This window comes from Conger conger, chromosome 13, assembly GCF_963514075.1.
Source record: "Conger conger chromosome 13, fConCon1.1, whole genome shotgun sequence".
Classification (NCBI taxonomy): Eukaryota; Metazoa; Chordata; class Actinopteri; order Anguilliformes; family Congridae; genus Conger; species Conger conger.
In genome coordinates this window covers 35,579,830-35,640,777 of record NC_083772.1, presented here as the reverse complement: position 1 = coordinate 35,640,777, position 60,948 = coordinate 35,579,830, and the positions used below count along the sequence as shown (strand labels likewise).

The window sequence follows — 60,948 nt, the reverse complement described above, 5'->3', positions numbered from 1 at the left end:
ATAGATATCCAGGAACAGTGTTGGTTACCACTGGTCTAAATGATCTACCAAAATGAATTATCAATCTGTGCTGTTTTACATTGTTTCTTACTGTTTCTGTACTGTTTGTAGTGTCATTTTGTCCCAGACTGCTATGAGTCTTTCTGTTGTGTTTGGCTGCAGAAGCATCTGCAGTTAATTCGTTTGCAGACTGTCTTTAGTATATGCTCAGTGAGCACTTTTTTAGGCAGACCTGTACACCAGCTTATTAGCGCAAATATTAAATGTGTCAGGTTTGTGGGACAGAGGAACCAAGCACAGACTTGGGGGTAACAAGAAAACGGCAGATTTATTCAAGCAGGCGGACAAAGGAGCAGACAGAGAGTACATTTACATTTACATTTTAGTCATTTGGCAGACGCTTTTAATCCAAAGCGATTTACAAGTGCATAGGTTCTTCCACAAGTCAAAGCATCACATCCATAACTAGGAAAATACACATGAAATGCTGTTCTAAACATAGTCATCATGAGTGCAAATATATATATATTTTTTGGGGGGTTAGACAAGAGGGATAGGGATATCAGAAAGGGGGGCGGGGGAAATCAGGAGAGAGGACTAACGCAGAGTTTGAAAAGGTAATCCAAGAGTAATCCAAAGAACAGGCAAAGTAAAAAAACCGGGTGAACAGGAAAATGAAAACCCTTACACAAGGGAAAAAGAACTGGCTAAATTAGCCAATCATGTGACAGCAACTAAATTCATAAACGCATGCAGACATGGTCAAGAGGTTCAGCTGACCAACTGTCAGAATGGGGAAGAAATGCAACACTCTCTAGAGCTTGCAGAAACACCTTGTTAATGAGAGGTCAGAGGAGAAGGGCTAAGACTGGTCAAAGCTGACAGGAAGTTGACAGTAGTGCAAATAACCACACATTGCAACAGTGGTATGCAGAGGAGCATCTGTGAACACATTACGCGTAAAACCTCTAAGTGGATAGGCTACAGCAGCAGAAGACCGATAAGTCCAATAGATACCTAATAAAGTGCTCATTGAGTGCATATTTAATTAATGTAAGACAATTCTCCAGCTGCAGGGAGAGTGAGAAGAACAGGATCTAGGCTCTCATGGCATAGATCTCTGGTGGCCTTTATTGTAGACCGTGCAGGAGGAATAATTATAGAGTGATTTAATAATGATACAGTCTCATTCAGCACTGTACTGGACACCAGGTTTTCCCTTGCCTGTACAGCAGATTGTTGTATGGCACCTTTGGGTGTGTTGTCTCCCTGGCCCTTACTGGAGATGCAATATTCATGAGAGGAAATGATTTTTTCAGAGCTGGAATGTGCTGAAGGCAGTGCTGAACAGCTTAGTCTTTACCCTGCGGGGACCTGTGTGTGTGTGTGTGTGTATGTGACTGTGTCTGTATGCGCCTGTGTGCTTCAGACCTGGGTTAAATGTGTAAATGTCAAATAATTGTCTGTGTTTGATTGATCTTGCCTTTGATCCACCATTTACATAACCACTCATCTTTGGCCTAGACAACAACACACACACAGACACACACACACATGCAAACGCATGCACACACATATGCATCCATACACACGTGCACACACACACACACACACAACCTGATTTATTGGGTGATATTTTTGGTAGCTTTGTTTTACTCAGCTTTATTATGATCTGGTTCTTTTGTTGTTTTTGTGGTCACAATGGGCATAATTACTATGCCCTCAAAGTGCGGACCTTCAGCTTTAATTTGAGGGTAAGTCCTGTGAATGGTGCAGGAATTACTTTTTATACATAGTCCCCCCCTGTTTTAGGAGCTGAAAAATATTTGGACAAATTTACTTAATCATAGATTAAATTGCTATTTTTTTATACTTGCATATCCTTTGCATGCCATGACTTACTGATGTCCGTGACCTACCTACATCATCAGAGTCTGGATATCTTATTTTCAGGTTGACCTACAAGCGATACTAAAACTCTTTGCATTTGAATGGATCTCTATGGGAATTGGTGGTTGGGACTAGATTCAGTTGTATATTATGCTGATACAGTATAGAACACATTCTTGGCTAAAAGGTTTTAAGTTGTGAAGGGTCCAAGGTATCAAATGAGCATCCATCATGCTGTTGTCAGATAGGCAGCAGATATGGATGGATCACCTGAATAATTTTTCCATTGGGTTCAGTAGGAAACTTTTTTCAGAATTTTTGTCCATAAGCAACATAAAATAATCGAACACATTCACGGATTTTTGTAAATATAATTATTATTTTATTAACCGTTAGGAATCAATATATCCTTTCCAAGTACAGTTTTCACATTCTGCTCTTGATGTCCTACCAAGAGAGAGTAGCCAGGTATAAGGCCCGCAAGAATCTTGACCTATTAGCAATGGGGGAAGTGCATTTTCATTTCAAAGAAAATCTGAGCTTTGATAACATTCTTTTCTCGTATTGAAAATCATTCTATAGTGGTTTATTTTGCCAGACTAATCAGTAAGCCGTTATTTACAATGACATTGTTCTATTAGTTATCCAATGGATCAGCAAAGTAACAAGTGCAGTTGTAGAGAAGCCCTTTTTAATGGTATATGGTTGGCATTTATATAGCACCTTTATCCAAAGCGCAGTACAATTGATGCTTCTCATTCACCCAATCATACACCAATTGACTGCCATGCAAGGCACCTACCAGCTTGTCTGGTGCATTTGGGGGTCAGGTGTCTTGCACAGGGACTGGCAGGATTGAACTGGCAACCCTCCGACTGCCAGAGAACAGCTCTTACCACCTGGGCCAATGTCGCCCCCACACTGTAGTTATGTTATCATACTTTAGAGGTCTATTATTGTGAGACTAATCATTGTTTATAAAAACTGTCCTGCAGGGGAACAATTACAGTCAGGGTGGATGACACAGATTTTTGCAGTCAAAATGCATAATTGAAATTGATCAAGTTGAGAACACTAACAGTGCAGTGTTATGTACAAGAAAGCATTTTCAGACATTCCAGAGTGGGTCACTTCTCAGTAAAAGTTTTGTGTAAGATTTGACATACTTGTTGAGCTCTCACTGGATTTTTACTGGGTGTTCATATGAATTAGGTGGTAATAAAAGCAAAAAAAGAAATATTGTTATCCGGTATGACATTTGTGACTGATCTCATCATACGATTGATTGAAATATGTGGGTGATTATTTTTTAACTGTTGCAAACAAGTTGAGAATGTTTTCTTTTTAGATTTATCTTTAATTTCCCAACATCTTACCACTATTCTTCCCCAAATTTGAGAGCTTAATGATAAAAAAATTTTTTTAAGTCTTTTAAAAGACTGTGGTGTTAAAAAGAATGAATGTCTGTGGTGTTACCTTCACTTATGATTCTATGGTACAATATCATGTGATATGATCATTTTGTTCCCTGAAGTGCAATTTATACCAGTATGCTTATAATCTCTATTGTGAAGTGGTGTGAAAAATAACACCAGTCAGTTCGGTGGTATTACCGTGAAGGGTGATATTTGCATTTTTAAGCTATTTTATTTTATTTTTCTAAAGTGGAAGCCCTCATTTTTCACTTGACTCATTTTTCAGTTCTGTACAAAATGTACAGAACTGAACCAAACTGTGAAACCAGAAAGTGAGCAGTACCGAACAGTGAGTTTTGTGAGCCGTTGCTCCCCTGGTTTGGATAATGCGGGAACTGAAGGTGAAGAGTCATAACCCCTGAGAGAGCGAGCCTGTCGTTTCAGGGGTCATGGTGAGTGGGGTCATGTGGGGGGTCTGCAGGCAGGGTTCAGTATCTTCTGGCCTATCTGCTGTGATGACGGGTTGCACGAGGTCAAACATGCTAATGTCCACTGTGTTGATGAAGCAAACACTTCACAATCAGCTCATTTAAATGCATTGTACAGAAAGTGGGCTCCATTTACATTCCGTTACTACAGTTTACTTTTGCAGGTCAGATAAATAACGGTCGCTCATTTTCAGTCCTACAGTTTCCTCCTTCTATCCCAACATTCGGTTCCTAGCTTCCTTGGGTTCTGTGGCTCAAGCAGTCGGTTTTATGGGTGGCACTGTACGTGGGTTCCATTGGATAGCTGGCTCCATAGGATCAATTCAAACAAGGGACGTAGGTCTACTATGGAACGCTCTCGGCACTCAATTGGGTAGAAGCACCGTTTTAGTTGATTTTGGCAAAACAAAGCAAAATGGTTGACTTCTCATTAACTTTCTCTTATACACTGGGTTATACACTGAACCAAAGGCAGAGTGCTGTGAGGAGGGATGGCTCACAGAAACAGAGGTTTCCTGTTGGTGTTCGCATCTCACTCGTGGGGTTTCACTGTTACTGTTAGTAAACAGCCATTATATACATTGCTACTGCAGTGAAGTGGATTATTTTTGTACTTGTTTTATGTGAGGAAATACAATTGTAGCAAGTTAAGTCAACTGCAAATTTTAATTAAAACTGGTGATTGTGGGGAATTCCTGTTCCCTTGCTCAGTGGGCCAGGTGGAAGTGGGGAATGAGCACATGTTAACAGAAAAAGACATTGTCACATTTATGCGACCCCCCCCACCCTCTGCCCCAACACTGTTTGAGTGCATACTGCACCACATGGGTGTGTGTGTGTGTGTGTGTGTGTGTGTCTTTCCACAGATTTTATGGAAGATGAATTCCGCCTGGTATGTTTAATGGCCTTTTAATCCTGCCGTTTTCTGCCTCCATCAATACATATTCATTTAGCCCCCTCCTCCTCAGAATTGATGGCTCTCTGTGCCCCTTCAGTCCTGCTGCATAATTTTCCCATTCCCGCTGATGACTGCGGCCTCTTCCTCATCGCCGCCTGACTGATTAGGGATTAAGATGTTTACGGAGGGAAATGTGAGCGGGCAGGGGGGTGTGGGGGTCGGCGGGGGGGGGGTGAGGCTTGAGGTGTAACGGTGTGGGGGGGGGAGTAAAAAAATGAACAACAATGCCTTTCATTCGGCTCTGCCACAAGCAGAAGAATCACTCCATGGCTGATGGCTTTTTAACAACATACTTCATTTTCAAGACGAGAGAGAGGGAGGGAGGGAGGGAAGGAGGGAGGAGAGGGAATGAGATGGGGGGAGCCTCGGGGAGAGGGCGAGAGGTAATGGACTAAATCACACGCTAACGAGTCGGCAGTTTAAGTTTAATTTTGCCGCACGCCAGTGCGTTTACAGTCCTACGGTGAGGTTAAAATGTAATTCCGCGGGCATTACAGCGGGCTGTTAGCCGATGACTGATCTGTGGGTCGGGGAGAGGAGACAAGCTGCTTGAAGGCCGGCACTCAGGTTTGTGGACAGGGATGGTGACATCGCAGAACCATAAACTTGCACTCTGAATCATCCAGGCCTAGTTTACCTCTGCTGAAGGCACGCTGTCTGCTAACTGGTCTACTCTGTCCTGTGATTAGCTTGCAGCCCGAGTGGTTAAGGTACATGACTGGGACGTGGAAGGTTGGTGGTTCAAGCCCAGGTGTAGTCACAATAAGATCTGCACAGCTGCTGGACCTTGAGCAAGGCCCTTAACCACACATTGCTCCAGGGGGGATTGGTCCCTGCTTAGTCTAATCAACTGTAAGTCACTTTGGATAAAAGCATCAACATTTCATCATCATCATCATCATCATCATCATCATTATTATTATTATTATTATTGTTATTATGGTGGTTTTCAGGATCCAGTGCCCTATTTCCGATACGTCGCTTGAACAATCTAGGCTAATTTGATGTGTCTTGTGTGAAATTATCTGATTAATTAAATTCGGCCTTACTCCATTTCATAAAAGTGAACTACGATTTGATTAGTGAATCTAGCATTGAATCATCGTGGATAACTGCCAAAAACAAGATCATAATCCTTATATCGGCAAAAGGAGATGGGGCTCCCACATCAGAATTGATGAAGGTAGGCAGGGTAAGTTGACTGAGCATGCATGCTCTTTTGCAGCAACACCCTGTTAATGCCCCCCAAAGTAGCCTAACAGTACTATCCACTATGCCACCGTGCTGTTTTTTTTGTTTTTTTTAAAATACAAAGCAATGTATTTCAAACTTTCATAATGTAATCTATGTTGTCTTTTACTCGCAAATCAAACATAGCCTGAGCGGTGAAAAAGGGAGAGAAATTGGCAGTCATATGCAGATAAAATACATTTATAATAATACTGGGGAGATGATTCAACATGTCAGTGCAGTATGAATACATCTTAAATGTGTAACCAATTACACTAATTGACAAGTAGTTAACAGGACAGCACAGGACATTTGGGAATGCTACGGAAACTTTCAGGATCCATGCCTGTATTTTTCTGGATCTGTGGGCTGTGGTTTTCAGGATCCAGGGCTGTGGGTTTCAGGATCCAGGGCTGTGGTTTTCAGGATCCAGGGCTGTGGTTTCTCAGATTCTCTGCCCTACAGAGCAGCTTTTGAGTGGGACGGGAAACGCTGGATTTTGAAGGGTGAAAGGTCATAGGAGGGCATCCTACCCAGGGCAAGCTCACACAGCACCTTCCCCACCACTGGCCCAAACTTGAACCCGTGCCCTGGAGGGTGGACGGAGAGAGAGAGGCACATAAACCCACACCATGGCAGAATTTAAACTTTTCATTAACCTACATTATTTAGAGACAGTACTTCCTTTAAAAAAAATCATTTAAAAGCCCCAGTCTTCATATTGATTGCCTGAGTAAGACAGGTTTACTATCCCAAAAGCTTTAAATGAGACAGACGCTAAACAGCGTGACTGTGCACTTCGTTATTCTAAAGCAGTGGTCCTGGGCGGCCTGTAGCGTAGTGGTTAAGGGAAATGACTGGGACACCCAAGGTTGGTGGTTCTAATCCCGGTGTAGCCACAATAAGATCTGCACAGTCGTTGGGCCCTTGAGCAAGGCCCTTAACCCTGCATTGCTCCAGGGGAGGATTGTCTCCTGCTTAGTCTAATCAACTGTACGTCGCTCTGGATAAGAGCGTCTGCCAAATGCCAATAATGTAATGTAATGTAATGGTCCTCACTCCTGGTCCTCCAGTGAAAATAGTTTTTATTAACAATTTCTTTTACAATAATAATTTGCAAGAAAGTCGTTCCTGGCTGCTCACACATAGTGTAGATATAAGAGAGAGTTTCGAACACTTGTTCTAAACTCTCTCTTCTATCTACAAGCTAGCATTAGTAAGCTATCAAGAGTTTTTGCCTTGTTGATATTTATTTGTATATTCCCATTGTGTAACCACTGAAAAACTGCCCGACATCTGTGAGATTACGTTGTGTTGGTCTACTCATTTTGTTTGGTGGAGAAATCTAGTCCTTATGGTCGCTTATAGCTCTGGAGAGAGCACTTGCACTTGTACTAATAAGTAGACACTTCCACCTACTCCTTTTCAAACATAGTGTTTTTTTCTTTCTTTTGGTTTGTGTTTTGTAACTAGTTCGAAATGAAGTTTTTCCAATTCAATTCAACCATTGAGTCTCTCCACTGGCACTCCAACAGACACACATGGGTTCCACAAAAGACAAGGGCCCTATAGTTACTGGTCAGCCCAACAGCCACTCGGAAACTATGGCAACAGCAGGAACTTGTTTTCTAGTGCTTCTGCTGGGATTACATGACGACAGCGTAATGGAAAACAATTAGTGCATGAGAAATCGGAAATTGGAATCTGGACCGGGGTTGGCGGGGGCATAGATGTGTTATTTATTTTTCCTGTTGTGCTTTTCTGCCAGTGTGATTTGCTCCTCTGGCAGTGCACAGGCCAGGACTGTGGCACCCAGTGTGGTGTGACGTCGTCTAATATTATGAAGAAAAGATTGGGACGGACAAATTTAAAAAGGTGCTGATAGGTGCATACTTCAGTCCATAATCTCTGTGTTGTAGTTATGGTCAGAGATGGACCATGATGTCTGTGTTGTAGTTATGGTCAGAGATGGACCATGATGTCTGTGTTGTAGTTATGGTCAGAGATGGACCATGATCTCTGTGTTGTAGTTATGGTCAGAGATGGACCATGATCTCTGTGTTGTAGTTATGATCAGAGATGGACCATAATCTCTGTGTTGTAGTTATGATCAGAGATGGACCATGATGTCTGTGTTGTAGTTATGGTCAGAGATGGACCATGATCTCTGTGTTGTAGCTATGGTCAAAGATGGACCATGATCTCTGTGTTGTAGCTATGGTCAGAGATGGACCATGATCTCTGTGTTGTAGCTTTGGTCAGAGATGGACCATGATCTCTGTGTTGTAACTATGGTCAGAGATGGAGAGTGATCTCTGTGTTGTAGCTATGGTCAGAGATGGAGTTGGGGAGTTTAAGATGGGGATTGTGATTGCGGCTTTGATTATAGTACCATAATCAAATGGTAGGGACAGAGATTGCTGCGTTGCAGTTGCAGGTGAATATGGACTTTGATTGCTACGTTTATTGTTGGAGTCAAATATAAACATAGCAGTAAAGTCAGTGATTAGTGTACTGGAGTTAAAGCAGGCGAATGGAAAACTAATTCATCATGACTGTAATGAAGGATTCACATACTGTTAAAATGATTTTCTCACTCCCCTCATCCTGCTCTCAGTGTCTCTGTCTCTCTGTCGGTACAGATCTACTGAAAGTTAACATTTCTGTGGTTGTGTCAAATCGACTGAAGGTTGATTGTTCTGTGACTGTGCGCTATAAAAGGCTGATTGTTTCTTCTCAGAATTCAGACTGAACCCGATGATTTGCCTGAGACTGACACTGACCTGAGAACCCAGCACCAATGACGATGTTCCTGTGGGAGGGGTGGCAATCCAGCACAAAATGATGATCTGGAGTCACCTGTGTGTGAGAGAGAGAGAGAGAGAGAGAGAGAGGGGTTACGTGTGTGTGTGTGTGTGTGTGTGTGTGTGTGTGAGAGAGAAAGAGAGGTTACCTGTGTGTGTGTGTGTGTGTGTGAGAGAGAGAGGGAGGGGTTACCTGTGTGTATGTGTGTGTGTGAGAGAGAGAGAGAGAGAGAGAGAGAGGGGTTACCTGTGTGTGTGTGTGTGTGTGTGTGTGTGTGAGAGAGGGAGGGGTTACCTGTGTGTGTGTGTGTGTGTGTGTGTGTGAGAGAGGGAGGGGTTACCTGTGTGTGTGTGTGTGAGAGAGAGAGAAAGAGGGAGGGGTTACCTGTGTGTGTGTGTGTGTGTGTGTGTGTGTGAGAGGGAGGGGTTACCTGTGTGTGTGTGTGTGTGTGTGTGTGTGTGTGAGAGGGAGGGGTTACCTGTGTGTGTGTGTGTGTGTGTGTGTGAGAGAGATAGAGGGAGGGGTTACCTGTGTGTGTGTGTGTGAGAGAGAGGGGTGTCATCTATGTGTATAAGATAGATGTGAAATTTGTATGCGTGTACCTTTACTTTTCTTTGTGTCTGTATTTGTGTGTGAGTGCATGAGTTTCTGTGGGTCTGTGTCTTGAGTCCGTGTGTGTGTGTGTGTGTGTGTGTGTGTGTGAGTGATTGTACATGTGAGTGCTTGTGTGTACTCTGTGGCTGGAGGCATGGTTACACAGTGGACTGCAGATATGTTCTTTTCTGAGGGACTGTCACGTCCGTGCCCTTTGCCTGTTCTTTTTTCCCCTTTTGTCTGTGTGTCTGTGCATTTTTTGTCTCTTGTTGTTTTCTGTAGTTCTTTTAGTCTGTTCTGCCTTTCATTCCTTTCACCTGTTCTCTATTTAGTGTGTCCGCCTCCCACTCCTTATATGCATTTCCATCCTGTCATTCTGCACCCCGCATCTTGACGGGGACTTGCACTCAGTTACTGGAACTAATGACCAAATTCACAGAGGCTTCAAAATGTCAGGCGCCATTTTCTGCACGCTTTGCTGACTCTTAATTTAGCCCTCTGATGATGGAACGTGGCATTTAAAGCTTCAGTGAGATTTTTAATTTCTTTAAAAATAATAAAATAATTTCATAAAAACTGTTTGAAGGTGGCCTCATAAACATACAACCTCCTACGTGTTTCCAACATCCTGATTCTTCAGACAAGATTATAAAAACTGTTTTTGCATTAATAGACAGATAGACTTGGCTGTTGAAATAGGGAGAATGTGTGTTTTGGAATAAATAAGATTGAACTGAATTATTTCTATAGAGAAATGTCCAGCTCTCCTCTTGCTCTCCTGTGACTTGCTTGTTGGACTTTCGTGTCCCTTTTTGTTGAGCAGACAACATAACAAACTCGCCAAAGTCAACCAGCCATTAGTGTCTCTCAGTCAACCAACCATTTGTGTCTCTCACAGTCAACCCGCCATTAGTGTCTCTCACAGTCAACCAGCCATTAGTGTCTCTCACAGTCAACCTGCCATTAGTGTCTCTCACAGTCAACCTGCCATTAGTGTCTCTCACAGTCAACCTGCCATTAGTGTCTCTCACAGTCAACCTGCCATTAGTGTCTCTCACAGTCAACCAGCCATTAGTGTCTCTCACAGTCAACCAGCCATTAGTGTCTCTCACAGTCAACCTGCCATTAGTGTCTCTCACAGTCAACCTGCCATTAGTGTCTCTCACAGTCAACCTGCCATTAGTGTCTCTCACAGTCAACCTGCCATTAGTCTCTCACAGTCAACCTGCCATTAGTGTCTCTCACAGTCAACCTGCCATTAGTCTCTCACAGTCTTATTGCAGTTAAAGAGCAAGGACCCTTTCATTGCTATGCAACAGAGTGAGAAGAGCAGGAGAAAGAGCTCCTGATGGCACGTTCCTTTCTGGGATGTCACTGGTCTACAGAAGGAGGCAAACCCAAGCACACTTACCCTGCTTCAAAGTGTCCTTTTTCTGATCTCACACGCTCTCCAAAATCCCTCTCTAAGCTCTCCCCCTGAGTAGCCCTTTCTCACATCAAACAGCATACAACACACCCTCTGGCTACTCTTTGCACCAGAGACATACACATACTGGGGGTGCTTGGTGGTATCTTTCTCCAGGTACAGATAACACAACCATTAACCCAGATGCAAGTCCATATAAGTGTATTAAAGCGCTCGGCCTTTTACTGGCAAACCTTTTGTTCGTTTCAGTGTACTATGTTTGTCTCCCTCTCTCTGTCCCTCTCTCCCTCTCTCTTTCTCTAGCTCTCCCTCTCTTTCAAGCAGGATGTGACCATGCTGCTAATGGCTGTGCTGTCATAAGTGGGAGTGATGTGGCTTTGGGAGGGAGAGAGAGGTGGAAACAGAGATGCACTTTCTCCTAAATTGTAAAAAATATATTCAGACATTTGGGTACATTCAACACATTTTCACATTGGCCACCATGAGCATACTGTATATATCTATTTATTTGACATAGCCAGCTGGTCACGTCAGTCAACGAACTGCCATTGTTAGCCAGGCAAATTGTGACCCTTTTGGCGTTCCATGCACAATGACCATAGAAGAACAGCAACTTTGTGGTAGCTGGCTTACTTGCTTTCGGGGACACAGAAAAAGTAGCTTGCCATATTTGTGGATCAGTAGCTATTTGTTTGTGGATTGCGCATGAACTCTAGAAGCAAAATCTCAAAATCAAATAAATTAAAACAGAAACTCACGTCAATGAATGCATGTTACTTGATCCACAAATAGTTCTACACTTCACAAACCAATTTTACATTTGAGACTTGGTGTGAATTCATTTAAATGGTAATTTAGAAGACAGGAGTTGAGAGATATTGCTTTGTGGATAATAAAACACATTTGTGATGCGTCTCTTATTTGTGGATCATGCTAGATGCATTTGTTAATAATATTGATACTAATCTCTCCATACTCAAGCAACCAGTAACTTGAGTCTTGACAATATGTGGTTTATATAATTGGCTGTGGCTACTCCCAAGCAGCACTATGGCAGCAAAACCCTTTTTTTTAACGTCCTAATGTCTTTATTTATCTGTCACAAAACTTCACTAAGCATGCACATTTCAGAATTCTCATATTACAACTAATTATTTTACCAATAATAATATTAACCTTCAATAAATATTCACAAATATTCAATATGCTCTGCCCTTTATTAAAATCTGATAATGTGCACTTTATCCACACTTTATTTATTACAAATCTCAAATTGGGGAGTAGAGGCAAATAAATGATGGGTTCTTGTCCCAAACATTATGGAGGGCACTGTGCATTATTTTTTCATTTTTCTTTACTGCATTGTTGCCATTTCCACAATATTGTTTATATTCAAGGTCGTATTAATATACCACTGTTCCTGTTTCTGTGTGTACGCTGTGGCAATATTTACAGTACCAATGTATTTCATGCCAATGAAGCATTTTGAATTTGAATTAAAAGAGAGAGGGATGGAGAAAGAGAGAGGGATGGAGAGAGAGGGATGGAGAAAGAGAGGGATGGAGGGAGAGAGGGATGGAAAAAGAGAGAGAAAAAGAGAGAGATGGTTAGCACTGACCGTGTACATGCAGCTCTCCACCACTGCTGGGACAGGCACCAGGCCGGGGAATTGGCGGGAGATGTACCGGGACAGGATGGCGATGTCCCCCCTGTCCGTCTGTCTGTCCCGCTCGTCCGGATCCGTCTCACTGCCCACATGGTAGCAGATCTGCGGACAGCAGAGCTGCAGTTAGCTCGCCCCTCTGAGGCTACGCTAGCAGCTCATACACCACGTGGTAGCAGACCTGCGGACAGCAGGGCTGCAGTTAGCTCGCCCCTCTGAGGCTACGCTAGCAGCTCATACACCATGTGAGGCAGAGCTGGGGGTGGCCACTGCTCACGTGGTGAACAGACAGAAAACCTCAAAAGAAGGGTTGGCTTAAAGCCTTTTATTTGTCAAAATAAAGGTATTTCCACAAATTTAATAAACCAAAACAAGGCTAAAACTGGCAACCCAAAACAAAGACAAACTTAAAAAAAATACTTGCTCAAACTCAACTCATGCAGCAATGCCTACAATCCCAATTCTTCCCTCACAGAGCTCTTTCATTGCCCAGTAATGAGGCAATGGGCCACAGCTACAGTGATTACCATTAATCACAGCTCTGGCAGTACCTGTCTGTAGGGCTGGTACTGCCACCTGGTGGACAGCACCTGAATATTCCCATCCTGGCACCACAGCCATTAAAGAGCTGAAGCCATTGCACACCATTCCCTGGAGACACGCCAACTGCAGCTGACAAAATGGAGGTTTGTTCCACACCCTTGTGCTGCCACCGCAACTGCTGCTATTTTCTGACTTTCCGAAAGATCTCAAACTGCGGAGTGAAGTGACGCATGGCCACACAGTTCTGTTAGCCTTTAGCTTGTGTCTCCCGGGTGTAAAATCCAGCTATGACCAGCTTGGAATTACCAGCTATCAGCTGTTTCAAAATATAGCTTGAGCTGGTCAAACCATGCTGAGAATGGAGCTGGTCTACCTGATCAATCAGGGACCGGCTGTTTCAAAAACCTAGCTTGGGCTGTTTTTTTTCAGCAGGACTACTGTAATTTCCTGATTGAATTATTGCTAATATTTAGCGGCTAATGTTAAGGATTCTACGTGCCACATAGGTGTAACTAACTATATTAATATTAAGACATTTTGTTTAGCCAATTTTGTCTGGATTTCAGACCAAGCTCTGGTCTAAATATCATAGCTAGCCTTGATTAACTCCATTCAGGTAGAAATAGGGAGCTGTAGGGCCTTGGTCTTCCTCTGTATTGTACAGAAGAGAGAGAGTGAGAGAGAGATGTAGGCCCTGGGTCTTACTCAATATTACAGGAGACAGAGAGGTGCAACAGGCAGAAGGCAGAAATTCCCAGCAGAGTAAACAAAATCCCAGTGAACCTGGGGACGAAAGATCGTTGAGCAGATGTTCAGCTCAGTGTAGAATAGCGGGATCAGTGGTTAAAGGTGTTTGGTATTCAGCACGGGGCAGTGTAAGGGGCCCCGAGGGTGGGGTGGGGGGGGCTTCCTCCTTAGCATGCGTGCCGTGTACCCCCTGTCTGAACAGCACTGTTGGGTCACCACTGCTCCAGTGCCAGAAACACACCTACACACATTATCCCCGGCCCAAAAAAACAAACAGCCAGGCCGTCCCGGGGTGCGGGGTGCGTGGTGTGGGGTGTGGGGGGAGGAGTGCGGAGGGGGGGAGCAGTTCCCTGATGCAGTAAAGCCTCAACAGCTCCTTGAGTGTGGCAGCTGTGGGTCATTGGCAAAAAATTATGGATGTGTTGGACATAAATGAGGATGTGTTACAGGACGTTTGACTGCATCTCCGATTAGTGAACGGAAATAAATGGCTTCATCTATCATCTGTTCAGCAGAAGGGATGGTTTATTTGACATTAATATGGACATTTTAAGTCAGCTTAATGCATTGCAGTGTTTTTTAAATATCTGGGGAATCATTGTTCATGTTTTCTTTACGTCTGTATACGATAAAAAAAAATAAAAAAAACCCACTGATTAATTCAAAGGTAGCCATTTTAACACTAATTCTGTTGCAGTGGGTGACTGGTGAGGACCCAAAAGCCAGACACAGACCACAGTTATGTTGACGAGGGTGTGAGGAATGTGGTGGGAACTGTGGGGCAAATGAAATCAGTGCTAATGGATAAATGAGGTGATGACAAAGCAGGTGAAACTGATCAGGAAGTGAGAGGCGGGGCTGATGAGGCGAGTGGAGTGACTACGTGAAGGTGGAAAACCAGGAACCAACATGGAACACGAACTGCACCCAACCTGAAACATGAAAGTAAAATAAATACAAATGTGAATATGAAATAGAGTACGCTACAGGGGGAACTGGAGAAACACATAGACAAAAGGACAGGGATCCAGGACCCAGCAGGCATAACAAATTTCACCCAAGTATTTGTTCTTTGTAGGGGTGAGCTGCGTTCGCTTCATACAAAATAAGTCTAATAAATACTTAATAAAGTGCTCACTGAGTGTGTGTGCTTGTGTGGATGGGCGTGTCACAGACCTTCATCAGTCCCGGATACTCATTGGCTGGGAGGCCGTAGATGTGGTGCTCCTCTGAGCCCATCTGCAGGAAGCAGGGGAAGCGCTTCCCCACGCTGTACATGCCCGGGGTCCTCTCCCTCCAGTAACACACGTTTATCTTCAGCACCTGAGAGAGGGAGGGAGGGAGGGAGAGAGAGATGGAGTGGGAGGAGAGAGGGAGGGAGGGAGGGAGGGAATGTGGTACTGCACTGTGCCTGCAGTGGGAGGTGGAGGTTGGTGTGTGTGTGTGTGTGTGTGTGTACCTGTATTGGGAGGTGGAGGTTGGTGTGTGTGTGTGTGTGTGTGTGTGTGTACCTGTATTGGGAGGTGGAGGTTGGTGTGTGTGTGTGTGTGTGTGTGTGTGTGTGTACCTGCAGTGGGAGGTGGAGGTTGGTGTGTGACAGCAGTATGTTAGCCCAGGGCCCGGCTGTGATCACCAGACTTTTAGCCCTGTATATTCTGGACGCTGTTGTCACGGTGACTGGGGTGCCAGGCTTGATGTCAATCACTTTCTCTCCATCCCTGATGACTCCGCCCAGTCTCCGAAAGACTTCCTGCCAGAGAAAGAAAAGGGGGGAGTGGAGAGGGATGTGGCGGTTTGTGCTCTGCGTACAACTTGTTCACAAGATCACACAGCAGTTAAGTTAGCAGTTAAACCCTTACATTATTGTTGTATTATATACAGTCTGTATAGTGAGCACCATAATTCATTGGACAGTGACACATGTTTTGTTATTTTGGTTCTGTACTCTAGTACTTTGAGTTTGAAAGGATGCAATGACATTGAAGTGCAGACTGTCAGCTTTAATTGAGGATGTTTTCATCCATATTGGATGAATCATTTACAAATGACAGCACCTTTTGTACATGATCCCCCCATTTTAAGGTACTTCAAGTACAGTCCCCTCCAAAGTATTGGAACAGCAAGGCCAATTCTTTTGTTTTTGCTTTTACTTTATTACACTTTGCATGTTCTCCCCGTGTCTGCGTGGGTTTCCTCCGGGTACTCCGGTTTCCTCCCACAGTCCAAAGACATGCACGTTAGGCTGATTGGAGAGTCTAAATTGCCCGTAGGTGTGAGTGTGTGAGTGTGTGGTGTGTGTGCCCTGAGATAGACTGGCGACCTGTCCAGGGTGTATTCCTGCCTTTCGCCCAATGTATGCTGGGATAGGCTCCAGCCCCCCGCGACCCTGATCAGGATAAGCGGGTTCAGATAATGGATGGATGGATGGATGGATGGATACCAAAGGTGCTTTGTTCTATGTAGTTTAACAAATCTAGGTGTAAATACTTGGAAATAAAGGTTGAAATTCTTGTCTCGTGTTCATCTTTTTATCTCAACCCCAAATGTATTCAGTGTATTTTGCAAAAACAAAAGTCTTGCTGTTCCAATACTTTTGGAGGGGACTGTATCTGATCTATTCATTTGTGAATGCAGTTAATTTGTTAAATGAATGCCAAAGAGAGTTGTTTTGTTGATGTCTAATCTTGAGTCTTGACTTTGCAGTTGCCTTTGGAGATTGTTGTTGGGTGTGACAACATGACGAAGACTCAGAAATTAAAATCAATCAATCAAAACATTGCAGAAAACCTGGACATGCCCAAGTCAATAGTTTAGTTCTTTATTAACAAGAAAAAACTACTGGTTAACTCAATTATGTTAGAAGACTTGGTAGACCGAGGAAGACCACTGTAGTGGATGACCGGAGAATACTCTCTGTGGTGAAGAACCCCTTCCTGATAATGGACCAACAGATCAAGAACACTGCTGGATGCAGGTTTAGATGTGTCAAAGTCTACCATACATGGAAGACTACACCACAGGACTACAGAGGGTAGATTACAAGATGCAAACCACTGATAAGCCTGAAGAACAGAAAGGCGAGATTACAGTTTGCTAAAAAGCACCTAAAAGAGCCCCAAGAGTTCTGGAACAAAGCCTTGTGGACAGACAAAGATTAATATGTACCAGAATGATGGAAAGAGGAAAGTGTGGAGTGAAGGAAATGCCCATGATGTAAAGGACCCCTCCTCTTCCCTGAAACATGGTGGAGGGGGTGTTAGGGCTTGGGCCTGTATGGCTGCATAAGTAGAAGTCGATCAATTAATTCTGAAGTCTACAGAAATATTTATCTGCTCACTGGACTTACTGGACAGCACTCCATCATGCAACAAGTCAATGACCCTAAAGGAACAAGGAACTGCAACAAAAGGCTTTTTGATGGCCAAAAAGTGGAAAATCCTTGACTGGCCAGATCAATCACCAGACCTGAAGGAACCCAGTGTCTGGTGATGTCTATGCATCACAGACTTCAAGCAGTCATTTCATGCAAAGGATATGCGACCAAATATGAAAAATGATTACTTTATTTCACATTGTTAAACTGGCCAATATTTTTTGATGCCTGAAAATGGGGGGACTATATACAAAAGGTTCTATAATTTCGGAACGGTTCATCCGATATGGATGAAAATACCCTCAAATTAAAGCTGACAGTCTGCACCTCAAAACGCATTGTCGCCTTTCAAACTGAAAGTGCTAGAGTAACAAAAGTAACAAAAAGTGGTGCACACTGTATATATAAGTCATGCAGGTGGAGAAAACCTGGTCCGGTGCCACTGTGTGTATGATTTACAGGTTTCTCAAGGTCACAAACACATAGCCCTGTTCCCTCATGTGAACCCATCCTCCTGAGGATTAAAGTTTAACCAGGGGGCCTAATGATGGGGCCTTGGATTCGCCAGGGGCTGATTGATATGCTGCCAGGAGAGCCTCAGGAGGGCAGCGTATCCGAGATGGTGGAACCACCATGTCTGACACCAGTAATGACACCAAACTCAAAGATCACACGCTTGCCCATTCTAATGTTTGGTCGAACAACAATTTCTGCATGCTTTATACTTTATTAGGCACTTTATTAGGAACATTTTAATTTTATTACACATACTTATTCATGCGATTATGTAATCAGCCAATTGTGTGGCAGCAGTGCAGTGCACAATCATGTAGATACGGGTCAGAGCAGACAGGGTGGTTTGCGCGTCTGAGAAACTGCTGAAACTGTCATTTATCCCATCTCACCCCCCTCCCAGGCCTTTCTAGCCACCTCTGTCTCGTGTGCTCATGTGTGGGGTGTATGTGAGTGTGTGTGTGTGTGTGTGTGTGTGTGTGTGTCAGCGCGTGAGTGTGTGGGTGTGTGTGTGCATATATAACAGTTTACATGTGTTCCACTTCATTTAACTATCAAACATGAAATATCATCATATGATAATCCTGTTTGATGTACTATGTATGTTTTATGTATTGTTTATATGACACAAATTTCAGTAATGGGCTCAAGACGATTCCTTGGGAACGTGGAATAAAATGTAAATATTCTCTGCACATTCTCCTGTGGGATGAAATGGGGGATGAAATCAGCTTAACTTACAGGTATACCGACAAGTCAACTACAAGAACATAAACTCTGTTAATTTGAGGGGCGGTTGTACGATAACGTCATGACTCTCCCGACCATAACAAGAACACCTCCGGCGCAGACTAGTAGCAGCGATTGACATCTGAAGTGACAGTTAGCTAGCGAACATATGTTGGGATATTTCTATTGTGCTATGGTTGTAAATTCCAGTTGTGATCAATAATGAATATGACATCCTGACATACAGTCCTGTAGGGCGGCATAGCTCAGGCAGTAAGAGCAGTCGTCTGGCACTCGGAGGGTTGCCGGTTCGATTCCCAGCAGCCCTCCCTGGGTGTGTTGAAGTGTCCCTGAGCAAGACACCTAACCCTCAAATGCTCCTGACGAGCTGTTGGTCGGTCCCTTGCATGGCAGCCAATCACCGTTGGTGTGTGAGTGCGTGTTGATTGAGAAGCATCAATTGTACAGCGCTATGTAAATGCCTACCGTTTAGGAACAGTGGAAAAGCAATATTCTGATTTCCCAGGTCCGATTGGAGGCCATTCCGTGACTGTAACGGTTTGTTTTTTGCCCCCAACCGCTGCAGGAACAGGAAGTGACCTCACCTGCGCGGTCCGGAGGGCGCGGTCGGCGTACAGCACCCCCGCAGTGGTGTCCACGATGGCGGCGTGTCCCGGGCAGCGGTTGACGTGGGGGATGTACGCGCTGAATTCGGCCGGATCCAGGGTGACGGTGGGAATGCCGTTCCTCTCCATGGTGTTCTTATAGAGCAGGAACTCCTCCCCCATCTCCGGCCCCATCAGCAGCATGCCTGTCCGTCTGGGGGATGACATCAGCTTAACTTACAGGTATACCGACAAGTCAACTACAAGAACATAAACTCTGTTAATTTGAGGGGCGGTTGTACGATAACGTCATGACTCTCCTGACCATAACAAGAACACCTCCGGCGCAGACTAGTAGCAGCGATTGACATCTGAAGTGACAGTTAGCTAGCTATGTTATAGCAAAAATATGGATTTGTTATACAAATTTGTGGCGAACATATGTTGGGATATTTCTATTTATACATACTCTGCAGTATGTTTATGAAGGTTAAGATGAGAGGAAGCATGATATTGATGGCTAATGGTAGGTGAACGTTATTGATTTATGCTTGATTTATGCACTAGTCCACGTATTCAGTGTCAGATATGGTTGGAGTATCACGCATGTCCTCCAAAATGTGTACGGCGTGCCCTCCTATCACGCCGTTATTCAGAATCAGCCCAGAGTCTATGCCAGCTCCCATGATGCATTGGGTTCCGTGGAGAGCACTCGCCAATCCATCAGAGAGCTCCCCCCCTCCTCCCTGGCCTCAGAGGTGCATGCTGGGAGCAGACTGATGTAGAGGTGGGGTCACAGAACCCCTCCAAGCAGACCAGCAGGATTTTGGTTTATGATTCCTCTTGAAGTCCAAAGCTCAGGGACGGTGCAGGAGAGGGGGGGGGGGCATTGCATTTCTCTGAGATTTATGAAGTCTCCCGTCTTTCACAGGAGGTAGGGGGGAGATTTAAGGGGGAAAGAACGGGCTGGCATACATCACATATGCCTCAGGCTGAGAGAGAGAGCCTCCATGACACTGCAATAACTGCCAAGCACACGGATTCTACAAGGCAAGTCACAATATCAATTTGGACATTTCTACCTGACACGCAGAAGCCTCACTTAACAGCATGTGGTGTGACGCACTCTCTAAAATGCTGTGACACTTTACGCAATTTATGCAAAATGAAATATTTCTTAAATTACTACTGAACTGTTTCTAATACACTGAACAATGACCTACTGTATAATGGTAAATGCATGACTTGAGGTCCGATTTCAAATTCTGAAGCGATTTATGGGAAGCTTAAATTACCGGCCAAAATTTCTCAATTTCAGCGAGTGTCGCCCGGTGACACTTACTCAGAATCCCTGAATGAGATGAGAAGGGAGGGGGTGGTGGAATGCGTTTGGCAATGAGCTCTTCCATCACACGTTTGACACACTAAATGCATCGGGTCTAGAAGAAGCACTGGGAATGTGCCGCCAGGATGAATTGGAACGGAACAACATGAATGCGTTGTGATACATATTAGTGTTTAGTATGATGCATGATATGGTTGGATCATTGCACTGAAGTGTAATTATTTTGAGAAACAATCTACGCAGGGTATGCAGAAGAAAAGGGTTGTTGCAAAGGCCTGATTTTAGCAATGTTTTCCAGTCCATTCTAGTTTTCACCCTTAGTGGCTGTATCTGGGTTCTTACTCAGTGTTATCATAGGAGCAGTAGTAGCAGAAGGCATTGTCATCACTTTATCTTAGACGCCTCTCTCTCTTGTTAAATCATGATTTTATGCATATGAGTGTGCTGGCTGTGCCTTCACATATACTATACACATACTGCAGAGAGCAACTTGAATCAAACCCACTACATGTGTGAGAAAGTGCTCTTTTGTGCAAAAAGATTTACCACATTTTTTACTGATTAGTATAGGGCTCTCAAGATTTACAGACAGAACAGCATACCTGTACAGCTAGATTTGGGGAGGGTGGATACGCGGACAGGTATATTTTGGAGGGGCACACACAGGTAGATTATGGAGAGGTACACACAGGTAGATTGGGAGGGGTACACACACAGGTAGATTATGGAGAGGTACACACAGGTAGATTTGGGAGGGGTACACCCACAGGTAGATTATGGAGAGGTACACACAGGTAGATTTGGGAGGGGGTACACACACAGGTAGATTATGGAGAGGTACACACAGGTAGATTTGGGAGGGGTACACACACAGGTAGATTATGGAGAGGTACACACAGGTAGATTTTGGAGGGGTACACACACAGGTAGATTATGGAGAGGTACACACAGGTAGATTTGGGAGGGGTACACACACAGGTAGATTATGGAGAGGTACACACAGGTAGATTTGGGAGGGGTACACACACAGGTAGATCAGGTTATTTGGGGTGGGCGCAGTTAGGTATAGGATCAGCTCACCTGTACAGCTGGACTCCAGCCTCTTTCTCCAGCTGAGACCAGAGCTGGTAGCTCTCCTCCATCATGTGTGTGTAGAAGTCCTGGTCGTACGCCTTCCGGATGATCCGCGTCTGACCGTGAGAGCTCCCCCGCGAGTGAGGCAGGACAAACTGGGGAGAACGCAACCACGGTCAAACCACAACCACGGTCAAACCACAACCACGGTCAAACCACAGCCACGGTCAAACCACAACCATGGTCAAACCACAACCACGGTCAAACCACAACCACGGTCAAACCACAACGGTTTTCAAACCACAACTGTGTTCAAACCACAGCCGTGTACAAACCACAACCAGAGTTAAACCACAACGGTCTTCAAACCACAACTGTGTTCAAACCACAACTACAATCAGAATACAACTACAGGACACAGCTACAGGTGCTTCCCTGACCCCAACTTCCTCCATGTCCTGGTCCAGTCATCATGTTCCTGGACTTCCTGGCTCTGCCTTCTCCGCACTGCCTTCTCCGCACTGCTTTGGTTGCTTTGACCCCTGCCTGGACTTCACTATGATTCTGCCGACCTGTATTGCTCTGAGTGCTGGATATAGTGTACTCTGATTAAAGCCTATTATTTAACAACAACTTGGTGTGTGCGTATGGTCCCGATCGGTTCCCTAAAGTATTGGAACAAGTCCTTTATTTTTGCTATACACTGAAGACAATTGAGGTCAAAATATCCTGTCAAAAATGAGATGAGAGATCTGAATTTCACTTTGTATTTCCTGGTATTTTTAATCTAGATTTGTTAAACAACTTAGAACATTGGAACTTTTGTATCAGATCACCCAATTTGTAGGTGAGCAAAAGTATTGGAACATGTGACACGTTTTTCTTGTTGCCCAGATGTGTCGTGATAGATTGATTGGTTAAATAGTAACTAGTTCTGAATGTCTACTCTTGGTTTTTGCCTTGGGTTTTGCCTGTGAAGACTGCATTGCATTTGTGTTAGAATAACAGCCAGAGAGCTGTTTTTGGGTGAAAAACAAGCCATTTAGAAGCTTACAAAAGAGGGGAAATCCATTGCCCAAGCATTGAGAATAGCTTGAACAACAATTTGGCATGTCTTGAAAAAAAACAAAAAAACACTAGCATACTGAGCAACAGACATTGAACAGGTCGACCAAGGAAAACAACAGCAGTTCATGACAGAAACACGGTGAAGAAAAACTCCAAAACGTTTATGCTTGTCACGTCATGTTTCATGTTTAGTTATTGTCTTAGTTACCTTATTGTCATGTCACGTATTATGTTAGTCTAGTCTCGCCATGATTTTATGTTTATTTCTTGTTATGTTTCATTTTCATGTCATGTTACGTTTCATGTTTAGTCTTGTTACAATGTATTTTCTAGTCTTGTCATGTCATGTTATATAGTTTATTCATGTCACAGTTGTTATGTCACAATTTATGTTTGTTTCATTTTATGTTTTCCTGTTCATTGTTTAGCATACACTTTTTTGTGTCTTTCTGCAAACCTTGCATTCATGCTTTCTCTCTCTCTCCCTTTCGGTCACTCACGCTTCCCTAATTGTTTCATTTTTCCTTGTCTTCTTACTAATCTACTAACGCTAGATCAGGATTAGGTAATACTAATATTCTAACCATGTGTTCATGTTTACCTTACATTTCTTGTGCATGTCATTTACTAATTTACTAACGCTAGGGCAAGATAGGTTTATTACTAACGATGACGAATTATCTTGTTAACTTGTCAATCCTCCTCACCTGGTTTCCATTCTCATGCTGCTCTCAAGCTAATTGTCTGCACCTGTTTACACCTGCATATGAGCTCAGTTCCATGTCATGTCTTGGCTAAATTGTTGCCTCCTTTTCGTCAGTGCACTTTTGAGTGTTTTTGTCAAGCCATTGTCTACCTGTTACGATCCAAGCCTGTTTATTTACCAAAGATTATTGACTTCTGTTTTGTTGACCACTGCCTGCCTGTACCACGACTTTGCCTGCTGTCTTTGTGCTTTTGCCCCGTGGAGCAGACTTCGGTCTTGACTCTTGCACCGCCTTCGACTCCGAGCCTGCCTACCGTCCGGCTGCACTACTGCCCCGCTGACAGCTTTCATGGTTACTGGATTTTTTGCATGGTTTACCGATTTCGAGACTGCCCTCTCCCTCGGTACTGTACTTTGGTTTTTGGCTGGATTTACTGCATATGAACTTTGCTTGTTTTTGACTATGCTCATTGGACTATCCCTTAATGAAATTCTGACGGGACTTTATTCACATCTTTGTTGTCGGAGTCGTGCATTTTGGGTCCAACCCCCACGCACCCGTCTCAGAAGGTATCTCAATCAACCTTTCATTAATATAGAGGCTATACCACAGGACACAAACCACTCATCAGTCGTATGAATTGGAAGGCACGATTATAATTTGCAAAGAAGTACAGAGATGATCCACAAAAGTTCTGGAACAAAATTGTTTGGACTGATGGGACCAAGACCTCTACCAAAGTGATGGAATGGCCAAAGTGTAGAGAAAGAAGGGATCTGCTCATGATCCAAAACATCCAAGCTCATCTACCTGGCTGCTTCTGGAGTTGGCTCGCTAATCTTTATAGATGATGAAACTCATAATGGTAGCAGCAGGATGAATTCAAAAGTCTACAAAATCATTCTGTCTGCCAACTTACGGAGAAATGCGTCCAAGCTAATTCATCATGCAGCACGACCATGACCCAATACACACTGCCAACACAACAACGGACTTCATTAGGGAGAAATAGTGAAAGGTTGTAGACTGGCCGCGTCAATCACCAGACCTTAACCCAGTTGAGCATGTAAGGCTGACTGTAATAGCCTATAATAATTGCACTTTTTACACACTGTCAGTGAGCTGGTGAAGTGGACTTCCTCTGGTGGTGGTGGAATAAAGTTTACAGCCTAAGACTACAACCAAGACTCATCTCTTCAGGCTGCACCTTCCCCTCCCTATCTCACCACCATGATTAGCCTTGTGCATGCCATAGATTATAATGGCACTTATATATAGCTATAATATATATAGATATTGTTGTATTGTATTGTATTGGTGTACTCAGGGTATTCTAGCTGCCAACCATGGTATGCTAGTTTGTAAGTTGATGTATTCTTCAAGGGTTCCAATTGTATCCATATGGTCACACTAGGGTCCTCATCACACTTGTCCCTGTGTTCGATCTGCAGATTGTTGTACGTCGCTCTGGATAAGAGCATCTGCTAAATGCCTGTAATGTAATGTAATATATGCATTTCACCTCCTGAAGAGGAGATTGAAGGGAAATACCCCTGAAACTGAAAGAGGCTGCAGTAAAAGCCTGGAAAAGCATCACTAAAGAAGAATGCAACAGTTTGGTGATGTCAATCATTCGCTGGCTTGATACAGTTATTGCAAACAAGGGATATAGTACTAAATATTAACTGTTATTTTCTTTAATTTACTCTCTGTTGCAATACTTTCTGTCACCTCAATGTTCTAAGTAGTTAACACATCTCGGTGTAAATACCAGGAAATAAAAGCAGAAATTTGAAACTCTTACCTCATGTTCATCTTTTTATCTCAATCCCAAATGTATTCAGTGTATTGAAAAAAAGGAATTGGCCTGGCTGTTCCAATACTATGTTACAGACAAGAAGTTCAAGTAGAAGTGTTCTCTTGCTATTTTTGGCCAGGTGGTAAGCAAGGGTTCTGAATTTCTCTGTTTACACTAGGACTCGGAACTGTACTGTCCTCTCAGGTCCTCTTTGCACTTGTTCCTGTGTTTGATTTGCACTTTGTTGTACGTCGCTCTGGATAAGAGCATCTGCTAAATGCCACGTAATGTAATGTAATGTAATGTAATGTAATGTAATGTTACAGACCTGTTCAAGCAGAAGTGTTCTCTTGTTGTTTTTGGCCAGGTGGTAAGCAGTGAAGGAGCCCTGGATCCCGGCTCCTACCACCACGCAGTCAAAGTCCTCGGACTCCATGAGTGCAGACCTGTCCGTTCACACTCCTATCCCCTCTGAGGAAGGCCCACTCTCACCTCGTTTGCCACTTTGTGTACAGCCCTCTCTGAGCAAAGGTATCGAGTTACACTTACATAACCCGCTGCGTGAGGCAGCAGGCTTGGCCCAGCTCTCGGGGAGCTGTGTTTCCACTGGCTGAATGCCGCTGGGCATGCTCAGTGAGCAGAGAGGGGAGGGGCCTTGGTGCTCTGAGGGACCAGCATGCGGAATGAAGACAGAGTGAGCTGCGCAGCTCCAAAGGGCACACGAGGTGAAGTGTTCGTGCCCGTGGCGTGCCCTGAGGGGCGTGCGTCGAGGGGAGAGCGCGGCACACGCTTTTCCCGCGCAGCTGCGACGGTGTTGCTAAAGGACCTCTGTGCAGTGTCACTGACCGCTTTATGGCACCTCCGGCTGCCGAAGGCCCAGTGCAGACAGGAAGAGAGGGAGAGAGAGGGGGAGAGAGAGAGGGATAGAGGGATAAAAGACGGAAGCACTGAACCTTCTGTACCTTGACCCGATTCAGTGATCGTTTTGCCGATAGCCTTGAGGAGATATTTGTATGTCCTCTCAGAGGAAAAGCAACAGCGCTGAACAGAAGCCAAAGATCTCCCAGCTATGAGAGAGGGAGAATTCACTAAGAGAGAGCCAGCCTGAATTAACATGTTTAAAGAACGCCTGGGGAGAAACATCAGACTGCTCTCTTCATTCATTTTTTGAAAAAAAAAAACCACATTTTGTATTGCCAAAGCATACAATGTTATAAATAATTTACATTTACCAATGAACAATTCTTAAAGGAGCACTGTCACACCTGTTTCAGCTGAGTTTATTTGGATTAAATGCTTAAATTATGTGTGTAGGCATGTTTATAATCACTGTAAGTGTAGCCATTTCCTAAATATGGGGCAAAACTTCTCAAAACAAACATGTGCAGTGACGTCACTGGACGTGTCTGGCTTGAATCTCCAGCCTGTGTTTCCCAGAAGGTAACGGGCGGTCAAACTCCACCCTGGAACGCAGAGACTGGTTTATGGAAGGCCACCCATCTAGGCGATCACATAACACTCCCACGAAAATACGGTAACGTTAGCATAAAGATATCACGGAACCTAACTTGGCTAGCCTGAGCGATATGACGGACAGCTCTGACTTCGCCGAGTTAGAGGACAAGCTTTTCGATTTTGACGAAGAAATACAACCTTATAGTTTTTAACTGGAATTTACAGAGGAAGAATTGCGTGAGTGAGAGACAGACAGCGGAGGACGAGGCAGCTGAAGCTAACAGATGCCTACCGAGATGGAGGGCAACGGCTGTTGGCAGAAACCGAACACAGAGCTTGCATCACTGCCGATAATAACTATGAACCCTGGCTACATCCTGCAGTACTTACCATCCTCTTCTGCAGCAATGGGAGGATTAATCGGAAGAAGTATCCACAACCAAGATTTTGATACAGCTTTTGATAATCTCAACTGAAACAAGTGTGAGAGTGCTCCTCTGACAAATCTCGATAAGAATACCAGGAAATAAAAGCTGAAATTCATATCTGTCATCTCATGTACATCTTTTGACCTCAAACTCAATTGTCTTCTGTGTTTAGCAAAAACAAAGCAATCAACCTTGCTGTTCCAATTCTTTTTGCAGGTGCAATATATATATATTTTGTTTATGTATGCTGGAAGATTTACTTTACACCATTACAATTCCCTTGTCCTAAAACTGTGCACTGTTTGTTGCTGGCATTAACTGCCAAGTGGTTATTTTCATCACTTTGAAAATGAATAATGCATAAAAACAGCTCCCTTGTATCATTGTGCATGACAAGGAAATAGTTTTTTGTAATGCCCACAGTGACACCCAGTAGGCTAAGCAAATGACTGTGTTCAGAATAAATGGGTCTCAAGCTACAGTAGCAATGGGCTTGCAGTGTCTGGGCAGGACATTTTTCATTTTGTTTGCGTTCCATTACCATGTCAGTGTTAGACATTATCTAGAGAGTGCACAGAAATATGATGATTGTTTACAATACTCAGAGTTTTATATGAAAAATTATAATTGAATCAGTTAGCAGCACAATTGTGTTTATATTTATTCACCTGCTAACAGATGAGGGGTGAGTCACGTATATTATATTCATGAGAAAGTTGGAGCCCTTACTGAAGTAATTACCATATTGCATGACTGCCTAACCTTGGAGAAATATTGTCTTGTAGGTTTTCACTTCAACCCTAACAAAGCACACCTCATTCAACAGCTAGAGCACGGCTGCCCAACCCAGATCCTGGCAATGTCAGGAAGAAAGCATAAAATTCTGATCCAAACACAGCCCTACAGATCTAAGTGAGCTGCTGATTAAGAATCAGGTGTGCCAAATTAGTTTTGAAAAAGCTCAAGCAATGTTTTGAAACAGCTCCGAGCTAGACATGGTTTAGCTGGTTGACCAGTCCAGACTAGCTCCCAGCTCAACATGGTTTAACTGATTGACCAGTTCAGACTAGCTCCAAGATTGACATGATATCAGCTCAAGCTGACTCAGAAAAGCTACCAGCACTAGCTTTATGACCAGTTTAGCCATGCTGGTTGAGCAGCTCATATCCAGCTAGACCAGCTCATACCCAGCTTGGCCATATTGGTTGATCAATCTTCACGCTGGTCAAGCTGACATAGCTGAACTTTACTGCCGGGTTTGGATGGCTCGTTCCGGTTGGGTCGGAAAGGTCAGTCGAGGCGGACTGCGGACACAAGGCCATGATGAGAAACTCATTTCAATTAACGTCCAATCAGAGGCCAGTAGCTCTCGGGAGGAAGTTTGTGTAGCAGCACTAACAGCATCTTTTCAACTGCGAACAATCCACACAGTATCAAACCCCGGAGGCTTTTCATCTGTTGTTTTCCCAGCCATGTTTTATGGGGGGGTGGGTGGGTTGCAAAAGCTATAAACAGGCTGTTTTATGTGCCAGCTGCTTTGGATAAACAACATCACAGGTAAAGAGAGAGATGTAAAAAGTGCACGTGCCACCTGAATTCCCAGAAGGGGGGAGGAGGATTCTCCTCGCAGACATAAAGTAGGACAACAGCGCATTGTTTACAGATGTCTCTCTCTCCCCGGGTCTCCAGAAACACCATCTGCTGGCGCTATTCTCTGGGAGTGCACAACCAGCAGCCATACCACCATGTACCCAGCTCCTGCTGAATGGCTGAAGCTAAGCAGCTGTGGGCTTGGTTAGTACTGGGATGGGAGAGCTCCTGGGAAAACTAAGTAGCTGCTGGAAGTGGTGTTGTTGAGCCAGTAGGTGGTGATTTTCCCTCTGGTCAAATAATTCCCAGTGCCACAGTTCAGAGATGGGAACGCTGTGCTGTAGGAGACGCTGTCTTTCGGATTACGTTAGAACTGATCAACCAGCTATCAGATGTTCCAAAACCATCATCAGGGTTTACACAATTTAATGTGTCTATGCTGCAAGGCTAACAGCCCTGAAGAACAGGCATCTGTATCTGCTCATTCATTCTAAATAAAGTGAAAGATGTTGGTACTGTGGGATATGGAATGCCGCCGTCCGAAGCCTGCATCACCTGAACACCTGCACTCTCTCCACCTCCCAGCTGACAGATTGGCCGATAAAGGCATGACCCCTGCCCCTGATCCATGTACAATGACCAATTAGTGTAGCTGTCACTGTGGGGTGAGAGTGAGGGGTGCTGACCGGTCCCAGACATGCGGCGGGTAATCGCCAGAACTCCCGGAGCCCCTGGCCCCATCCCCGGAGGGTGCGATCGTTACTGCGGCAGAGCAACCGCATCACGCGTACTCCGCTAGCGGGAAACCAGGGCTTTTAGAAGTAATCTCCTCCTGATGCCATTACCCGTCAGTGTGCTCTGCCCCTCAATTAAAGGGTCTGTTTGCTATGATAACCAGGGACTGCATTGTTGATACCTGTCTCGATTTCAGCTTTTATTTTTTTTCGTATGTTTTGTTTTGGGGTTTTTTTTTTCTCAAATGGGTGGCTTGGATATCTTGGAGGACAGGCCACTAATTTGCCAGACCAGTTCCATGCTGTAAAATCCAGCTTGAAAACTGAGCTGGTCATAAGCTGGTAAAGCTATTCATGAAGCTGGTCTAGCTGGATATGAGCTGGTCGCTGGTCTGAACTGGTTAACCAACAACCAGCTGTCTCAAAACATAGCTTGAGCTGTTTTTTTTCAGCAGGGTTATTCATTATTTATTTCATTCGTTTTTTACAATTGGTTACACCCATGTCCCAATACTGCATACGCTTTTTCCAAAACTCCTAACACAGGTAGCACAACAGCTTCATACAAAATGCATTCAATCACTGTACCTTTCAAAATTCATGAATTATTTTCTTACTCAAACACAACCATCAGCAAATCTATGTGTATTCACAGCGCTTTTTGCACATGTTAAAATACTGTTTTCAAAACTGTTTGAAACATCACTCAATTGATTTAGACAGCAATTTGACATGTCCACCATAATATCATATTGAAATATATTGAAAATCTAAAAGTAAAAAAAATTAGACCACCACAGAGTCTAATTGCAAATTTAATTTGCAAATGTCCAAGTTTGACAGTCATTCCTGAGAAAAGACATTCAAAGGGGTTTTTTCTCATGTATATGGGAAGAGAGAATATAAGGTGTAATATAGATCAGTGGCCCAATCCAGAGGACCAGGTTGACTACCATTGAGGTATATATTTATCAATAAGTACATATTCTATATATACAGTATGTGTATGTTTTTTTCCTAATATGGTATTGGAATTGTTTCATTTTGTGTATTTTTTGTTTCCATTTTGTGTTGGAATTTTGGAATTATAGGACGACTGCATATTACATTACATTATTGGCATTTAGCAGACACTCTTATCCAGAGCGACGTACAACAAAGTGCATACCCATAACCAGGGCTAAGTGCGCTGAAAGAAGTACAATTTCAATTGCTACCCGTACAACAAAGATAAGCAAACATACGGCAAAAATAAAGCATATTTAGGAATATTGTTGCATTATTGATTAATTCCTGAAAAATAGAATTTATTCCATTGCATAAAAAGTACCATTCTTATTTTGTATTGGAATCTTGAGTTCCAAAAAAGAGTGTAAAAAAAGATATTCTTCAAACAAAAATAATGCATCTTGTAATGCTACCTCTTGTTAGTTTTTTTTGCTCATTCTATTTTGAGTGACAAAGTGATCTTGTTGGGTGACCCCTTTAGCCAGTGTTATGGTAGAATGAATTGATTTTGGGAAATGTATGAAGTGTTTTGGTGATCTTAGTGCATTCACTGTGCAATATTAACTGTTGTGCCATGCTGCGTGTTGGTAAGAGTTTTGAAAAAGTCTACTCATCATTGAGACATGGGTATAACCACTTGAAGAGAATTGTAAAATGGTCAGCTGTTTCTTGGCTCCTGACTCAGTTCTGTGTTACTTTTCCACCACTCCCCACAAACAAAAAATAAAAATGCTGATTTGAGCAAAAGCCTGGCGTCTCCTCTCCATGAAAAGGTTACGAATAACATAGCCCGTCGGCGAGCTCCGCAGAGAGGGGGAAAGACCGTTTACCTGCTCCTCACCTGCCATTTACCCCCAGTCAGGTGTAAATACCAGCCCGTCCCTGCTGAATATTCATGAGCCCTGGGCATACAGTACACAGCCCTGCCTGATGAATAACTGAAGAGCTCATGAATAATGCAGGAGCCCTGCTCTCTGATGGGTGTGTGCCTGGGGAGGCTCTGCCAGGCGATGACAGAGAGGGCGGTGTTCAGCAGGATGGGTGAGGGTGCAGGTTAAGACTTCTAAGGCGTGCTGTAACAGGCTCACACTGAGCGATGATGCTCTAATGAGCATTTGGTCAGGATTACACTGTCCTCTCCTTCTGTCTCTTTCTGATTGTATCTGTGTGCATGTGTGTAAGTGTGTGTGTGTGTGTGTGTGTGTTTGTGTATGTGTGTGTGCTTGCATGTGTGTCTGTGTGTGCGTGTGTGTGTGTACGTGTATGTGTGTTCATGTGTATATATGAGAGTGTGCGAGACTGTCAGCTTCTATGTTTTCTGTTATGTGTTTTGTCTTAGTCGCTAACGTCTTCATTCATTGTTACCCTCTGTGCACACCGTAGTCTGTCAGTTAATTAATTCCCTGTCATTTGTTTCACCTGTCTCCCACTTCCTGATTGTTTTGCACACCTGATTCTATTTCCCTCTCGTTGCCTGTGTATTTAAACCCCTCTGTTTTCCCAGTCTATGCCAGATTGTCATGTGCTTTAGCCATATGCTCCAGCGTTTATTTCTGTCTGATCTCCTGTGTTGAATCAACCCACTGTTTTCTACCTTTGGTTGATCGGTTAGTGATTTTGGTTTTTGATTTTGATTCTTTGCCTGTTTGGACTGCCTGTTTGTTTTTGATCTTCTGCCTGTGACCGCGACCATTCTGGATTACCTGTGTTGTTACCGTTTGCCTTGATACCAAACCTTTGTCTCGGCTATTGATTACGAACCGCCTATTCTGTACCATTCCTGTTTGCTGGTTATATGCCCCTGTCTGTCTGATCTACAATAAGGTTAATAAAGACTTTTTTGATCTTGCAGTCAGGTTCATTGTACAGTTATGTGTCCCTTACATGTGTGTGCAGGTGAAAAAATATGCTCTTTATTTAACATTTATTTAAAGAGAACATTTTCAGGAAGGATTGTTTTGATGATTTTGGAGTGAGGAGAGGAGAGAGAAGCAGACGATTCTCTGTGTGTTTGCCTAAGCTGTGATTGAATGAACAAACTCTTTCTCTCACTCAGGTATAAATGCTAATGCTAACAGCCTGCCTGTTCTCCCCAGGATCACCGACACCACTGTCTCTGAAGTGAAGAGAAGCCCATAATTAGACACGTTCCCGCAGCCTCCTGCGTACACCATGTTGTGAAGAGCAAAGGGAAAAATAACTGCAGCTTTCAAACGACAACCTGCTGCTTCCTGAATTATTCATGGGTAGGCATGCGTTTATTAGATTATTCCTGAATATCACCCCACACCACCTCCCTAAAATCCCTCCCCCATCTCCCTCTGGGCTTCCTTTACAAAGTTCCATCTCAAAAAGTATAGGTAGTAGTATCAGTGTTGAGAAGGAAAGAGTAGGGGAAAAACTTACATGAAAGAGGGCCACTTTCTCAGGTCTGCAGACTCATGTCCTGAGGCAGTCATAACCCTGCAGTCCCTTTAGTGACACGTCTGCCATATTACAGACTACCACCAAGCTGCAACGACTCCCATGTTCTGCAGCTCCACTCTGTACAGGTGATGTGTCTCCACTCCATAGAGGTGATGTGTCTCCACTCCATAGAGGTGATGTGTCTCCACTCCATATAGGTGATGTGTCTCCACTCCATAAAGGTGATGTGTCTTCACTCCATACAGGTGAGTCTACAGAGACAGAGAGAGAGGGGGGTAGGAGAAAGGGAGGGGGGAGTGGGAGAGAGGGAGACCGAGAGAGAGAGAGAGAGCTGGCTTCCTGTTCTTTCTGCAGCTAAATTGGAAACAAAGTGCTTTACTTTCACGGAACATGGTCTCAGCATCCCGGGCAAATTTCAGTGCATTCGGATGAGAAAAATGTTTAAAATAATAAATTAAAACAATGTAGCGTGTAAAATACTTCAGCGCTAGTACTGACTCTGCACAAACAGAGGCCACACAGTCATTATTGGGCTGGCTGTTTGAAATGGCTCATAACCCCCCACCCCAGCCCCATTTTTAAGCAAGAAGGCAAAACCAGGCTTCTTTTCTGAAGGTCATTTCCTGGACATGGTAAGAGACAGTGCTCACGTACACTGTGGTCGCTCCTGTGTACGTCATTCAGACTCGTTTTCAATGTAAAATCAATGGTACAATTTCAGTCAAAATACAAAGTCAATGTTCCCACAAGAAAATGGAGTCACAATCGTTGTTATTGGTTAACAGAGTGCTGCCTGAGTGGTTGTCAGGGCAGACTGGTGCCTGATTGGTTGTCAAGGCACAGAGTGGTGCCTGATTGGTTGTCAGGGCAGAGTGGTGCTGTGATTGGTTGTCAGGGCAGAGTGGTGCCTGATTGGTTGTCAGGGCACAGAGTGGTGCCTGATTGACTGTCAGGGCACAGAGTGGTGCCTGATTGGTTGTCAGGGCAGAGTGCTGCCTGATTGTTTGTCTGGGCACAAAGTGAAGCAAACCGGAGAGAGGAAAGGAATGTCATGAGTTGTGTTTCTCTGTTCTCTGTTTTCTGTGTAAGTCCCTAGTGTTCCGCCTTTTGTTACCCTCTGTGCTTTCCATAGTCTGTCTTTCTGTTCATTCATCCCCATTCATTTGTTTCCATCTGTTTTCGCTTCCTGATTGATTCCTGACTGAATCTGATTCTCGTTTCCCCTTGTTATCTGTCTATTTTGTGACTTCTTTGCCAGATTGTAATGTGCTCCTGCCATTCTCTCCAGCGTTTTTCCTGTCTGCACTTCTCATGTTCTGACCCAGTTTGTTTTCGACCTTCTGTTCATGTTTGACCCACTGTTATTGGACTCAGTTTGGATTACCGGTTTGTGTTTTTGGATTTCGATTTTGGTCATCTGCCTGTCTGGACTGCCTTATTGTTATCGACCTTCTGCCTGTGACCACGGCTATGTTTCGGATTGTCTTTGTTGTATCTGTTTGCCTGGCCACCAAACCCCTGCATGGATTATCATTTACGAACTGTCTTCTCTTCTACGCACCTGTTTTCCCGTTATCGACCTTCGCCAGCCCCAAAGTTAATAAAACGGCCTGTGTGTGCAGAGAGCCTCCGCGCCTGCTCCAGACAGCACAGGAACTAGACTCAGATGGTAATTTTGAGGGGAGAGCTGAAATAGGGCTGACAGTTGTCAGGCGGGCTCAGAGAATAAACGGGCATAGGAAAGGTCAGGTGTAAAGAAATAAAAGCGGGGGTGGAAGGGAGACAGGGACTCAGGGACACGATAATGGAAAAAAGCTATAAAAGGTGAAAAAACACATTTTCTGGTCATGTGCAAATGAAATCTCTCAGACCAGCCACCCAAAAAGGAAAGGTTTTTCAGTGACATCAGAAATGGCAATTTTGTTCAGTTCCGTTTTGAAATTTTAAACATGTTTTTAGATGAGTAAATAATTCAGTAAATATTTTTGCACATTTAGGTAAATGATTAATACATTTAGTAAATGGTTAGCTAAATGATCCATATGTTTATTAACCACCTGGTTATGAAGCTACAACTCTTTTCTGACGTTGAAGTTCATTTTATAATCCGTTCAGCCATTTTCTAGAAAACAATGTTTTTATTAAAAATACATTCATTTCAAGTTTGCCTTCCATGTTGCAAATATGGGGGCGGCCTGTAGCATTGTGGTTAAGGTACCTGACTGGGACGCAAGGTCGGTGGTTCGATCACCGGTGTAGCCGCAATAAGATCCGCACAGCCGTTGGGCCCTTGAGCAAGGCCCTTAACCCTGCATTGCTCCAGGGGAGATATTAAACATTCAGTGAAAGTAGCACTTGTTTTTTAGTTTCAAAAGATACTTGGGATTTGCTGTAGTGTACTTCCGATCAATAATCCGACAATCTGAAGTGGAGAGTGGCAAGGACATTGGGACAAGATACACCAAAGTAATCATTTAATAGCTGTAATTAATAGCCTAATTTTAGCAAGGCAATGCAATACGTGTATTTTTACACTATATCACATGCATTTAGCAGAAGCTCTTATCCAGAGCAACGCACAATACAATGCAAATCAAACCCAGGGGCAAGTGTGCTGAGGACCTAAGAGGAAAGTACAGTTCAGAGTCCTGGAGTGATCACATAGATACAACTTGAACCCTTCAACTTATCAACTAGCAAACCACGATTGGCAGCCAGAATACTATAAATAAGTGCTAGTATAAGCTATGGCATTCACAAGGCTAATCGTGATAATTCAGTTATCATGAGTTGAAAGAAAAATAGTGTAGTCCTTGGTTGGAGAGATATGAAGTGGTAGATTTTGCAGAAGAACATTATTATTGAATTTCAAACCCATTAGCAACAAATTGATATAATTCCGGCCAATGACATTTTAATTAGCATTTAAATTTAGAGCTTAAGTTTAGGCAACAGTAACTGAGGGAAGATATTCCATGTTTTTTCATTTGGAATGCCAATACCTGGAAGGCCTCCCTTTCACTTGCACACCGGCTGTGCACCTGAGTCTAAATGGACTGTGGAGGCTTGCATTTTTGGACATAAGTTCGCTTCCACACATTTCTGGGGTTTGAGCAGGAAGTCACATGACTGCAAAAAAACAAACCGTGTTATCTTCAAATGCCAGCCTTATTATCGAGAATGTTCTGGATAATGTGCTGTGCCTGTAAAATAGAACTGTTGGGTAATCTTAATTTCTTAGCAAATGATAAAAAAGATCATTAAAGTTCAGAGACTTTCACTACAGAATTCTGGCGAATTAGTAGTGCCATCACTGCAGCTTGCACAATTGAGTGAATTCTGACTTTTTTGTACAAGTACTATGAAACATATTGCCTTGTATTGTTTATTACATTACATTACATTATTGGCATTTGGCAGACGCTCTTATCCAGAGTGACGTACAGTTGATTAGACTAAGCAGGAGACAATCCTCCCCTGGAGCGATTCAGGTTTAAGGGCCTTGCTCAAGGACCCAACGGCTGTGCGGATCTTATTGTGGCTATACTGGGATTAGAACCACAGACCTTGCGTGTCCCAGTCATTTACCTTAACCACTACGCTACAGGCCGCCCCGTTTATGCTATGGCAACACGGATGGTGCAGTGGGTAGCACTGCCGCCTCACAGCAAGGAGATCCTGGGTTCGAATCCCCGTCAGCCGGGGCCTCTCTGTGTGCAGTTTGCATGTTCTCCCCGTGTCTGCGTGGGTTTCCTCCAGGTACTCCGGTTTCCTCCCACAGTCCAAAGACATGCAGGTTTGGTTGATTGTAGAGTCTAAATTGCCCGTGGGTATGAGTGTGCGAGTAAATGGTGTGTGTGCCCTGCGATGGACTGGCAACCTGTTCAGGGTGTATTCCTGCCTTTCGCCCAACGTATGCTGGGATAGGCTCCAGCCCCCCTGCGACCCTGTTCAGGATAAGCGGGTTAAGATAATGGATGGATGGATGTTTATGCTATGCAAATTTTAGGGATACAATTACTCCACAGTCAAAGTCACTTAGATCACATTTCTTCCCCATTCTGACATTTGAAAAACAGCTTAACCGCTTGACCATGTCTACATGCTTTTATGCATTTAGTTCCTACCACATGAATATAAATATTAGCATTAACAAGCTGGTGTTACAGGTCTACCTAATAAAGTGCTCACTGCATGCATATGTACAGTGGCTTCAGAAAGGATTCAGACCACTTTTTGCACACTTCACAGTGTAGATTTAATTTTGAATGGATAAAAGTTTTGCCCATCAACCTACGCTCAATAACCTATAATAACTAAGAAAAAAAACATGTTTTTCTAAATGCTTGCAAATGCATAATCAAAAACTGAACTCTCTCATTTATAAAAGTATTCAGACCCTTTGCTGTGGCACTCAATTGCGGCCAGGTGCATCCTGCTTCTTTTCATTATCCTTGACATGTGTCAAGAACGTGATTGGAGTCAACCTGTGGCAAATGTAATTGTTTGGACATAGTTGAGAAAGGTACACGTGTATATAAGGTGCCAAAATTCACACTGTGTGTCAGGACAACAACCAAGCCATGAAGTCCAACCAGCTACCAGCTGTTTCAAAACATACCTTGAGCTGGTCTCAACCACCTAGCTTGAGCTGTTTTTTTCCAGCAGGGAGATCTTCTCTTTACACTCTCAAACCCTCTTTCCTCTCTCTCCCTGTCTCTCTCTCATAGCTGGGAGAGGTCGGTCACCCCTGGTGAGGAAGCAGGCTGGCTCCAAGGCCAAAAGGGGGAAAATGAGTAGCACTCTCCACTGAGCAAATCAGAGAAGGATTAGTAACAGGGACTGCTCTTACTGATGGAACTGAACAACTCACACATACACATACACACACACACACAGAAGCAAACACAGTACACACACACACACACATACTCACACACATATATACAGAAGCAAACACAGTACACACACACACACACACACACCTATAACAGAAATATTCAGTGACTATCAGCATTTTAGAATAAGAAAGAATATACTATTTAGAATGGAATGGCAGTTGCTAGGGTGAGCAGCCAAATCAGACACTACAGTGCATGCTACTGCCAGACGGTTTATCCATAAAAACCACGTATCATAGGAATATACAGGGAGTACACTAGGCTGCTAAATGTGGCTATACTTACAGCACAGCGCTACTGCCTCCAAGATGGCAGGAAAGCTGCACTTAAGCCTCATCGTATATCACTGGCCACATTTAGACTGCTGCCGGCAGTGTGTTTTTATTTTGTGCCAGATGGCCTGTTCAGCTGGACCGACGTCACCGGGACAGGGCCAGGTCTGACCTGTCTGCAGACTGGAAAACCTTGTGGGAATGGAGAGGTAAAATAGTGAGCGCGCGGGCTTAAGATAAATAATCCTCTCAGAGGGGAAAAGGATATGTGTGTGTGCGATTGGGATGTTGTGATTCACAAGTCTTTATATATTTTAAAGGGGGGAGGGAAGGCAGGAAACAGATAGATGGAGAGAAAAACAGTATTTAAAAGGTGACAGAGAAAGATACTACACATGCACACACACACACACACACACACAGACTGTTACGGTTGTGCATCTTTTCTGTATGCACGACCATCTTTGCTTTACTTCCGTTTTGCCCTCGATTGGCAGTTTCCATTCCGGTTTCCAGTTCTTATTCGGAAAAAGACTGTTTGCATAGGGCGTATCTCGGTAGACTAACTGCCAACCTTTGCTTGTGATTTGTGGATTATTGATTACTTTGTTGACTTCATGTTAGACCGTATTTTTACTTGACTTTGGCCTAGCCCCTTTTGATTCGTTTGCGGATTGGATTTAGCAATAGAATTGCTTCATCCGTTTCGATCAGGACGATTTTGTTATTTTACCCACGTGTGCATGCGCACACACATATGCGCACGCACCCACACACACAGCACGGAGGCCTTTTATAGAGGATGTAGGATCTCAACCCCTTTGGGCCTTTAATCACTGAGGACGTGGAGGTGGAGCAGGGGGTGCTAAAGGGCAGTGTGTGCATTTTGAGAAGGGTCTCCCCCCCCCCAATCCTGCACAGGGCCGATGACGGCCAATGCCCTGTGAGATGCACGTGGACCCTTTTCAGGACCATATTTACACCACAATTCCCCCTCCTTATGGACACCATTTACTCCAACCCCCTATGAGGTTTTTACGCTCTACAAATTAGTGGGGAGCACCATTTGAAACGTATACGTCTCAGTCCTCAGGTTGGCGCCAATTATGTAGGGGCAGCAGTGTATAACTGCAATTAGTAATCAGTCTCATGCAATTACTATTATCTGAAATATCTAATCACAAATGTAGTATTTTAATTACAAATTTAAATAACCAATAAACAGATAACCTGAAGGTTGGAGTTCTTCAGAAGACAAATTTGACTCAGCTTTCATGTCATGCAACACCAAAACAGACACCGGGTTTAATAAGATAATTTATTGAACAAAAACACAGAGTACAAGGTCTAATCTAATCACGGAGAACTAACGGATACGAACAAGGAATGCTATATGTAATGCTAACAGGAATGTGTGTGGGTGTGGGTGCGCGTACGTACGCTTTGTCTTAAAGGAGAGGTGTGTGTGCGTGTCGGTGCGGATGGATGTGCGCGTAATTGCACCAATAACTCTCGTCTCTGGACAAAGAGTGGGGAGAATAGTGTGCGTTAGTGGTTAATAGTGGAGTTTGGAAGAGTTAGCTGTGGTTAGGAGTATAACGTGTGTGTTTAACTCTACGGGTTACATATGCGATAACGGCGAACCGATTCACATAAGCTACACAGCTAACAAAGCATATTCACATAAATAACGTGAACTAAATGTAACCGGGTGCATAAATGTAAGTTTCAACCTAAAGTACGCCCAGTCACACAATATAACAGAGGCCCCCTTCACAGTTTGATAACAAGACAGAGACGTGGTCTAAGTTAAATGCAATTACTTTATTAAATGAATTCTGATGCTGGAAGGCAATAATGAGGTTAAGACAAATGCTCATATTCGTATAAAAATATATTTATTTTGAATGTCAATTTCACCAGAATAAATAGGAATAAAATAGACTGATGTAAAGCTTAAGGATGGTGGGTGACGACGCTGATGGGATGGGGCATACTCACCTTCAGGGCTCCCAATGTGTAGTTACAACCCAGTGCTCTCACAGCAAGCCTTACTACAAACAAGGTGATACTATATGTGATTCAGGTGCCATTACCACTTACACACTAACACGTGAGGAGGGTACCCCTATTGACTAACCCCGCCACCAATCAGCACCGAGCCCACCATACAACAAGAGACAAGTCCTAAAAGTCCAAGAAATAACCTAACTACAGCCTACCTATACCAGTTGCTTCAATACATGAAAATAAAGAAAATAAAGAAAATAGAAAAGTACAAGGGCGCCTCCAAGAAGCCACACCAAGAAGACTCCAGGCACGGAGGTGTAATATAGGCTACACACCACGCGCACCAGCCGCTGCGCACCTTAGGTCGTCCGGCCAACAACTAGTCTATACCCGTGCAACACGGAACACTAGCGAACGTACTCAACAGCAGGCGGGTTCCGCCTGCCTGATAAGCGCAACCAAACGAACTTCAAATAAAACAGCGAGGCAAAACAGCAGTGACTATTGCACCTACAAAGTGAAGAAAGTCACTGTTAATCTGGTATTTTATAATTAAAATCCAATCAGAATATACATACAGCAAAACGGTACATTACCAAACAATCCGCAAACAGACGCATCTTAATAAATGAATTAGAAGAAAATACCATTACTGTCGATAAATGTCAAGTAATTACAACTATAAAAATATAGCCCACCTACCGAAATCAGGGGACACAGCTAAATCGCGACGAATTACCCAACAGATAACAGACAGCAAGCTGCAACCAAAGCATTGTGTTAATCTGCGGTGTTCCTAACCCACGCAATATTATCAGGGGGAAAACAGAATAGATGTTCTCTTACCTCTCATGGTAAGGCAGGCAGACATGAGGAGAGGACGAGACAGGAAACAGGAAATCAATCAGAAAGATCACAGGAAGCGAAAGGAAAAACATTTAAAAGGTAGGGAGCCAAGAGATTGGTTCAAAAGATGAGGTCCTGCCGGTGCCACTCCCCCACCCCAATTACTGCACCATTAGGGACAACAGCGAGTCTAACTCGCCTTGTCACAAAGTTGCCAACAGAAAACAAATATATTTGCAGCAGGCGAACCACAATTAAGATTAAACTATAGCTAACGTAGCTAATGTCTGTGGTGTTTGGTCAGTCTTATTGAGTCCGTTTACGCGTTGCTGTCTCCGGTCGTGGATGTCCTGGAGAGACGCGATGGTGGGGCCGTGAATCAGGAATTTCCGTGGGAGCTTCGTTCCAGTTGGTGTGCTTGGCTTTAGCCTAGGTAACGCGATGCGTGGTCCGGCCGTCTGAAAGATGGGCGCTGGTGGCGCTGGTCGCAGGCCGCAAAAGTTGGTTTAGCTGTTGATGATACACGGGGCGTGTACCAAGTTCCAGGTTGTTTAGAAGTTTTCCAGGTGGCTATCTAGCGCAGCGCATACGCTAGTTCTCCGGGTTGAAAGCTCCTGGATTTACTGTAAAGTAAGATGAGTTGCGTGGTATAATCTCGGCTGCTGTCCGACCTGACAGGGAGGTGAGAGAGAGAATATCTGCAGCTGTCCGAGCTGGCAGGGAGGTGAGAGAGAGAATCTCTGCAGCTGTCTGAGCTGGCAGGAAGGTTAGTGAGCTGAGCAAGGGGCCAAAAGAAGGGCAAGACAATGGATTGGACCATATAAAGGACCCTGTTTGTACTACAATTACAACTCCTTATGGACCCTATTTGGAACCCTCTTTCAAGGCCACTTCCCCTTGTTAGGTTCCTATTCAAATGCCACTCAATTGCCAGGTGCAATTTCAACTATATTATGCCAAAATAATGTGTCCTACTCAATTCCTCTGCACACTAAGCCATGTACCAAGCTAACATGGTGCATTGTAGAGTGAGAATCACACAATTGGCTGCCAAATTTAAGATAACCATGTCAAGATAACCATCTGTTATTTAGGGAAATTAAATATGCAAAACTACAGAAACATATTAAGTCACAGAGATGCTGTAAATGCAGCTACAGAAACGTATTGCATTACAGCGATGCTGTAAATATTGGTGGAGGGGGTAACTTGGATAGCCGCACTGCAGGGTCTCATGATTAATTTAAAAATAAACATGAGCGCAGACGCGTGTAGGCACGTGCGCTCATGCAAGCATACAAGCATACCCTGGAGGCTTTTCGAGCTGAACTCAAGATGGCAGCTTGGGTGTTTCAAGTGGTTTCAAAACAGTCGCATATTAACATTTTACACGTGGCTGATTCTTAAACGCAAGCCGTTCTGTCGCAGTTATGAATCTCCCGAAGACTCAAACCAAAGGGCAAACGTCACAGAATGCATAAATAAGGACAGGGTCTTCAAAAAGAAAAAACAAGAACAAAGAGCCTTATCATTGCATTAATAATAAAATATTAAAATATTACCAAGCTCTCAGTGGCGTATGAATTATTGATAAGATTGAATATGGAATATCAGCACCCTTTCACCAAATGATTCTTGCTCATTAAGCTCCCCGGTGAAATAGCGTCTTGCATATTATACCGTTGTGCCTCATACCCGACAACATCAGTATTAAAGCTGCCTTCAGCGATGCTGCTCCGCATTAATTCGGCGCTCTGGGATTACATCAGTCTTCACATCTTGATTTCAGGAAATTGTTCACTATTACAGGTGCGATTCTCATTAGCGATTTTTCCCAACCGCCTATTAGCCGCCTAAACGCGGAGCAGAAAGCGCACCCGCGGGGTCGCTCTAATCTGTCTGCGGGCCGCCCTCGGAGTGATTCAGACGTTTAAATCAGGTCTTCGCGGCGGGGAAAGATGGTGAGAGGAACGGTGCCCCCTCGCAGGCCAACACGTTTAATTTACATACGTTACTGTTATCTTGGGAAATCAATTATGCCATGCTGCTTGAGGGGGGAAAGCAGAAATCGCAGCGGACAGGAAAAATATAGCCTGCTGTGACTGGAACAGATTGTGCTGGGGCATAGTTGCAGTCCAATAACGAGGGCTCTTAGCATTGTGCGCATGCATAAAGACCAGAATCACAGGCTGTGAGAGGAAATACAAGACCTGAATCCAATAACCTAACATCCATTTGCATCAACATAGGTTGTGCGGCAGTGTGTCCACAGAAACATTTCGCCCTGTGAAACTTTGGTGTTGAATAATATGTTTACGTTTAAACCAAGCCAAGCCAGTGGCCTCGTTTATAAAATGTCTTTAGATCAAATGGCATCTTATGCAGGAAGCCATGCCTACGGAGATATTTATAAAATCCCATTTTGACATAAATCATATTAGGCTACTGTGTAAAGTTTATCGGAAAGGCATGTTATCCGGCATATTAGGCCTATGCGGAAGTAGGCTACTACACATTTGGTAGCCTACTACAGGCGCAACTACCGGAAGTGGGACGTTAATTTAGATTGACCAGATGCCCTCAATTTCTTGGAGATTTCTTTATTTCTATATCCATGGGTTATCAGTTAGGTTCTTGTTCCTTACATCATATATAGACCTAAACAAACAAATAGCCTAGCATATAGGCCTATTCATAACGCCTGCCCCTATCATATTTTTAAAATTAAATAAACACTCAATGAGCACTTTTATTAGGTATTTGTTTGACTTATTTTTAACAACTTCCTGGACGACCTAGCTGTGGTACAGGTCATGCAGGCAGTAGCACCCTCATGTGGTCCAGGTTCCAGGTCGAATCCCACCATCATCCATGAACTTCACAAGTGATGGACATTTTGCCTACGTTCAGGGGAAGGGCAAGGGAAAAGGGCCAAAGCCAAATCCCAAGAAGGAGGAGGAGGAGCCATGCACCATCTGCCACCGTGCATATGGGGACAGAGACAATCCGAAAACCGCAGAAGAGTGGCTGTCCTGTGCGGTCTGCAGCCATTGGTATCACGAAACGTGTGCTGAAGATAATGACGTAATCGATTATGGTGGGTCTCTCACCTGCGAGGACTGTTAGTAGCCCCGATTTTAATAGAATGGAGAATTTAAACGAATAACCGAATACATAATACGTTAACCTAATCGTTGCTCGCTGTTTCTTGAATTTTAGTAGATTTTTTAAAATGTTATGCAATTTGAATTGTTTTAACGTTTTCAAGGAATTTAATTGAATTAACAGAGTAGGTCCGTTAATCTGGTGTAGCGATAGAAAGTATTTTTCCTGATATTTTCTTTATTTAGGCTAGTGCTTCATGAAAAAATATTATGACTTTTTATATGTTTTATGAATTTATTATATTTCTATGAATAATAAACATTTTGTTATTCAGCTTTATGTCCTCTCCTCCTTTCATAATGCTTTTTTAAAATGGATGATATTGAGCTTGGCATTTGTAAAGTCAGGTGTTTTAGGCTTTTTTAAGCCTATGACTGTCATGCCTGCCGGTTCCCGGATCCCTGTCCTTTTGTTCATGTATTTCCCCAGTTCCCCTTGTGTCGTGTATTGTATTTAATTTATGTGTGTTTTTATTTTTCCATGTTGTAGGTTGGATTGCGGATTGTGTTTTCCTTCCGGTCCTGGTTTTCCATCACACACAGTCACTCCACTCATCCGGTCCTGGTTTTCCATCACACACAGTCACTCCACTCATCCGGTCCTGGTTTTCCATCACACACAGTCACTCCACTCATCCGGTCCTGGTTTTCCATCCCACACAGTCACTCCACTCATCCGGTCCTGGTTTTCCATCCCACATAGTCACTCCACTGGCCTCGTTACCCCGCCTCACTTCCTGATCAGTTTCACCTGCTTTGTCATCACCTCATTTATCCATTAGCACTGATTTCATTCCTCACCCCTCAATAAATCATTCAATTAGCACTGGCACGTAGAGCATTCACTTCCACATAGTTAGTTATTAGTTAGATTCCTTCCACCTGTCCTTTTCACTATTTAGTACCAGCTCACACTCCCTGCCAGACCGTTGATGTGATCTATCTTAGGCAGGGCTGCCCAAACCAGTTCCTGGAGAGCTACCGTCCTGCAGGTTTTCACTTCAACCCTATCAAAGCCACACCTCATTCAACAGCTTCAGATCTCATTGAGCTGCTTAGTAGGTATTAGTAGAATCAGGTCTGCCAATTTAGGGTTCAAGTGAAAACCTACAGGACGGTAGATCTCCATGAACAGGTTTGGGCAGCCCGGATCTAAGGCAAGTGCCTTTTCATGGTTTTGTGAGCTATTTAGTTTGTTGCCATCTCCAGCCTTGTCTCCAGCCAGTTTGCCTGCCTGCTCGCCCACCGGTTCCCTGCCATCTTCCCTGGTTCCTGCCAACCTTGCCTGCCTGCTTGCCGGTCTGGGGATTCTCATCTCCAGCTCACTCTGTTAATTTATTAATAATGCCTCCAGTGAGGAGTGCTTCACCTGCCTGTGGTCTGCGTCTGCCTTTGGGTCCTTACTAGTATCCCATTGTAACAATTACAAGTGTCCCAGATTATCTAATTCAGGTAGAATTTTGGCACAAAGAACAATAATAGAATTGGCATGTCTCCTCTGGGTATGATATCTACATTCTTTCTTCGGGATTTCAGGAAGGTCTAATGTGTTAGATAAGAACTGAACAAAAATTCCCAGATTACCCAAATTCACCCAAGGCTATGAGTCAGGTTGGTCAAAATTGAGTTCATACACCTAACTTTATTTCTGTGTGTGATATGCGTGCACTATTTTGTATTGATGTAGCCTACTCCAGTGAGAAAGCACTTTTAACATCAGAACTTTACATCTGAACATTACACAGCAACGCCTGGCTGCCCCGTCTCTGCTGCCCCTCGAACCCACGGCCGGATGTCTGCATAAGCGAGACTCGATGCGTCCACGTCATAGTGTGTAGCGCGCGGAAATCCCCGCCTTTCGCATTACAACTGCGTTCAGTTCTTCTTCGGAATGTATCCCTTCAAACCTCGGATTTCACATTGACTCGTAACTGCAGGTTCCTGTCTTAAACTCTGGATTTGATAGTGCAAGTGATAGTGCACTTCCACGAATAGCTACTAAACAGACCTAAAGGGGAGGTGGAAAAACAAAACCAAATCTAAAAGAAAATTTGAGTTTAAGAGTAGTCACAGAGGGTAGAACTTAACTAAAGGGATAGTCCAATTTAATTTTTTTCCGTTTGGTTTGGTACTTCTTTAGTTTTTCTGTATGTACGTTTCTGAGCGATAAAGGATACGTTACATACCGGTAGGCATATTTAGCGAAGTTTTTGATGACTTGCCAGGTGGCTGGCATAGGGTTATTTATTCATTTCAATTCATTTTTAATTGTACAGCGACTTTCACAAAGACTCTACAATGTAGAAGAAGGGCAAACCGCGGTTTAGCTTTAAAGGTTATCATACTTTTTAGAAAGATAATTTGGAACAAAAACCAGAAGCGACACTGGCACTCCAGGACCAGGGTTGCCTTCCCCTGGTTAATCCAGGGTAGGTCGTGTCTGAATCGGTACACTTGCCTACTTGCCTTGAGTATAGCTGTTGAGTATATACTTTTATAGTTGAAGTGTAACAAATGAAAAATGTATAATAAAAGTTGTAAACAATGAATGTGAAGAAAGGTTTTTATAAAGTTTTACTTCCAAATGTTTTGAACTTCCAAAATCCAACGCTTGTTTTTTCTTAAACGTAGATATTGCGTAGGATATCCGGGTTTGGCTGTGTCAAGTATACAAGAAAGTTTGTATAGGCTACGTTTCACAAAACACTGATACACTTGTCTGTTTAACTGAAATGGGTCTATGTCACACTTAGCATAGTGAGCTCCAGTATTCATAATATAAACTACAAGCTATCATCGCTATACACATATAAATGTTTTTGTGAGCTAAATGTGATGTGATCCTGTACGATTAGGTTTATTTATTATACACAATTAAACGTTTTAGTCACAGGCTGTTTGGGCTACAGTAAATTGCTGTTGTGTCAGTTGAATAATGTTTTTGTCCTCATTTAAGCCTCAAACATGTTTACCTTAATATTTGAATGTTAATCGAGACTGGGGAAGGTATTAAGCGATCAATGACCACAACAAAAAGGAACTACTAACGGAAATGCACATTCCCAGGGATACAAATAGCCTAAAGACCCGTTAGTAATAGCTATCTACTGCACATATGAGAGTATTTTTTATACAAGTAGAAGCGTCTAAAGTGTCTTCACGAGATACTACAAGTTAAATTTAAAATAACCCCGTATTCAATTTCTGAAGGCCGTAATCGACAGCGCTTTGTTTTTGGCGGCTCGGAAATGAAGCACGACCAATGTAATACTTGCGCTCTTTAAACGAGGGCAGTATTACGTTAGGTACGGTACGAACTTTACACTGAACTGAAGTTGTTCCATTTGCTGACGCTAGGAGCTGTCCGTGGTTCTGAAATGGTCGCGGCGCGCTGTCTTGAATCCGCTGACAGCACTTGCAGCGAGCAATCCTCTTAGTGAGCGTTTAAATTAAAATTTTTACGGCGTTCAGCTGATTACAAATCCTAACGGCTCTTTTACAGGAGGACCTGCAGGCTTCCCGCAGCGTGCTCCCGAGGTCTGGCGGCACGGACCTGGCAGAGCGGATCCTTCTCTCTTTCTCTTGTTTTTTTTTTGTCTCTATTAGAAAGTGTTCTATACAAGGACATAGCATTCCACAACCGCAGGAATCTACTCCCGCAAAAGGCATGTGCTTGAGAAGAGGTTACGGACTGAATATGCTCGTCCTGGTGGTCCTGTGTTATCTGGTGATGGGGATACGCGGCCAGGGTAAGATTTATCTTCCGTAATGCCACTCCGTATCGCACATGTGGGTTAATCTCTAAACGCGATTCACATTTGGGATGCCCGTTATCTATAGCTACGCCTCGACTACATTGCCCTGCAGTTTCCGACAATGCCGCCCGTTCAGATGTGCTGTGGTTCTGCTGTGTCCGGTTGCTTGTTTTTGCTTGATTTCTTTGTGGAAATCCATCAGAGACCTTGACGGATTTGGTTCTTGAGAGATTCGTAACAGTTGGTAATCGGTCGGTTTTGGCGTGTTAATTGATTCTTTAAAATTGTATTTCCTTCTCCGCGTATTGTGTGTGAGGTGCATTACACGAAGTTACGCAAACCTCAGACTGATCAAAAAGAACTTGAAAGAATGCAGTGGGATAAGTGGCACTCAATCGATGTTTCAAAAAGAAGACATTTTAACATTCAATGCAGTTTATGGCGATTCAGCCCAGTCATGGTCATGAAATTGCAAGTTACTACAACAAACCAGCAACCTTTTTTTGTTGTCACTGTTAAGGCGATGTGTCAAATGAGAAACGTCGCTGAACGTCGTCCCGTGATACCTGTTCCATGGAGTTCATCGTTATAATGAGGGGGAAACTTATTTTCAATTCAACAGGTCTTATACGTTTTTAATTTAAAAACAATAGTCTAAACCTCGACGCGCCGAATAAAGCCTCGGGTTTTACCAAATGTTATTATAATGACGCAGGAAATCGCCTTTAATGAATCAAAATTGTACGTTAGTGAAGTAATTTCCAAACAAAATAATCTTTCTCCTATTACTACTACTACTACTACTACTGCTGCTACTACTACTAATAATAATGATAACAACAATAGTGCTAGTGTCCAGCTTTCAAGGAGTACTACTACTACTACTACTACTACTACTACTACTACTACTAATAATAATAATAATAATAATCGGCTAATAATCATAATACTGAAATTCTACGGGGTTTTGTCCAGCGCCCGCAGAATACTTTTTTTATTTTGAACACGAGTGGCCAATACGTTTCTATTTTAACGGGAAATAGACTGCAACCAAGGGATGATGTCCGTCAAAATTAAAACAAAATTAAAAAGTGTAAAAAATGCGATTGTTATTTAATGTGTCATGGTAAACCCAACATATTAAGAGTGTTTAGGATTACAATAGTTATTGTTAATACGTCAACGTAAGAACAGCGAGAGATAACGTGTTTAATAATGTTTTGGTGGTGTTGTTTGATGTGCAAGAATCTAGACTAGGCTGCGAAAGCAATATTAAAATGTTAAAGTCCTAGCGTAGCTCCTGTATCATGAGATTAGGCTAAGTGTTCCTTGGTTGGTTTAAGGGACGGCGACGACGTTTTTCCATTGATTCTTATCCACCCCGAGATGACGCAAAGCTACATCTTGAAACGCAACCCAACATTATTTCTTATTCACAGTAAAATGTCCAGTGTTAACTCAGCTCTAACTGAGTACATATGAGTCAACGTGGGACCGTATATACTCTGGGAGAGTTGATTTAACACGTAACATTTGACTGTGTGGGAGAAAATCCCCTTACAACCCAGTCCTGTTTTTTTCTGTTACCCGCTTATATAGCGTCCCGCGAATCTCACTCGGAGCAGTTAGGCTACCGGTCATTTAGCACACACACACCCACACGCACACACACACACGCGCGCACACGCACACGCACACGCGCACACACACACACACACACACACACACTTCGTAGTATGGTGTTATGAATGTATGGAATATAGTTATTCTCCAATTCTGTCACCTGGAGAGCGGCTACTGTTGGCCTTACATTGGCTCAGGTGGTAAGACCAGTCGTCTGGCAGTCAGAGGGTTGCCGGTTCGATTCTGCCCTGGGTGTGTCGAAGTGTCTCTAACCACTAAATGCTCCTGACAAGTAGCTTCAGTGTACGGCTATATACATGCCAACCATATGCTTAGGGGAGATCGGGGTCTGTTGTGACACTAAACTGTCAGAGGTGAAAGAGGGGGTGCAGTGTGATTGTGAAGCAGGCTAGCTTGTTTCTGATCGCGCAAAAAACAACTTATTGCTCTGCGTTATATTGATAAAGAAACACTGCACCGGAGGGGTATTTCCTTCCGCTCTCAGATCACCAATACTTTAAATTAATTTGTACACAACACAGCATTTTATACACGAGTTAGCCTACAGACTTGAGACTAAGCCTGTTGTACAAATTGTGCTCCCGTTAATTACTTTATTTCCATACATTTATTTTATTTAGAAATTGCAGTTGAGAATACATTTGAACAGCATTCAAAGTTAAGCAGTTATTGTAATTGGTCATTATGTCTTTCTTCGGATGCCTTAAGTTATTACGTAGTTAGTCGGCATTTGAGTGTAGTGGCAGGTGTTGCTTTTTCATAAATCGTTGTGGCGATGACGCTGTTATCTCGAGTAAGCGATTTACAGTAACATGTTCGTCGGATCAACTTTTTACACAGTAGGCTATATGTCGTCTCTACTCGGCTCGTATGAACTGGTATCAACGAGAGTTGAATTTACACTGAACATTTTTACTGTGTAGGATACACGTCTTAACGTTAATTACCACGATAGGCGCATTGTCCTTGTTCACTCGTGACTCTGAACTGCTGTAAATTCCAATCGCCCCGCTTTTCAGTCGGTTAGATGGTCGACGTACTGTAACAAATGTATGTAGGATAGCGCCGTACGATGAATCTCACTCTGGCTGCTTGCTCAAAAAAGAGTCTGCTGTGGGTTTGCGACGCAACAACGAAAACATCTAACCGTGAGAAGTTTTGGTCCGTTTGGCCCACGATTTGTATCACTGCTGTTTATTCGTGCGTCCTCGTTTTTACAATTTATTCAGGTTACTGCATATATAGGCCTACTCTCAACGGCTCTGTCGCGTGTAAGCGATTTCTGAGGAAATTTTCCAGATGTGTGAAAAATATCTTTCACGGTGTCGGCTGATGGACATTTGAACATAATGTCACTTATTATTTGTAATGAGGCAATGTATTTCTGGATATTATATTCTCCTCCATACCAGCAGTAAAGTAAATGTCATGAATTGTTCTCGCTGTTTGGAGTCAATCATTATTCTTGGATGTTCAAGGAAAGCAAATCTCAATAGTATCGCGTACACGGGGAATGCAATGCAAACGTTAATCTTTAGGTAACTATCAAATATACTTGAAGATATGACATATTTCAGATGGTATGAAATATTCATGTTTGTGTTTATTTTAACACTGCACATCATACAGCGTGTAAACTTAGATATTGCCTTGTACGGGGAAAAAAACAACACAAAACACAAAATAGCCGACTAAACCAGCTGCCCCGTAATGCTACGTTGGCTGTATAAACTTCCGACCAATTAGTGTGACAGCTCGCGCCCTTTCTCCTACGACGCGAGACTGCAGCAAATATGACATAATGCGTAATTAGGTAAGAAGTAACCTTTAGCATCTCCCGTTTTGTTCCATTTAGGCTGCAATTATTCCCATGCTGCGAAAAGCATGATACAATGGGCTGCTTATTTATTTCCCGCGAGAAGAGGAGGAAATGTTTTTATAGCAAGAGCAGTCTTTCATACTTTTATTTCTTCTACAGTGCTCCAGAATTCAAGGTCCTCCAAGTGACATTCCCTCTACAGGAAAGCCGTGTCAGTAATTATTTTAATGCTTCACGGATTAGATCTAATGGACTGTACTACAGCGACGTAACATTTTATCATGTCCTTCTGGAATAATACAGTTTCTGTGCGATGGGATTCCCCCCCCCCCACATTTCTTCACCCTTATGTACATTTATGAATTTTATGCACAAATTGGGGAATTTTAAAGTGTTTGAGACCATTTCCTGTGGAAGTTAATTGAGTAAGAGTTAAATGAATGTATCTACAAAAAAAAAAAAAAAATTGCTTATGAGAAGCAACCAGTTTATGAGTGCGGATGGGTGAATTGGTGATTGGATAATGAGTTCCACCTGAACCAATTAAAGCTGTAAGTGAATGCAGGTTTGTTGGTAAACAGTGTGACGGTCTTTACATCTTTAAGCACACTCCCCTGTAATGTTGGAAACATGAAGCGCAGATACACTACCCATGTGCTGTTGCTGTTGCTGTTGCTACCGAGAGACTACGAAACGGGTAGGCTTATATACGACGGTGTTCGGCCCATCGTAAGCTGACACGTCCGAACAGTGACGCTGTGCAGTTATTTGTTGTTTTCTCTATAATTCACGTCAATCAAAGCGTTTTAGTCTCTGAGATGGTCAATAAGCAACCATTATCATAAACAACATTCCTCAGGAGTAAAAATACCAACTTCTGGTGTAAGACGTTATGTGCCTTTACCTTATGTGTTGTAAAGACTGAAGCAGTGGGCTTTCTAGAAACCCAGTACCGCCCACACCGAAACCACCAGGTGAAATGGCAGGCGGCAGTGCTGTTTTACAGGTGTGTGTGTAGATGTGTGGAGTGCGCTGCTCTTTGTCCTTTGGTAAGGTGAGGAGGGTAGTGACCTTGTGTGTTCCTGCACCAACGGTGTTCTAGCGCTGCTGCCAGTCTCCTGTGGAGCAGCTGGAACTGGGGGAGGCTATCACCCCCCCCCCCCCCCCCCCCGCTGTAGGCTGTACTGGCAGTTTTTTATTTTAATTTATCTCTCGCTTTCTGGGGGTTCAGGCCTAGATCGTGCCAGTGTCTCTGTAAAAGTGATACAAATGAAGTTAAATTGAGTTGAATCATGGAAGGGAAGGGCAGACTGCAGAGCTGGGATATTCTGTATGACTATGTTGTGTGTTGTGGGGAGTGTGTGTGTGTGTGCACACGTGTGCGTTTGTAGTGGGGTGTGTGTATGTAGTGTGTGTGTGTGTTTAGTGGGGTATGTGTGTGTGTGTGGTGTATGTAATGTGTGTGTGTTTAGTGTAGTGTGTGTAGTGGGGTATGTGTGTGTGTGTGTGTGTGTTTAGTGGGGTGTGTGTAGTGTATGTAATGTGTGTTTAATGGGGTATGTGTGTGTAGTGTATATAATGTGTGTGTGTGTGTGTGTTTAGTGGGGTATGTGTGTGTGTAGTGTATATAATGTGTGTGTGTGTGTGTGTGTGTGTGTGTGTGTTTTTAGTGGGGTGTGTGTGTATGTTTTTAGTGGGGTATGTGTGTGTGTGTGTGTGTTTTGTGGGGTGTGTGTGTATGTAGTGTGTGTGTGTTTAGTGGGGTGTGTGTGTATGTAGTGTGTGTGTGTGTGCGTTTAGTGGGGTATGTGTGTGTGTGTGTGTGTATGTAGTGTGTGTGTGTGTGTGTGTGTTTAGTGGGGTATGTAGTGTGTGTGTGTGTGTGTGTTTAGTGGGGTATGTAGTGTGTGTGTGTGTGTGTTTGTGTGTGTGTGTGTGTGTGTGTGTTTAGGGGTAGGGCACAGATTAATGACCCGTACACAGCTCTGGCCCAGGTCCCGGCCCTCCTCCTGCTGGCAGCCCTGCTGCCTCTGATGGTGACGGATGGCGGGATCGGCCCAAATGTGGCGGGAGAGAAATACGCTCGACAGCTGAGCGACTCCCCAATGCTCTGTGCCTCTCTCTCTTCCCTTTCTGTCACTCCCTCCCTCTCTTTCTCTCATTCCTCTCTCTCTCCCTGTTTTTGCCAACTCTGTGCCCACTTATTCACTCTCTCATCACTCAGCTGCATTCTGTTTCAGTGTAACCTCTGTCACTCTTTCCCCCTCTCTATCCATCCCTTCCTTCCTCCCTGTGACTCTCCCTCTCTATCCATCCCTCTTTTCCTCTCTCACTCTCTCTCCCTCTCTTTATCCATTCCTCTCTTCCTCTGCATGTCTCTCTCTCTATTCATCCCTCTCTTCCTCTGTGTCTCACTCTTTATCCATCCCTCTCTTCCTCTGTGTGTCTCTCTCTCTCTCTATCCATCCCTCTCTTCCTCTCTCACTCTCTCTCCCTTTGTCTTCATGTCTGTCTAAGTTAAAATTGAAGGGATTTTTTGGCATGATATACAAGCTCTAAATGGGAAATTCCATTTTGTCTCATGCAGGTTTGATGTTGTGGTTAGTGCGATTGTCTCTCATGCAGGTTTGGTGTTGTGGTTAGTGTGATTGTCTCTCATGCAGGTTTGGTGTTGTAGTTGGTGTGATTGTCTCTCATGCAGGTTTGGTGTTGTGGTTAGTGCCATTGTCTCTCATGCAGGTTTGGTGTTGTGGTTTGTGCAATTGTCTCATGCACGTTTGGTGTTGTAGTTGGTGTGATTGTTTCTCATGCAAGAGAAAGGCTCACCCCTTTTTCACAGTATGTTGTTTGACTATAGTTTGACTGTATTTTCACTCGTTTGACTGTATTTTGACTTGTTCGACTGTATTTTGTCTTGTTTGACTGTATTTTGACTTGTTCGACTGTAACCTGCTCAAAATGTAAAGCCAGTTCTGGGCAGTCTCACCAAACTTAATGCATGATTCAGCGAAGCAAATAAAGGTCAGTCAACTTCAATGAACAAAGCTAGTGTGCAAAAAGGAAGCTGATGAGAGATTTTTTTGGTCAGTTCCAGATTTAAAATGCACCCTGACATATTCTTCATTTTGTATCTGTTTTTTTTTTTTTTTTCTTAAGGTGTATTTATAAAAACTCTCCACTGGTCTGATTTCATTTGATACATCCCAACCTTTCCCTCCACATTGTGTCCATTGTGTCACCCAACGTCCCTTTAAAACCTTTTATGCGGTATCTATACACCACTTTACCCTCCCCTGTGTGTAAATCCATACTGCAGGCAGCCTAATTGTTCAAAAGGCTCATTTCTGTGCCCGCGTCATGACTGCTTCTTTCCAGACTTGTTTTCTCGTCTCAGTGCGTCTGACCTGAATACGCCAAACTTGGCATTCTTCTCTAATTAATCTGCGCGGGTTTTCTCTTCTGCTGTTATTTTAATCTGGGTGGCGGCATGAATAACGAGCAGGAAAGGTAATGGGAGAGGTTCGGCGGTTTGAGAATGCATCAAAGCCTCTACGTCTGGAAATAAAGGGCATGTGGGCACTTTGAAAAAGGCGGGAATTTCAGTGGCGTCCACCGAGCGGTTTGATTCTTTGTTTGAACCAGAGCAATAAGGCCCGGATTTATTCCATGATTCATTCTGCCGATTAGATCAGTCAGGGCTAGCAGAATGAAGGGAAGGGCCTTATTCCTCATATACTGGAGGCTGTTATGGTGATTCTGGAGTTTGCTGTGCAATGTCAGTATTACCCAGCTGTACATTAGTGTATAACCCGAGTACACAATTAACTGTTATGCTTTTAGTTGGTGCAGTTAGCCTGGGAGCTGTTAGCTGCAGCTGTTAGGCTGGGTGCCGTTAGCTGCAGCAGTTAGCCTGGGTGCCGTTACCTGCAGCAGTTAGGCTGGGTGCCGTAAGCTGCAGCAGTTAGCCTGGGTGCCGTTACCTGCAGCAGTTAGGCTGGGTGCCGTTAGCTGCAGCAGTTAGCCTGGGTGCCGTTAGCTGGACATTGGTTGCAGGGCACTGTAACTTGGGCATCTAACCTTTGCCATTGTCATTTATGTCAATGTAACTTCCATGCTTAATTGGATAATTATTTAAATGAGTTTTTCTTGTTATGTTGGTTTTTAATCCAACCATGGTGTGACCATTGATATGGTACTGTTGTACCATATCAAAGTTGTTTTACAGATAAAAAGGTTTACAGACAATGAAGATGTACAGTCCCCTCCAAAAATATTGAAACAGCAAGGTAAATATATTTGTTTTTACTGAAGACAATTATTTCCTGGTATTTGTATCTACATTTGTTAAACAACTTAGAACATATCACCTTTTGCATCAGACCACCCAATTTTTAGGTGAGCAAAAGTACTGGTAGTGTACTGACCCAAAACACGCTGCCAACACGACAAAGGACTTCATTTGGGAGAAAAAGTGGAAGGTTTTAGACTGGCCAAGTCAATCACCAGACCTTAACCCAATTGAACATGCATTTCACCTCCTGAGGGGGTGTAATAAAAGCCTGGAAAAGCTTGGAAAAGGCTTGATGCAGTTATTGCAAACAAGGGATATGCCAGCAAATATTAAGTGTTATTTACTTAAATACTCTCTGTTCCAATACTTCTGCTCACCTAAATATTGGGTGGTCTGATTCCAAATGTGCTATGTTCTAAGTAGTTTAACACATCTCGGTGCAAATACCAGGAAATAAAAACTGAAATTCTGAACTCTTGTCTCGTGTTTTTACCTTTTTACCTCAACCCCAAATCTATTCAGTGTATTGCACAAACAAAGGAATTGGCCTTGCTGTTCCAATACTTTTGGAGGGGACTGTATATTAGTTTAGACGTTTGTCTCTACCCATGCACTGTGATTTGTCTGACTACCAGTGAAGACCGCTTAGTGTTTTTCCTATCATGATGAACAAATAACCTGATATTAATTTACCTTCAGATAGTAAATATGATCACCTCATCAGGGCCTCAGTCCCAAGAAAGCAGAATTAATCACATTCTAGAGGATATTACGTGCTAAAGTTCACATCATCATTAAAAGTATTACAGAACATTTCTGGGAGAGCAGAAAGGAGGTGTGTAGTCTTACACAACCTGCAGATTGTTAGGACTAATGAGGTCTATGGAGGGTGAAACACTCTCCCAAACACGCTACTGGTAAGAACCTGATATTTAAGGAGCCAACAAAGAATTATACTGTGTGGGTGTATGTGTGTGTACATACTGTATGTATTTTTATAAATATTAACGTAGATGCACAAAAAAAAGAAAAAGAAAAAAAAGATATATATGTATTCAGATGTTTCATTTACAATAGCGAACAGTACTTTCAGTTCTCTTTTATAAAAAATAATAATCATAATAATAAAAAATCAATTTGGCCTAACAAATTTTGAAGTTCCCATTCTGGTAAACAGCAGCTGTAGAGTGCATGTGTTCAGCGTTTGATTGGTTCTTTTGGCCGGGGTGGGATCGATAGACTAAAGTACAGCTCTCAGACCCTGGGGTCCAGTGAGTGAGCTGTGATGTCATCACAAATCTCCAAGTTCTTTTTTCATCTTGTCTTCAGAGACTCTGGCTGCCAATCAGGAGGTGCTCCGCCTATCAGCTTTACAGTGTAACCTGCCTGTCAGGATAGCATCCAGCCCAGACGTCTCACAAGCAGTGTTATCACGGAGATAGACAATGCTCAAATGGGCAGGATGTGCGTGTTATGTCTAGAACATCTTTACAAGCAGTAATCAAACCTGTGCTTGTCTAGAGCTACTAGCTACAAAAACACGGTTCAGTATTAATCAAATTTTATTTATTCTCTGCAGTATATTTTACAGAGCATTTGTCACAATACCCTGGCCTACAGCAAACCCCCAGAAAGAGCCAGAGGCAACCGTGTCCAGGAAAAAAACATCAGAGGCTTACAGGTTTGCATCTATCTCATGGTTTTGTCGGTGGACAAAAAAGTGTTGATGGAGATGGAGTGTGCTTTTTACTTAAAAAAAGCTGAAAGCAAAATTCACTTTCTCAATTGATTCAATTATTCGTAACTACACAAACACATCTTAAAGTAGAAATTCCCCCCAAAATTTAAAATGACAATGCTTGTGTATTTTCACACCCAGATTTTTTTGCACTGGAAAGTGAGATTGACGTCATCACGTACCAGTGGGGGACTGTCGGTCAAATGTGCTTCAATTCTCCGGTCAACTCCAATCAATATCCTTTTTATATAGCGGCGCGCATTCTCATGTGACGTCAGTCAATTCGCCACTAACAATCACAAGCTAGTGCTGCTCTAACTACCCTCTTCAGCTCGTGTTAATGGAAGGAATAGTCCCCCCTCACACAGTCTCCTCTAGCGATACTGGAAGGAAAAGTAATTTGCTCTCAGCGGTTGAATGCAATCGTTCCTTCTTCACGCCATCCGAAAGAAGAATAAAAGGAGAGGGAGGGAACATCTCTGTTTAATTAAACGGCGCGTTCTTCACCTCTGATGATGGTGTAATTTTGGGGGAGAGAGAAGCATTCAGGCACCTGTTCTTTTGTGCATTACCAGCGATTAACCTGCGCCCATCCTGTTCAGCACTCATCAGGCTCCATTCAGCCTCTCTATGCCCTCCTAATTGTTTCCTGAGTCTTTCCTTTAACTTGCAAATGAGTGCTATTATCGAAGAGTCCCCCCTCCCCCTTTCCCATTGGAGGAAGGTGCCGCTTCTGAATAGGAACATTCCAATATTTCCCATTACAGCTCTCGCTCTCTCTCGCTCTCTCCCTCTCTCTCCCTCTCTCTCCCTCTCTCCCTCTCTCGCTCTCCCGCTCTCTCTCGCTCTCTCGCTCTCTGTTCTTCTCTGTTCCTCTCTTTCACGCTCTTTCTCTGTCAGTTAAATTCAGTAATGCGTTACTGGCATGACTGTATGCAAACAATATTGCCGAAGCAATTGACAATAAAACGATTAATAATGACACATAAAACATAGGAGTAAAATGTATTTAAAGATGAATAAATATATAATATATAACCAAATCTACATGCATTTTTAAACGACGAACACTAATCGGGAATGTAACAATAACAATAGCTACTAACAATCCAGATAAGAGAGATGGATAATACAGATAATACAGATGCCTCTCTTTCTCTACACCATTACGCTTGTGATTGCCATGTTTCTAACTTGATCGAGGCTCCAGTTGTCTGTCTCTCAGAAGCCTGGTTTCACCCGTAGGCTTTTACTTGTTTCTTTTTTTCTTCTTTTTCTTTTTTTTTGGGTTTGCAAACCGTCCATCTGGAGCAGACAGATATACCCTGCTCTGTCTGCTATCTGCCTGTCTGGTCAGCAGTAGTTTTGCAGCTGTGTTTCCAGTGGATCTGTCCAGCTTTCGTTGTGTTAGTGATTGATGCGGGCCGGTAGAGGAGTGTACATGTGTATCTTCCTCAGGACTACTGCACGCTCCGTTCTGAGACACCCCCCCCAAGGACAGCCCGAAACCCCCCTTCCCCATGAGGGGGCGGCCATGATCCCCCCCCACTGACCTGGCCTACTGTTAATGCACAGCTCCTGATCCTCCCACTGACCTGGCCTACTGTTAATGCACAGCTCCTGATCCTCCCACTGACCTGGCCTACTGTTAATGCACAGCTCCTGATCCTCCCACTGACCTGGCCTACTGTTAATGCACAGCTCCTGATCCTCCCACTGACCTGGCCTACTGTTAATGCACAGCTCCTGATCCTCCCACTGACCTGGTCTACTGTTAATGCACAGCTCCTGATCCTCCCACTGACCTGGCCTACTGTTAATGCACAGCTCCTCATCCCCCCCACTGACCAGGTCCGAGCCTCTTTCTGAAAGTGGGATGAGGAACCGCAGCAGAAAATATTTCCATTTTCTCAATTGAATGGGAAGACTGTGATTAAAGCAAAAGTTTCTGAAACCAACATACATTTACAAATTCACTAATGCTGGATTGTATTACAACAGTAGTCATTAGTTCAAGTGAAAAATTTACTCACAGGCCTGCACCATGAACTATAAAGAAAATGAACAGAGTGACTATGACATTCCGCATTGACTTGAAATGTGTTTTGAAGCTGTGGAAATGGTCTCTGAGCCGCCATGTTGGAGCCAGAGACTGCGCAGAAGGGAAAAGGGGAGACTGTTATATGGTCATGAAGTCTAGGCTGGGTCCGGGCTCTTGTGGGGATAAAACGTTTATAAACGCTTTTTATTCCTCATAAACAGTCCACTAAAATATGATTCTGAAAACATTGAGGCGAGAAATAAGCAATGCAGTTGCTGAACCTTGAGTCATATTTTATCTGCAACAACTAGTTTTCTGAGGCATGCAGGTTGCAGTGGACACAGTTCATTTGCATGGGCCGATCACTATATGCAAATGCAGAACTGTCGAATGTACACGGCACTCACCACCATGCAAACACGCACCGCAAGGCTCTCCGTACAAAATGGGATGCCTTGCATGCCTTCTGTGTGCTTAAAGACGTCTAAATCACCTCCCCCCCCCCCCCCCCCACACCCGTACAGATTTAATGTACAGATGTGCAGATTAAGAATAGATGTGTAGCTTTAAAGGTACAATAGGTAAGATTTTTGTGTTAAAACATTGTTACAAGACCATTGTAAAGCCCTTCCTATCGTTGAAAAAGGCTCGCTGACATGTTGACTCACCCTCTGCCTGTGTTCATAGTCCTTAAATTGTGGTTTCAAAATATACAGTTCATGGGCCGTCACTCTGTATACTAACATTGTAGAGCTGTACAATAATTGAAGCTCATTGGTTGAAAATGTATTCTAATTGCCATAGCCATGGCATTGTTTGCGTTTGGATATTTGTAAATTCAGCAAGCTAACTAATAGCTCATTTGCTTGTTGCTACCAATAACGAACTGGTATCATATTATAACTAGATATGTATTCTTCTCTTGGATAATAAGCAATAGTATATAGAGTTTCAGTGATCACTTGTCTGGAGTGCAATTTGGGCAGCTACACATTCATTTTATCTCTTTACTGTTCAATCATGCATGCTTAGTTAAACCTTTATTTGTCTCAAACTGTAAGTTGCTGTTGCATCATTTGTGGTACACTACCACATCTTAATCATGATATAATAGATCTTTGACATTGGAAAACAACTTGCGCTGATGTGTTCCCCTGCAATCTTTGCATATCAGAAAATAACACCTGTACCAAAGACCACACATGATTCATTTGAATAGTCTAAACAATACATTTTCTGTAGAATGGGCATATACAGCAGGTTAAGTTTGACATGATCACAGACGATTACGGAGAAAGCATAATGACCTGTGTGGGAGCGGGAACGCGGGACCAGACGTGACCAAAAAGGGAATCTTGGTTACCCACAGGATCTGTGATAGCCACTCTATGGTTCTCCCCAATATAATTTAGGGAAAGCGCTAGAGGAGAAAGTGAAAACGGAAAACAGGACAGAAACTCCCAGGCGAAACGCCAACTAAAACAGTACAGAAAACCTGGTACAAGAGTCTATTTTGACTTAATAGGTGAAAGAAAATAATAAAGAGAACCTGATATGGTTACCCGAATACAGGGTAACACGCCTTTAACTATATAAAGAAAGATCAGACATCCAGGCTACATCTAGCTGGCTGGGTGTCTGAAACACAATGCAACACTCAAGCACAGAACGGAGCCTTAAATAGAGTAGAGCCCACCTACCAATAACAGATAGTTGGTTTGGTAATTAGACTGCTGCCTTGGTTAATTGGTATCCATGTGCAATCTGCACGTGTGAGCCAGAAAAAATGGTAGTGCCTGGAAAATGATTTGGGGGAAACCCTGACATAACCACGATTGAGATGAGTTTGCTAAT

General features: G+C 43.3%; 2 protein-coding genes across 2 annotated transcripts in view; one reads left to right on the top strand and one right to left on the bottom strand.

Annotated features, from left to right (window-relative positions):
• Positions 1-2,249: 2,249 nt before the first annotated feature.
• pipox (pipecolic acid oxidase) lies at positions 2,250-25,559 on the bottom strand. Its single transcript, XM_061218103.1, has 8 exons — positions 25,300-25,559; positions 21,405-21,553; positions 18,980-19,193; positions 15,327-15,509; positions 14,936-15,082; positions 12,425-12,574; positions 8,765-8,840; positions 2,250-6,571 (listed from the first exon to the last, which is right to left on the bottom strand). Exons 1-8 carry the CDS (start codon positions 25,405-25,407, stop codon positions 6,441-6,443), a joined length of 1,158 nt encoding a protein of 385 aa, XP_061074087.1. The 5' UTR covers positions 25,408-25,559; the 3' UTR covers positions 2,250-6,440.
• Positions 25,560-47,441: 21,882 nt separating this feature from the next.
• The window catches only part of LOC133107560 (seizure protein 6 homolog), a 182,261-nt gene continuing 168,754 nt past the window's right edge, over positions 47,442-60,948 (top strand). The window contains exon 1 of the mRNA XM_061216552.1: positions 47,442-47,555. Within this exon, the coding sequence (XP_061072536.1) occupies positions 47,474-47,555 (82 nt within the window). The 5' untranslated portion in view covers positions 47,442-47,473. The remainder of the gene's footprint in view (positions 47,556-60,948) is intronic.

What these genes read in the sequence shown, in the direction of transcription:
- pipox (XM_061218103.1), bottom strand. Translation starts at nt 25,407, where the DNA reads ATGGAGTCCGAGGACTTTGACTGCGTGGTGGTAGGAGCCGGGATCCAG. An exon ending in GCTGGAGTCCAGCTGTACAG is followed by an intron (nt 19,194 to 21,404) that starts GTGAGCTGATCC and finishes GTCATCCCCCAG; the next exon opens with ACGGACAGGCATGCTGCTGA. An exon ending in AGTATCCGGGACTGATGAAG is followed by an intron (nt 12,575 to 14,935) that starts GTCTGTGACACG and finishes TGCTGTCCGCAG; the next exon opens with ATCTGCTACCATGTGGGCAG.